General features: G+C 44.2%; 2 protein-coding genes and 1 long non-coding RNA gene across 7 annotated transcripts; all 3 read left to right on the top strand.

Moving 5' to 3' along the window:
• The first annotated feature begins 5,227 nt into the window (after nt 1–5,227).
• LOC127308503 (uncharacterized) lies at nt 5,228–7,374 on the top strand. 2 transcript variants are annotated; one of them, XM_051339332.2, is made up of 2 exons: nt 5,228–6,594; nt 6,814–7,374. In XM_051339332.2, the coding sequence occupies exons 1-2, from the start codon at nt 5,531–5,533 to the stop codon at nt 7,001–7,003; spliced, it is 1,254 nt and encodes a 417-aa protein (XP_051195292.1). In that variant the 5' UTR covers nt 5,228–5,530; the 3' UTR covers nt 7,004–7,374. The 2 variants fall into 2 exon arrangements, with proteins under 2 accessions (XP_051195292.1, XP_051195291.1); XM_051339331.2 differs by having other exon boundaries at nt 5,228–7,374.
• A 7,965-nt stretch (nt 7,375–15,339) lies between these two features.
• Nucleotides 15,340–17,517, top strand: LOC127308501 (protein FAR1-RELATED SEQUENCE 11-like). 2 transcript variants are annotated; one of them, XM_071821506.1, is made up of 3 exons: nt 15,340–16,118; nt 16,242–16,523; nt 16,632–17,517. In XM_071821506.1, the coding sequence occupies exons 1-3, from the start codon at nt 15,951–15,953 to the stop codon at nt 16,788–16,790; spliced, it is 609 nt and encodes a 202-aa protein (XP_071677607.1). In that variant the 5' UTR covers nt 15,340–15,950; the 3' UTR covers nt 16,791–17,517. The 2 variants fall into 2 exon arrangements, with proteins under 2 accessions (XP_071677607.1, XP_071677608.1); XM_071821507.1 differs by having other exon boundaries at nt 15,343–16,118; nt 16,649–17,517.
• An 858-nt stretch (nt 17,518–18,375) lies between these two features.
• Nucleotides 18,376–26,779, top strand: LOC127308502 (uncharacterized). 3 transcript variants are annotated; one of them, XR_007856612.2, is made up of 5 exons: nt 18,441–18,753; nt 18,863–18,931; nt 26,268–26,348; nt 26,419–26,528; nt 26,679–26,779. It is a non-coding gene; the product is annotated as an uncharacterized lncRNA (long non-coding RNA). The 3 variants fall into 3 exon arrangements; XR_007856611.2 differs by having other exon boundaries at nt 18,446–18,753; nt 26,419–26,779; XR_007856610.1 differs by lacking the exons at nt 26,268–26,348; nt 26,419–26,528; nt 26,679–26,779 and having other exon boundaries at nt 18,376–18,753; nt 18,863–19,049.
• The last annotated feature ends 45,310 nt before the right edge of the window (nt 26,780–72,089 follow it).

The raw sequence follows: 72,089 nt of genomic DNA on the forward strand, positions 1-72,089 counted from the left end.
GCAGTTTCCAGTGAAACCTTGTAGTTTCCCACCACAGTTAAAGGTCCACGAGGTGCCGGCATCTTCATCTTGAGATAGGCCGTATGAGTTGAGGCCATGAAAGCTGCTAATGCCGGTCTCCCCAGAAGTGTGTGGTAAGGACTATCCAGGTCCACTACCTCGAATTCAATGTTTTCAACCCGGCAATTGTCACGCCCTCCAAACGATACGTCCACCCGCACTTTTCCCATTGGCATGCAGGACAAGCATGGAAAGATTCCGTGGAATGTTGTGCGAGTTGGCTGTAGCATGTTTTCTATTATGCCTAGCGTATGCATGGTGTGTCGGTACATGATATTTATGCTGCTTCCATTGTGTATCAACACTTTGCTGAACTTAACTCGAGTCGTTGGCCCATGCATGATTGGGTCTACCACAAGAGCATAACCACCCGGATTCGGCATGATCTTGGGGTGATCCTTGAACGACCAGGTAATTTCCTCATCTGACCACAGCATGTATTTTGGTACTGCCGGCATCACAACGTTCACTTCCATGGAACGGCGACGCAGGCTTTGCCTGTCGGTTGGCTCAGTGATAAACACAACACAGCACATGTCCGGATCCTGGTAAACGTTCCGGCCTAAAGGTGCCGGTGGAGGTAGTTGGCCATTGCCTTCTCCCACCTGATGAACCTGCTGCTGCCGGTTCGGCTGAGGCTGTACCGGTAGAGCGTTTGCTCCGGTAAGCGGTGGCGGTGGTGGTAACGGGTGCTGATGTAATATGTCATGCGAGGGTGGCAGCATTGTGGAACATCCTTGTGCTTGCGCATCTTTTGCAGCACCTCTCAGCATCAAGTGCTTGATCCAAGAACAATCTTTTGTCAAATGGTTTGCCGGCCTCGTCGGATTCGGAGTATGAAACCGACATGGTTGCTCCATTGTTGCTTCCATGGTGTATCTTATATGTTCTTGCCAATCTTTTTCTCTCCCCACTTCTTCTTTTCAACCCATTGCTTTTTAGGACCCGCCCACGGCTGCGATCCAGTTTTTTGTCTTTGGCTTCCGCTGGGGCCGGAATTATCCTGCACCGCAGCTACTTGTTGTGGACCATACCTTCGATCCGGAAAGTCTTCTCTTCTCTTGTTGTGCCGGTTGTCCCGGTATTGATCTTGGCGCGGTTGACTCGTTTGCGCCGGATCAGCTTGCACTGCCGGTTGCATTGGGTCTCCCAATGCGTAGCTATCTGCCACACGTATCATTTCCGCCAGGGTTACCGGCATGTTCCGCTGCAGCTTTTGCCACAACGGCGAACCTCTGCGGCACCCGTTGCAAAACCAAGCAATGGCTTGCGCCTCTATCACCCCCTCGCAGGAGTTTCTTGTGGAGTTCCACCGGGTCAGATAATCCTGGTATGTTTCATTTGGGCGCTGCATGCACAAGGCGAGCTGCTGCGGCCTGTTGGGCCTCCGGTATGTGCTGCTGAAGTTACTCACAAATGCTTCCTCAAAGTCCAACCAGCCATTTCTGCTTCCTGCCGGCAGGTTATTCAGCCAGATTCGTGCCGGTCCTACCAGGAAAGATGGTACAATTCTCACGGCCCAACGCCGGTTTCCTGGTATAACATCACCGGCGAGAGGCGCTGGCGCACAGGGACGGTGCCGAAGTAGATGCGGTGGCTGCCGAACTCGATGATGCGGCCGTTCTTGGGGAAGACGCCATCGTTAGCGAAGCAGCCCACGTTGTCGTTGATGAAGTCCATGGAGTAGATGCGCTGCACGAGCGCAGACACCGTCCGCTCGCCGGTGACGTCAAGGAGACCCGCCCGAATGTGAACTCCAGCAAGCGCCGCTTCCTGCCCCACGGTGGGCGCCAACTGTCATCGTGGTGAACAAACATATGCCATAGGATGGCTTAAGTTGGGGCCGAATGGGCGCTAGAGGATTCGGGGGAGGGTTTTTGATTAGATTGGATGAACCTTCGGATGCTTTCCTCAAGAACTTAGCCAAAGCCAGAGGTAGAAGAAGAAAGACATAAGGAAGAACTCTGCTCTAGATCTCTCTCTTCATTGATCTTAACAGATTACAGGTTTGTGCATACAAGGTTCGTACCTGCGTACATACGTGTCCGCGTTGGGGTGTGCCCCCTCTCCTTATATAGGGGAGAGGGTGGCTTACAGGGGAAGTAACCCTAGGAAACCCTAATGGCATTGTTGAACAGACAAACTACTTTATAAAGCTACTTTAATCATAGATGATGCCTGTATCTTCTTTAATCAGGGAGGCTGACGTCCTCCGGATGCTTTCAGCGTCACCCTCTTCTTTATCGTCACGGCTTCGTTTAAAGCTACTTTGCTTAGCTCATCTTTATCCTCTAGCCCTCGAGAGAATCTTTGACCAGTCCTGCCGACGTGCTACAGTACACATCTTACCGGTAGCCCGGTGTCTTCTTAGCTTATTCCGGTACACCCCTCTTGGGGATACCGGTATAGATTTACTTAGCCAAATGTTTAACTTTGCACTCCGGAATGAATATTAAATCGGTATTTTGATGGCTCAAACCATCCGGTTTGGCATGCCTTTGGCATACCGGGGGTCATCCCCCCAACACCCAGCTCAGTAAAGTTTAAATCCTAAATTTGACATGTTGTTGACTTTGTTAATTTTAAGATCAGTCGGATTAATTTTTTGGACGCACTCCCTCGAAGATGCTCGTAGGGGTAGGGTGTATGTGTGCGTTTACGGGATAAGTCTACATATATATGTCAGTATGTGTAAGCGTCTAGTATTTCACAAAAAGAAAAAACAGCCCCAAACCTTTTATAATTTGAAAGAAAAAAATTGAGAGCATCTCCAGCCGCTTCCCCCAAAGCGTCCCCCAAAGCAATTTGGGGCGCGCCGGACCAAAAATCCGTTCCAGCCGCGTCCCCCAAAGCCCATTTTTGTCCGGCGTGGTCCGATACGGTGTCCGGCGCCCCGAGCCCGTCCCTGTCCCACAGGGGAAGCTCCGGGCACGCCGGACACAACGAAAAGCGAGGTGAACCGACGCGGGCCTGACGCATCAGCTACTCAGGGAAAATTCGTCTCCCACTCCCGCCAAATCCCGCCCTCCCGCCAAATCGCGCTTATCCCGCCGCGCATTTCTGGCCTCCCAACACATATCCCGCCGCCGATTCATTTCTCATATCCCGCCGCCGCTACCCTCTCCCCATGGCGCCGCCGACAGCCCCAAGAAGATGGCCAAGAAAGCGGCCAAGAAGCCGCCGGGCAATGGGACGAAAGGGGCGAAAGCGCCGTTCGCGAAGCCGCGGAAGGCGCCGGCTCCGAAGAAGAAGCCGGAAGGATGGACCGACGATCAATGGCAGCAAGATTGTCTGCGCCGGAAGCTATCGATGGCGGAGCGGAAAGGACGGAGGGCGGCGGAGCAGGAGAAGAAGGCTCTGGCGGCGCGCCAGCACCAGCACATAATGGCCGGGTGTATCGCCGCCGCCAACGCGAGCCCATGGAGTACGTCGGTGCCGACGTACGTTCCGGGAGGGATCTCTCTGTCGTCATCCGCCTTCTACAACGACGGCCCCTCCGCCACTCCCGGGTGCGTGACACCTAATTTGTCGCCCCACTACCAGGATGCACTGCCGCATGGCGGCTTCAACCCCAACAACCTCTACTCCCTGGCGTACGAGCAGCGCGAGCCAGGACCCGGTCCGGACGGCGAGCCTTTCACTGGCCGCAGGGGTCCGCTCGAATTCGAGGGCGCCGGTGCTGAGGAGGAGGAGGACGGGGTTAAGGAGGAGGACGACGAGGAAGAGGAGGGGGTGGAGGACGACGACGAGGACGAAGAGGGCGGCGAGAAAGAGGATGAAGAGGGTGCCGGTGACGATGATCTCGTGGAGGTAGACACGGACGGCGTGAGGAAGAAGAAGAAGGCGTCGGGCACACGAGGCCCCAAGTGGACGGTTTTGGAGGATCTTTGTCTGTGCGAGTCGTGGGCGCAGGTGAGCCATGACTCCATCATCGGCGCCAACCAAAAGTACGAGAAGTATTGGGCGAGGATCAAGGACGAGTTCGATGAGCGCAAGCTCATCAACAGCGACTACAACAAAGTGACAATGAAGAGGAGCCAAAAGGCAATGTCGACGCGATGGGCCATCATCCAGGCGTCGGTGAACTCCTTCCATGGGTACCATCACGACTTAGAGACCAGAGGCGACGGCGGCGCCGACGTTGCCCAACTGGTACAACTCTTTCTTCCATAATCTGTAGCGCCTACATTGTGTTCGATGAAATGAATCTGCTTCCTTTGGTTAGTTTGATAGGACCATGGATATGTACCGGAAGAACTCGGAAGGTCACAGGTCGTTCGTGCTCATGCATTGCTATAGCAAGCTCAAATTGAACGAGAAATGGCGGTTGACGCGCTTGTCGTTGTCCAAGGGGAAGGACGCCATTGATCTGAACAAGCCGCTGGTAACGTCGGCAGGGCGTCCTACTGGCAACAATGCTGCCAAGGCCGCCTTGGCCATTGCTGCGTCGTCTGAGAAGACGTAGGCGTCGATCACGAAATGCCTCGCCGACGTCTCCTCGACCTTTCTCTCCCGCGACAAGAAGACCGACCAAAGGTGGGCCGAGCTGCTCGATCAAGAGGCAAGAGGAGAAGTTGGAGCTCAAGAAACGCAGGGACGACATGTCCTTGCTGAGAACGTCGACAGAGGGAATGTCTCCCCGGACGCGAGCGGCGCACAACTTCTTCAAAGGCCAGATCCTCGACGACATCGAAGCCAAAATGGCGGCGGCCGACGCCGGCCAGCGACGCGGGCGGCGCTAGCAATGGTAGCTGGCAAAACAAGAAGAAGAGCCGGCTGACGCGTCTTCTACTGCTACACATGCGTCGACCTCTGCGTCGGCGACGGAGCAGATGGAGCATGCACAGCAACGGGCAGATCACGACGAGGTCATCATGATCGACGGGCTTGCGTCGACTCAGGATACGTCGCCGTCGACCAACTCCTTCTTGTAATTAGCATGCACCACCGGTCTGTAATATGATCGCGCGCCCAGTACTTTGATCGCGACGATTCGGCGGGAACGATCTCTTTTGAATGCAACTTTTTGAATTTCTGATTGGGTGAGGCATTTGGGGGACGCGGCTGGAAAGCAACGTCCACCAAACACGGCACGAACAAAACACGTCCACAAACGCTAGATCCGGAGCGGTTTGAGGGAGTCTTCGTGGATGTGGCTGGAGATGCTCTGAAGTGTGCCGTCCTGGAGTTTCGACCCTGAGAATAGGTACTGCGGCCAACTGCCACTCTGCCAGCTCCAAGCGCTCGTTCGCCCCATCTCCGTTTCGATCCTAAATTCCCCGATCCCACATCCGTTCGCCGTCCTCCCGCTCCGGCGCGCACCCTCCTTCACCGCCGCGCCGCTGTAGGAAGGCAGGGCCCTCTGCCCGTCTCACCTTCGTCCGTCGTCCGGGGGCTCCCGCCGGTGGTTGGGCGGGCAGCGCCCACATTTACCGGTGCAGGAAGGTGGGAGTCATCCTAGGCGGCGGCAATGTCGCGCCTCAGGCTGCGCTCTTTCTCCACCTCCGCCTCCTCACGTGCCAACGAGCTGCTGAGCCTACTCCACCATCATCTGGGCTCTGGGACGCTTTGGCCGGACCTCGCGCACCAACTGTTCGACGAATTGCTGTGCCAGCCTGTGTCGGTATCAGAGCGCGCAATCAACGGCTTATTTGCCGCCCTAGCGCGAGCGCCGCCCTCTATGGCGTGCCCTGATGCCCCTGGCCTCGCCATTGCTCTCTTCAGTCGCATGGCCCGAACACGCCGCTGCGGGATGACGATATCCACCAATCACACCTACAGCATACTGATTGACTGCTGCTGCCGGGCACATCGCCCGGACCTGGGCCCCGCCTTCTTTGGCTGCCTCCTCAAGACAGGCATCACGGCAGATGTCATCACCTTCGGCAACCTATTCAAGTGTCTCTGTGACATGAAGCAGACGGACGAAGCTCTGGACGTGCTGCTCCACAAGGTGCCTGACGACCTGCCTGACGTCAAGGCCTACTCGATAATTCTCAAGAGCTTCTGCAACAACGGGAGGAGCCAGTGTGCCCTTGAGCTGCTCCGGATGATGGACAAAAAAGGAGCTAACCACTCTCCCAACGTGGTTTCATACAACACCATAATCGATGGCTTCTTTAAGGAGGGTGAAGTAAACAAAGCATGTGACCTATTTCATGAAATCATACAGCAAGGACTTAAGCCTACTGTGGTGACGTATAGCTCCTATATCGATGCACTCTGCAAAGCAAGAGCAATGGACAAGGCAGAGGTGATCCTTCGACAAATGGTTATTAATGGTGTTCAGCCAGATACTGTGACATATAGTAGCCTGATCCGTGGATATTCCACTTCAGGCCAGTTGAAAGAGGTCGTTAGGTTGTTGAAACTAATGACTAGTCAAGGTGTTCTACCGGACGTTGTTATCTGCAATGATCTCATGGCCCACCTTTGCCAGCATGGAAGAGTCAAAGAAGCTGCAGAAATTTTCCATTCCATGGCTTTGAAGGGCCGAAAGCGTAATGTCTTCTCATACGCTATTATGCTCCATGGGTACGCTACACAAGGATTCCTTGTTGATATGATTGATCTCTGTGAGCTGATGGTAGGAGATGGAGTTGTACCCAATGTCCATGTTTACCATATTCTAATTGATGCATTTGCTAAGCGCGGAAGGATGGATGTGGCTATGCTTTTCTTTCAAGACATGTTGATGCATGGAGTGAAACCTGATGAAGTCATATATTTAACTGTCATAGCTGCGTTTTGCAGAATGGGCAGGATGGATGATGCTACGGACAAATTCAATGAGATGATTGATATGGGAGTACCACATGACACCACTGTTTACACGTGCATGATTGAGGGTTATCTTAAGCATGGTGATCCCATGAAAGCCAAGGAATTGATTGCCGAAATGAAGAACAAGAATATTCGTCATAGGTCGCAGAAGGGTAGCTGAAGAACGCAAAACACAGCTATGACAGTTAAATATGTGCTGGTGAGAGGCATGGTCATAATATATTTACTTTTACTACAATGATCGACAGATATTGCTTAGTCACCGAGATGGAGAAAGAATCAAAGCACTTGAAGCTGTGGTATTGCAACAATTGTTAATGGCTGTTGTAAAAATGGAAGGATCGATGATGGATTGATTCTCCTTGGAGAAATGTTAGGCAAGGGAGTCAAACTTACAGCTTATGTATCTTGCATCATACTGGACTTATTACAGTTCCCAGATGGTGAATTTGTCGCTGCATTATCTGAATTATTGTTCCTGCAAAATGCTTACACTGTTTTATGTGATATTATAACCGGCACATTGACTCATGGATAAAGTTCTCTGATAATTAAGAAGCTAAATGATAATTTGAATTGGTGCTTTAGTTCAGTCTTAGCTAATGGTTGCCTGTTGGCAACAAAGTACACTGAGTAACTGTGAATTATTCTGAACTGCCGTCCGACTAGATAGCTGATGCATAGAACTGAAATACAATATTTGGTATGGGCATTTCAACCAATTTTCTTTCAGATTTACATTTTTCCGAAAAGGGGAAGCCCATACAGCCTTTTCAGATTTACAGTAGCTTGAAAAAATGTATAGCTAATGTTCTCCTTTGTGGAGATGATCCTAATTGAGTTTGTTTTGTTGCCATAAGGACTCCTGAATGTTGCCTATTCGATGGATGCTCTCTATAATACATCACAGGTTTGTAAATATATATCACTAATGGACAACTCTTGTTTTTGGTACTGTTTGTTCCCTTGCTATAAATGCTTGAAGTTTTTATTCTAATTCTCACTGTTAGACACCAAAATACCTGTTTGCTATCATATTGCCATAAATAGAGAAAATCTGATGCGTGAAAACAATGTTAACTCCCCCTTGAGCAATCACATTTTGACCTTGGTTCAGGTTATCTTTAGCATTTGTATGAGTTCTGAACATTATAATACATGTGATTGATGCAGAGTTGTTGAACAATAGAAACTAAACTACTAAACTTCACCTGCTTGTAACCCAAACTAGCAGATTGTTAGCTAAAAGCACTGCAAAATAAAATAAAGTGCAACTCTGGAGGGAATGCACCATATCATTATCAATTTCAGTTAACCATTGATTTTCCATGTAATTCAAGTACTCACTTTATAACTGGCACAGAGAATGTGTCAGAGAACGCAAGTTGAAGACCACTTACGATGTGCATCTAGGAATGCCAACAGAATGAGAAATCATTATTTGTCTGCAAACCTCACCATTTCAGTTGCATGTATAATGGCAGACCATCACCTGGATAATACTTCCAAAGTCTGGGTGAAGCTACCAAATGTAAATCATTAATCGGCGATGCTCAGCTCATAGATAATCACTAAAGCAGCTCTCCAAAACACAACATTGCAATCAGAGGTTCAGACCTAGTATTCTTATATCATTCGTATGAAAAAGTTATAATTGTTGAATCTGGAGTGTACTAAATCAGTTAAGGAAAAAGGCATTTCTTGAGACTGAAACCACTTTTTCTTCAAGTGCTTACAGTTCGAACATCTCTGCTCCAGGAAGTTTATGGTTGTATGCTTGCTGTGTCTCCTTGGAACATTCTGAAGTTTTCCGTACCAGTTTCAGTCACTGTTATATCTGCCTGCCTTTTTCTTTTTTTCCGGGGCTCATTTGTGTACAGTTTGATGTTCAGGAATAGTTCTTCCTATCTTGATTTTCCAACTGATTCGTGTACCCACCTTATGCCACTTTTACAGAAGTAAACAGAGAAGGTGCCCTGACTATGAGTGCTAAGAAGAGAGGTTAACTTGATAGGTGGTGGAAAGGTAATGCACCGACCACTGTGACAAGCCAACAAGAGTCTAGTCCTCTGAAAATGACAGAATGACGTGAAACGTTTACATTCTATAGGGATGATAAAATCCCTCAGATGACTTATTTCTCAAGTACCACAGACCAATCTATGAAAGTGAGCAAGCAAGCAATCAGAACAAGGCGTCTAGGTGTGCATCTCACTTACATTTCACACCATGGCACGACAATGTAAAACACCGCAGTGTACTACCGTTGCAAGCTGACCGTATCATCATAAATTAGATATGCATTCAGAGTTACGATATATTAGACCTGAAGTTAACAAAAGTACTGTTCCTAAAAGTAAGTCAGATATGCATTCAGAGTTTAGATATATTAGACCTGAAGTTAAAGAGCTGAAATGGATGCACATGAATAATCTACCGAACTTGTTTAAATGTGCAGAAAATGATTTCTCTTCTCGGCCTACATATACTACTCTAGTTACTTCCATTTGCACCCGAGCAGATCATATATGCATCGGCCACAGTCCACATATAGTAATACCACCGCACTCGTGCATACTATATACATGCATTTCTCTTGTTTAGCGGCGGGGACTTTCCTTTCATGTATATATTCTCAAGACCCAAGTAAACACACGAGATTAGGATAGTAGCAACCGAGACAGCCGATGTGTCGAGCTCAAGCACATACGGTGCGTAGGAATAGGAGCCATCAGAGCATCTCCAGCCGCGTCCTTCAAAGCGTCCCCCAAAGGGATTTGGGGCGCGCTGGACAAAAAATGCGTTCCAGCCGCGTCCCCCAAAGCCCATTTTTGTCCGGCGCGCCCCGATACGGTGTCCGGCGCCCCGAGCCCGTCCCCGTCCCACAGGGGACGCTCCGGGCACGCCGGACACAACGAAAAGCGAGTCGAACCGACGCGGGCCCGACGCGTCAGCGGCTCGGAAGGCTAAAACCCCGTCGCATACCTTTGGTCAAGCGACGTTAATGGCGTCTCTGTTTTCCCAGGCGACGCAGGGACGCGTCTCGTCGTGCAAGGCCGCGTGGCCGTCCGCGCCGGCGTTATTGCGTGCAACCACCCGCTACCGCCGTTGTTTTAAGACGCCATGCAGTTCTCACCGCTCACAAACCTTCTCGTCGCCGCCGCCTCCCCCTCCTAGATCTTCTCCTCGCCGCTCCAAAAATGTCGAGCTCGTCCTCCCGCAAGATCGCTGCGGCGAACGTCTTCGGCCGCGGCAGCCTCACCGTGCAGGAGGCGTGGGCGTTGTACCACGCCCGGTATCCAGTCCCGCCGGACATGCGGCTGCCAAGCAGCGGCGGCTGGAAGATGGCCGTGAACGGCATTGGCGTCCCGCCGCCGCCGAAGCCGGGCACGGAGCAATGGAGGGACGCCATCAAGGCCCGGCGGGCTCAACTCACCGCCGAGGAGCGGTTGGATCCGACATGGGCGGCCAAGGACAACGACGCCTGGTGGACGACGTACTTCAAGTCGAAGTACGACATCGAGATGTACAGCACCGACGGGCTCGTCGGCGGCCCCAACTGCTAGAACAAGGACGGCCGCGCCCTGTTCTGGGGCGTTCCGGGGTGCACCCTCGAGAACGTCATCAGCGGCATCCGCAACGGCGCTCCAATGTTGGAGATGTCGTCGTCACCACCGCCGTCTCCTCAATGGCAGCCGAGGAGGACGACGTACTCGTCCTCCTCGCACTCTTCTTCCTCAGGACCGGCGCGATCGACGCCGTCCTCGTCGTACCGGTCGGCGCCCTACACCGTCCCCAAACGGGAGGTGAAGGAGGAGCCGGCGACGCCCGTCAACACGAGGCGTGGCGGCAGCGGCAGCCGGCGTCAGCAAGTGAGGCGCGGCGGCGCCCTCCTCATCCCGAAGCCGGAGGTGAAGGAGGAGCCGGAGGAAACGTCGCAGGCGGCGCTGCTGGCGGAGTACGAGCGGCAACAGCGGCTCATCGCCAGCAGCGACGATCCCGAGGACTGCCCAGGGCTGCGGGCGGCGTTCTTGGCATCCATGAACGACAAGGACGCCTGGAGGGCGACCTCGACGCGGCGATCGCCATGTCCATCCGCGACTCCTGCAAGCCGCTGGTGGACCTCACCGACGACTGCGAGGCAGGACCAAGCGGCTTGGTGAAGGACGAGCCCGTCGACGAGCGCGTCAAGCAGGAGGTCGTCACTGACGACATGTACAACTTCCACCAGTACTACGACGCCTCCGGCCGCCGCAAGTACTTCTAGATTAGGTTTAGTTTAAATTTAGTCAAATTTCATTCGAATCTATGTAAGTGGACGAAATGCTTTCCGATACTTTCTTGAAGGAATAGCATCTGAGTACAACTTAATCGAATCTCGTTAAGTCTAAAATTTCCGAAATTTTGTTTGGGGGACGCGACTGGGGAGCGACGTCCCCCAAACGCGGCACGAACGAAACACGTCCCCAAACGCTCAATCCGGCGCGGTTTGGGGGACGGTTTGGGGGGCGCGACTGGAGATGCTCTTGGGATAAAATAAGCTTACTCTTTGCGTGTCTGATGTGAATCCGTCAAGACTGCCCGAAATACACTGTTATTTTGGTCCTCCTGAACTGTGTGATTTTTTTTTTTGAACAGGGGAGACCTCGAAGGGCCTAGAGCTTCATTGCAGTCAAAGCGGTGGCAGTACAAATTACAGAAAGGGTCAAAGGAAAACTAGAAATTACAAACCGACCCTCACAATTTGCACAAAGGACCCTGTGAACAAAACAGGAAAAGCAATCCGGTCCAGCTCCATCTCCACTGCTGCAGAGCTCGCCGTGGTCAACCTGCATGCCGCCGGGGACGAGACCACTTGGGGCATGAAGGTGGGAGCTAACCACGACAAAGCTAGATAACCTCCGCCGGAGGTTGATTGAGTCCTGGAGGTGACGACCGTGCGCCGTCGCTTGAGGCTGGAGGGGCCGCCCTTCGGCCAGGATGAACGGCGACAGAGGCGCCGTATGAAACCTCCAGAAGAAGACCTGGAAGTGACGGCCGAGAGCCATCACTTGAGGTTGGAGGAGCCGCCCTTCGGCCATGTAGAACGGCAACAGTGGCGCCGTAGAGAACCTCCGGTGAGAAGCATCGCCGCTCCCCTGATGCAGATCCAGTGGCCAACCGACCAAGAGCTGCGCCCCCTCCCCAATCACGCCACCATGACAGATCAGAGGGAGAAGCTTGCAGTTCCGGCCTTGACCACCGGATCCCGCCGAATCAGCCTTATTTATGGAGATCTCCTCTCCCTTCCACCTCCTCAACACCGGCTCCGACCACCGGAGCACCTTGAAGCAGGGGAAGAAGAAGGTGCGGCTCCAGATCTAACTGAGAAGATCCGTCGCCTCCCTCCCGGCATATACGCCAAGCGCCATAAAGGACCAAGACCTAGACCTACCACTACAGCTATGTACTCTGGCGCCTGCTCCTTCCCTACTCCGGCCGGCTATTCCGGCGGAGAGGACATCGGAGCGGCCCGGCGGTGGAGAAAAGCCTCTCAGCTACTGTAGCAGGGCGAGAGAGAGGAGGAGGGGGATGAGCCGGCCGAACTGTGTGATTTGGAACCAAGTTTAATACTCAAGGGTGATGGAGCACTCTAAGTAGCTGACCAAGGAGATAGACTGGCCTGCCTCCAAGGTGCGTCGGCAGCAGCCGACCCAAATGACGTGCAGATCTTTCATCGGGCGCATCGTCTTCAAGATCCTGCCGTCCCACAGCTTCATGATCACGATAGTGCGGTCCTCTCTTCCGTATTGGCTGTGTCGCACACCAGGAACCATCGGCTCCTCCCAGTAAAAGGGATTGTTAGCCAAAATAGAAATGACAAGTGTATTTACATCTGGTCCGGGTGATATTGCTGGATGAGGCAACCAAAGGCAACGTATTATCCGAGTATGCTCAGTTCATGGATAACCCTGTCAAATGTATTCATCAGTCACTAAATCAGCTCTTCAAAACACAATGTGGCCAATAGAACCTACTTGCCAAATGTATGTTCTGTTAATAAGTGGATAAAGCAAAAGATCCCTCTTCAGGCTGAACCCACTTCTTTTTCATGTGCTTATTATTTGAAGTTGTTAATGGAGGGTGCTGGTCAGGGTACACCCTCAATGCATTCTGGAAATATCATTCCACCATTATATGTGCCTGACAATCGACATCTTCTTTGTGGAGCTCATTTGGCAACAAGTTCATGTCCAATTTTAGTGTTTTAAATCTTGATTTTCATCTGATTCGTAGTTTCGTACCCACTATATGCTATTTTTACAGAAGTTCAGAGAACAAACAGTTCCTCTTGACCAAATTTGAAATCCATGATATGATGAGGAAATAATCAGCACAACAGAATCGAGTTACAACATTATCACAGGGCAAGCACCCAAGGCTAGCTGTGCGTCGCAGTTAAATTTATGTGGAAGTCAGCATTGAGTAGTATACACTGAAGTACAAGTAAAATAGAGATCATGAGTTATGATTGGATTGAAAGAAAAAAAAGCAAGATTATGTGTTCACACATGTGATTATTAGACAAGACGTTAAGTGGTGAAATTGATGGAAAATTAATACTCCACCAACCTTCTTCCATTGTGTAGAACTTCATTTCCCTTCTCCTCCTATATATAGTCAGTGACATCTTCACAGGAGCGGATCTTATATACATCGATCACACTCTGCATACTACCACACTCCTATATTCACACTTCACGCTTTCCTTTCACAGTCTCTTCGTTCTTAATAACACTTCTATATAGTGTTTGTATGTCCGAAATTTCTAACTGCACCTAAACACGTGAGATCGATGATGATATAGAATTTAAAGCCGAAACGATATGCGTCAGCTCAAACACGTGTCATGTGTAGGAATAGAAGCCATCAGGAGAGAAGCAACCCGTTGGATGATGCGAATCCGTCAAGAATGTCGGCATTACCCCGTTGTTTTGGCCGTCCTCAACACCGCCGTTTGGAAGCAATGCCTATTTTCGAGCTCGCTTGAAGAGACCGATCTGTATAAAAAGTATTGTGAATAGCTTGCCTCGGAGTTGGAGGTGCATCGCCCACATCTAAAACAAAACAAGTGCAAACAATTCAAGATCTACCACTCCACCCGGCCTGTGGCACGAGGATCGAATTCAACCGTCTAGGCTTGGTTTGGTTGTCAGGGTAGAAAAAACCAGGCAACCATATCTTTTTTTGAAAATAAGGCAACCATATCCCCACGGGGGATTTTAGGGTGCATATCCGGGACCCCCTCCTCCACCAGGGAGATCCGTCCATTTCCGGGCCCGTTCAGTTTGGACAAGATTAAGATGGGTTGGGAGGTATTAACCGGTAATTGAACGTGATTCCCTGCCATTCCATGTCAAAACCCCCGGGGCAGGGTGTAACCTAACGAAGCCGAGAGCGGACGAATAGCGCCCGGGCTTGGGTGGTCCGGATATCTGCAGACTTAGTGTGTGGCGATGCGGCTATGGAGCAGCATTAAATGATGCAATGCCAGAACAGGAATTGAAAGAAATACGCCGTATGATACGTGAACGGTGGCGCTGGCGCAGGAACAGGGGCCGACGATATTAATGGGGGCAGTTGGGCCGACGATAGTACATGATGTCCGGGCGGCGGTGAAACATGTTCCGCCGGCCGGCGCCGATGCCCGCCACCTTCTTCGGAGATCTGGAGCCGAGGATCCCCCCCCCCCCCCACCCCCCACCCCCCACACGGTCAGACCACATCCGCCTTGGGGCCTTTTGCAAGCCCTGCTGGCGCAAGTCAGGAGCGGCAGAGATGAAGTGGAAGCAGTCGTTGGCTGTTCTTGACTGCCCGAGGAGGATCATAAAATATTCCCCGAGGAGGTGGCGCCGGCGGCGGCCGCTGGCGAGAGTACCAGTACTGGATCGGGCAATTCGGTGGTGGGGCTCAACTGCACGGCGGGCGCTGGCGAGGAATTGCAGACGGAGGTATCCATGGCCGATGCCGGCAATGTGGGCGAGCGCGCCGTCGTCTCGGGATGGAAGAGGGGGTACTGGGCCGTCTCCCGTTTTCCTTTTTGCGATTACGCACGCCTGTGTGTCACGCTGGCATAGTTTGTTTTTGTTGTTTGATTGGATGATCCGTGTTACTTTACTCGCTCGCGCGCCTAAGTATGCCTTTTGCTTAGTCGGGCAGGTGCTAGTTGAAAACTGAGGGGAAAAATGTCTCGCGACCGCGGCCGTGCCCAGGTAGGTGCCCTGCCGCCGCCGCGCTGATCTGCCTTCTCCGGCCTCCTCCACCCTTGCTGAGGCCAGATCCGGGATCCCCTACACGCCCTCTCTCTCTCCCACCTTCCAGTCCAGCCTCGGAAGCCTGCGTCGGAGGCTGCCGAGCTCCATCTCCCCGGCAATCTTCCCTGCAACCTTCGGCGACTCCGCGTCCCGTCGCGGGCCGCTGCCGCTCCGCCTCGACCGGCACCACCGACAGGGAGAAAAATTTGCGCTCGGTAATTCTCTTAGCAGGGGGGCTCTTTTTCTTGTAATGGTCACTGTTGCCCATCCAGGTGGTGTATGAAAACAAAGCTACGGTTATGATGCGACCAACCAGATTCTAAATTCTGGTTATGAAATTAGATCTACTTTTTGGTTATAAAATTAGATCTACTTTTTGGTTATGGTTGATAGCATTTCACGAATTTGTAGAATAGTTAGTCAACTTCCAGCCGAAATGGTGATAGTATGCATCCATCTCTTTACTTGGCACCTTTCAAATTAAGTTGAATAAAAGCGTGGTTTGGCGCGAACCTTGTGTAGATCTAGTGCAACAAAAAAGTTCACCTACATGGAGTTTTCAGTTTGTTAGCTGCAGGAATGACTCTGATTGTTTGCTCTTCAAAGTTGACACACGGATATGTAGGATTCTATTGCATATTAGCCTTCATCTGTAGCAGCATTTGATCAACAGAAACTGTTTCGCTGGTTGTTACAAGCCTTGAAAATGCAGTATACTTGTAACAAAAGCGTTCAGTAATTTTTCAGCAAATTTGGATACTGTACAGACTTTAATCATGCAGCGAGTAACCTTATTACATACAGAAACGCTCTATGGCAAACATGATGATGACTAGCACTCAGAGAAGCGAAAGTGCGAATCACATGCTCAGGACATATATGCCTCCTGGATCGGCAATGTACGTGTTTGTTAAACAATTTAACAAATTGTTGTATGATAGGGACGTAGAAGAGAGCTTCCAGGAGAAGAGGACACGCCTGGTAAAGCCCCGAAAACAATGAGAATAATCGTGACTGTGGTTTTGCATGTTTTGTAATGCTTGCCATGTGTCCCCTCCTCTTTTTTGGACTGACCTGGTTTTTTTCCATTACTGTACCCCGCAGGGTGGGGTGGTTTGCAAGGTTGGTGAGCCTATGGAGAATCATGCCGCAAAGATCTACATGCGAACAATGTTCGAGAAGTTCCAGGATAGTATGTACAAGATTGGTTCTTACTACGCCGACAAGGTGGTGCCAGGGGAGATGTATGTTACAACACATTTTGATTGCGAGAGCCGAGAGAAGTGGTGCAAGGTGCAGTACAAGGTTTCGGGTAGCGGTGGCTATTACACATGCGAATGCGGCATGTATGAGCACATGGGCATGCTCTGCTGCCATGTCCTTAAGGTACAAAATGGAAGTGTTTTTTTTCCATTTAATTGTTCTACTTTTTGGCGCGGCTGGCACGATCTGGAAACTTTGGTGGTAATGGCATACCTTTTTGCCCTGGTGCAGGTTCTGGTCCACCTCAGGTTCAAATTGACGGTGGACGCGCGCGACGTGTTGCCCATGCACCTGGTGCACTACCAGAAAGATCAGGGCCTGATGACATCCTTCAGTTTCCGGCATTCCCAGCTATACCTCAATTGCATGGAAGTGGGATGTAAATGTTGATGCATACACCACAACAATGGAGTCCATAAAGGTTATGGTGCCAAAGCTCAAGAAGGTAGGTGTCGAAGGGGATGGTTTAGGTCTCGAGGCGAGGCTCAACGTGAAGAAAGCTCGGGTAGATGGTGCGGCTGCACAAATGGTCGTGCAGTACCTCCACTGGGACAATGGGGTCTCTGATGCAATCAGTCTGGATGCAACCCTGCTCGCTCCATCGAAGAACAGAAGTGGTGGAAGGCCAACAAATAGCCATGACAAGCCGCCGTATGAGACTACGTCGAAGCGTACTAGATTCTACACGATATGCAGGTTCCCCGGACACAAGAGCACAACATGCCCAGACTGTCCTCCGGGGGTGGCGAAGCCTCGGAAAGAAGCAAAATGCTCGAATTGTGGTCTGCCAGGGCACAGTAACAGTAAGACAAGCTGTGTCAACAAAAATACAGCGGTTTAGCTTGTTCGTGCATTTGCAGGGATGTGCCGTAGATTGCTGTGAGGAAATTTTGGTTCCGCAATCTGCTGATAGCAGAATGAGAGATTGGAAATGTATTATCTTTTATTTATTGGACAAGGACATGTGTGCGGGCTCGCTGTGGATCGTGCCTGTGCGATGTTTGTTCTTTCCTGCAATTCTATTTTTTAGCATGATTTGTTTTTGCCATCCCCTCCCCTTCCATTGCTGTGTGTCTGGAGTTCAAAGCTTAATGGACTGTGTACTCCGTCTTCCGTATGCATTCGTTCCAATTCCAGGCTCATGATCTGATCAATTGTTCTTTCTTTGTAATATGGTGGCGAGAAGCCTGCGCCTGCTGGGGGAAGCGCCATGGGAGCTCGAGCAACCAGATCGGGCCATTGTTTTGTTGTGGATCTGGATGGGGGGTTGAGCTGCTCGGTGTGGCCCTGGATCTGGGTAATATAGCCAAGCGGATGCGGTGGAACATGATGGTCTGCTGGCTGCTGCCTACCGCGTCGAACTATTCTCTTCTTGGTTCGCACCAGAGCGTTGCTTACGTTGGAGGTAGTTGGCCGTCCGCGCCGGGCGTATTCCGTGCCTGAATTACTCCATCTGATACAGCCCCTATTATGACGTCAGTTAAAGATGCCAACGGTCTGATGTAGTGTGGATATCCGGATCACTCCAGCTCGGGCGTACTAGTGAGTTTTCGAACGAAGCCTTCCTATGTTTGTTTGGCACTAGGGGAGGAAACACTAGTGATACGGAAAGAACGTGAGAATTTGGAAGAAACACCTTTGCAAGAATTTTTGTGTGGTAAGATAACAACAACCATTTCAATTAATATTTACTGTATCATTGTTGCAAAAGTTCTAAATTATAGAATTGCACCATTTGACTTGATCAACTTCAAATTTAGCTAGCAGAAATACAAACACCACCAACTGCACTCGCCCAACACCTCGATAGCTTCTCCTCGCCGGCAACCAGGGGAGAAGGCAGACCACCTCCAAGCTCCTTCTTGCCGACATGTCGCCGCCCGCTTTGTTCCTGTTCGCCGAGAGCCTTCGTCGGCCGCCGTGCTTCTGCTCGCCGAGCAGGTCGCCAACCGTTGTGCTCCTACTTGCCCCCGGTTGAAGCCAAGGTCTCTTCCATTTTTGACAGTAGGCGTGAATGGCAAGTCTTCTTTACTCAGAGATCTACGTGGAGCTCTGGTCTGGCCAGCCATCATCGCGCTGACGTGGCCGTCTCCCATTGGCTACCTGCCCGTAACGCGGCCTCTGATTGGCCGGAACGACTCACGCCACCGCCCGATCCCGCCTCATCTCAGCCGTTCCGCATCGCGCCCCCTCTTATACCCTTGTCTTCCTCTCCTCTTCCCCCAGCCCCGATCGCTTGTGGAAACTTCCGGTTCGGAAGATCGAGCAGAGAAGGACGATGGGAGGGCGCGCGCTCCCGCTGCTGCTGCTGGTGATCTCGGCGCTCTTCGCCCAGATCCGCGCGTCCGACCCGGTAATTCATCTCTCATGCCTCCTCCTGCTACTTTCGCTCATTTTCTGGGTGAGATTTCTGAGCCGGTAATCCAACTGATTCGTGTACCCACCTTATGCCACTTTTACAGAAGTAAACAGAGAAGGTGCCCTGACTATGAGTGCTAAGAAGAGAGGTTAACTTGATAGGTGGTGGAAAGGTAATGCACCGACCACCGTGACAAGTCAACAAGAGTCTAGTCCTCTAAAAATGACAGAATGATGTGAACCGTTTACATTCTACCTACCTTTCGTATCTGAAAAATGGGCTTTGGGAGATGCGGCTGAAACGCATTTTTTGTCCGGCGCGCCCCAAATCCCTTTGGGGGACGTTTTGGAGGACTCGGCTGGAGATGCTCTGATGGCTCCTATTCCTAGGCACCGTATGTGTTTGAGCTCGACACATCGGCTGTCTCGGTTGCTACTATCCTAATCTCGTGTGTTTACTTGGGTCTTGAGAATATACTAGGAAGAGTGCCCGTGCGTTGCTACGGAAGCAAACATCGAACAGACTTAGACATACATATTATCCGCTAGAATCATGAAACCAAACAGAAAATTCTGAATATATGACAGTAGCGCATAGAGCATGGAACTCAGAGCACATGTGCCAATTCAAATAGCAATCTAAATGTGCTATGATACATTTAGAAGCTACAAATATTCAACATATTTAGTCCTTAATTAAGCTATACTACCACCTAACTTTCGTATATGTAATTTCTAATCACAGAAATATTACGTTGCTACGGTTTTATATGTCTCTAAACAATTATCAATATATAAAAATTTAGAAATTCATCTAAAAGAAACTATAGGAAACATATTACAGTATCTTGTGAAGTTGTATGCTACACCTAAAGGTGCAACTGAACATGTTTGTAAAATGCCTCTACTTATATACATACTTTGCTTCAAAACGAATAATGTCTATCTATACCATAGTATATAAAATCAAAACCATTAGGCGAGATGTATTATAGATCTGAACCTGTTTTTCTCCCACGATTCTAGGCTGCGATTTGTGTATTATTTTTCTTAGTGGGGGCTGCATACATCTTCAGATTTCATGCTGTTCCCATGGTTCAGAGTTGCAACGTAACAAAATTTCCCAATCGTATAATCCCCTGCTCTGTTTCTTCTTGTCTAGCCAAAGTCAGTCATGCCTACGCTAGACATTTTGTCACCACGTTGCTGCCCCTTTCCTGCAGGGCTACCGCCAGCAGCGCTGCTTGCCGCTGCACCTGGCCCCTCTCCACCGCGCTGTAGCGCGCTACTGCTCTCCTAGGCTCCATCATAGGGCTCCTCGCTATTCCGCCCCACAATCTCACAACCACCTCCTCCCTGACCCCTCCCCGGATGACAGCGGCAACCTAGGCGCAGGGAGGAGGTGCGTTGGGTGACTTCTAGGAAAGCTGGTTGCCGCGGCGTCTACCTGGGTGGCGGCGTCCACAGATATGCAGACCTGGGCGACGACTTGTAAGACCTTAGCCCTTGGGAACCCCAGTTGCTGCTCCTTGCATATTGGTTTTCGGGTCCAAGATAGAGTGGATCGATACTGCGCAACTCCGCCTTCACGCCCGCCTTCCCTCGGCATCCCACGCTCCTGCTTCGTTGCAGCAACCGCCTCAATCCTGGTTTACCGCGGGTCGATTCCTTGAATCATGATCACGTCGGCTACCAGGTATGCCTCCATGAACATCCTCTAGGAAGCCTCATGAAAGTCAATCGTTGTCTCGATCGAATCCTCGAGCCTCACAAAAGTAATACTCTCGATCGGGTCCTCGACATATATCAAAGCAAAGGTCGATCGACTCGCTGGCGAAGAGGTGCTGATCATCTTGGTCGGGCTACTCAACCGATCAGGTTGTATTGAGGAGGAAACGCTGGGATGGCTGACCACAACACGCCGTATTTACGTTATGTGGTCTGTCCAGGCTTGTGGTTCTGCGTTCTGCACAAGCTTCTGGTTCTTGATGACGGCGTCAGGGCGTGGCGTGCCGGCCTTGCCGGAGAGCACGCGGCGAACCAGGTCATCATTGTAGGCCCTCTGGTGCCGGCCCTCCTTGCATGGCGCTGCGATTTTCTCCTTCCGATTGACCACGATCAGGCGAGTGAATCGGTTGCAGTGACCGATCTATGTAAGGAATCGTTGTTCTTGGATAGCATGGCTCCGTAATACTCTTCGATCGGTGGTCTGGCCATGATGGCCTCGTTTGGCCTCCTTGCATGGCGCTGCGATTTTCTCCTTCCGATTGACCACGATCAGGTGAGTGAATCGGTTGCAGCGACCGATCTATGTAAGGAATCGTTGTTCTTGGATAGCATGGCTCCGTAATACTCTTCGATCGGTGGTCTGGCCATGATGGCCTCGTTTATGAAGGTGATCCACTCTGCCTTGGGCGAGACCGGGGCCAGAGGTGCATGCCGTGCTGGAGGCTGGCCGCCTGGCCTGCCGCTCGACCTCCCCCTTGTAGAGCTGCCGCAGCGCGGATAGGCGGCCGGAAGGCGGCGTAGCTGTAGAAACGGATCGAGGCGAGCTTGAAGGTGCCCCTGCAGCGGTTTAGACGTCGATCTTACGTATTGGTCGATCTCGTCTACTCGCCGCTGATCCGGAACGGGTGGAGCACATGTATATATTGGAAGCATGATGCGTTAGCTGTGCTAATTTTGTACGGTTTGGACTCTGCTCGGAATACGGAACGAAGCCGTGCGATGCTTCCAATCACGATAGGGTAAAAACACAGCCCGACATACGAACGAAGAGCAATGTACGAAACGTTTTGACGGACGACAGAAACCGCGGACCAAACCACAGAAACGTTAGCCCCTTTATTATTATTAGGTATAGACTAGTAAATTTGCCCGTGCGTTGCAACGGGTTGACTTTATTTTTCAGGGCGCTCTGGTTGGAGTTCCCGCATATGACAATCAATCTCAAAATCTATCACCCCTCTTGACCGTAGTTTCAGTTAACCCTCTCTCCATCAAGTAAAATATATTTACTTGGAGAGCTCCGTAAAAAATGTGTCGCTTTAGTTTGCATCGACATTTTGATGAGCTCTCTAAATCTCATCCTACGTATTTCACAGGTTTATATTTTATTATATTGTTGCTAATACAAAATTGATATCTATATCTATATCTATACCTAATCTATACCTAATAATAAAGGAAGAAGCGTTTCCGTGGTTTGGTCCGTCATATTACATGTTTCTGTCGTCCGTCTTTCGTCGCTTTTCGTCCGTCGTCCTGGTCGTGCACGTTTTGTTCGACAACTTATGCATACGGGATAGAAATAGAACAGGACACCGTGCCCCTCACGTAGTCACCCTCCCGTATGTGCGGCGTGCCGAACCCAATCTCCTCCCCCGCCCCACAAGCCACCCCTCTACTTATAAACCCGTGCATCTGGCCCCGTTCTGTGACTACGGCTGACAGAGGCGAAGTCGACGAGACCAAGTCGTGGGCGAGAACAATGCTCCGATGGCGAGGGCTTTGAGACAGTCTCGTGGATCATCGAGCACATGATCGAGGTTGATTGTATCAGCGTCCCACTCCGGCACTATCCAATATCAAATCACGTATCCTCGACAACTACATGGTCATTGAATCACCCGAGAAACCAGCTCCGCCGACGCCACCAAGTCCGACGAGCAGGACCGTCAAGAGCTTCGTAGCTTCATCAAAGTGGCCAAAGATCCATGGTGGTATACGATGGAGGTTTTTCATGGCCGCCGGTGGCGGGTGGCCACACTCTACGGGGCGATCATATCTGCTAGCGAGGGCGGACAAAATATGCTTGCAAAGAGAGCGGCGGAAAAAACAGGGCCGACGTACAGGACGGTGGTCGTCCGCGGCAGGCACTAGCTAGCTCGACATTCCGTGCAGAAGCTCGGCGATGGTAACACCGTCAGATCGTGCAACTTCGAAGATAGCGGTTTCACCTGGTGTATTGACTGCCGCTTCGACACGAACCCAACGATTTCACGAGGCTTAACCTGATCTCAATATCATTAGAGGCTTAGAGCCTTGCTCTTGCGTCGTGCCCAATACAACCTGGTGGCGGCCGTGGGTTGTGAGCAGGATGGCAGCGAAGCTGATCACCGAGGGCCGAGCAGCCTCTCGTGGGGTACAGATCAAGCGGGCTGAACTCAGCTATTCCGAGGGAAGCGGTTTCAGGCTTACAGCGATGAACATATTCAGGAAAACGGCCCACTCGAGGAATTTGAGATTTGGACAGGGGATGTTCATGTGGAGAGTGGATTTTGGAATTCAGTATTGAGGTTTTGAAAATACACCGATCGACGAGGGGATGTGCATTGCTAGCTCTAACTCGAAGAACAAGATGGGTGGGTCTGAGGAGGTTCATACTTGCTACTACTGGTTATGCGCCACCTCTGGAGACTGCCCGTTCGATTCCTCTGCTGATATATCTTTGTGAGTTATGCTGGGTTTGGTTCCAGTAACCAGCTCGGATGTGCATGGCACTGAACATACATGACTGAATTCCTAGAATTGGAATTATAGTGTCTGGTTTACACAGCGCTTTGGGCTAAGTTTTGTCCCCATGGTATTGTCCGATTATGCATTAGCATGCCTGCTTGTAAATTTTGTTCGGACCATGCTCTGTTCCACAATGATTAATTGCTAATCGTATATGCTGGCCATATACCTTGCTATGATGGCAACAGGAAGCGTCAGTGAAGAGACGAGGCTGCTCGGAGATTGATGGCCTTTTTTTTAATTATTTTTTTACATTTGTTGGTGGATGAAATCTGAAGATGAGTTCTTGTAGATAGCTCGTTGTGTGTGCTGGCAAGAAAGAGCAACCCATGTGTTTCTGTTTTTTTAGAGAGCTCTGGATCAGATTGTTCATCCTCTTATGAGAGTGTCAGTTCAGATCTATAGATTTTTTGGGGAAAGTTTTGTTCATGGTCAATTTTTTTGGTGATTTATGTGTTGTTACTGGGAAATTGATGAAAACAGTTTTTTAATAGTACGCTCCTCTACTTGGTTGCCACCCTCTCCACTTCTCTTTTATCGGAAGATGAACTCCTATTCCAATTTATGCATGTATGAAGGGAGTGATGCTATTTGTTGAGGCGGCCATAATTTTTGCAGCAATTGTGTCACCGCAAAGGACGTTTCTTTCTGTCAAGAAAACTGATTTCTAGCGGTGGAATTTTTCATTAACTAAAAAATATATTTTTCCTCTCAAGCATTTTCAAATAGAAAACTATTTCAAATAAATAGAAATGCCACAAAATTAGATTTATTTTTAAAAAACACCAAATGGAGTGGAGGAGATACATGAAAGGCGGCACCGTGCATAATCCAGTAGTGAAACCCTAAGAAGTGGGAAGCGGGTCTGGTAGTAATGCATTGGGAGGAACACAGTCAAGAGGTTAGATAATGGTAGGTGGGGTTTGAGCCTGGTGAGTCCACAAGTTTTTTTCTAGAGGTTGCGGGTTCATTTAACAACATTGTCGTCGGATAGGTTGTTTCAAATGTCGATTCCATCAACTACTGAATTTACTTATGCACGCAATATAGCTTTCATCTCATTGCTTTCTTTCCCGGTGCAACGCACGGGCAAATTTCCTAGTAATATAATAAAGGAGCTAAGGTTTCTGCCAAAAAGTTTCGTCAACGTTTTTTTTAGACCGTTTTGCCCTCCCACCAAATCGCATAATACATCACATGCCACAGGCCACGTACCGGTTAACCCGTGAGAAAAAAGAAAACAAAGAGTCCCTCCCGTCGGTCTCCATCTCCAATCGCCTCCTCCATCAAAATCCCCTGCGCCGCCGCACCTACTGGTCGGCCTCTCGCCGGCCCTCGCCGGACCTCACCGTGTCGCCTTCATATACCGCCTGTGGAGGTGCTCCCGATTCCCATCTTGCATCTGCTGCTCCCCGCGCTGCACCTGGTGGAGGAGTTGAATGGAGGGAGAGGGGATGCAGATGGGATGTCCGCCGAGGAGAGGAAGAGGTTGGTCGCTAGGGAGAGCGTGGGTGCGGTAGCTGGCGAGCACGGCCTTGATGCTGCTGCTTTGGGAGAGAGACGATGGGCGAGAGGAGAGGGATGGGAGGAGGCCGACGAGGAGAGAGGAAGAACCAGTAGAATCGGAGCTCCAAGCTGGCCGCATCACGGTGGGACGCATCACGGTGGGACGGGCGTGCAGGTCATTTGGTTCTGCCATGGTGAAGGCTATGGAGCATCTTGATGGGAAAGACAGATAATTTTTCGCTCTGAATTTTGGGCTGCAGCTGCGTTGCTGCTATATTTCATACTGCGGATGTGCGGTCTGCCGAAATCGTTGACTGCTGCCTTGGTGAGATATGGTTAGAGAAACTGACAGACAACAAGATTGTTACTGTTAACGTGTCGTCTCTCTGAAATCCTCTGAAACAAGCCCCTGTCTTTCAGTTCTTTGCCCTTGTGGACATGTAGTAGTAATAATTGTTTGGTAGTTGCATACAATATACTCGGTGTCAGCACTCGGAGTTTATATCACACTTGTGGAACTGTGGATTGATTAAAGGACGGGAAAAGCAGTAGCCGCAGTCGAGGCGCACTGGTCATTGGCAGTACGCCATCCTCTAGGATCATACCGTCGGCCACGGCGACACGCGGTACCAAAGGTGATCACCTGCCAACAGACGGTTATCGCTGAACATGGGATCTGTTTCGGTGCGAGAAAACGGAAAGACGGCTTGTTTGCCACCGATGATGTCCACTGAAAAGTTAATGTATCAGATATAGTTGGTTCGCATTTTGTTGGATCCCTTGTGTTGAGTAAGCAAAAGATGTTATTCAAGGACTATACATAAGACATGTCAATCAAGAAATCCATGCCATTTGAATCATGAATGTACAAATTTAATAAACATATGCGAAGAATAAAAACTTGTTCATTTGGCTTATATAATTGAACCGTAGCAACGCACGGGTTTTGTTCTAGTAACACAAATATCCACACAAGGAATAATAATAATAATAATAATAATAATAATAATAATAATAATAATAATAATATGTGACAAATAAATTATAGAAATGAAATCAATAATAATTAAAATATGTTTTGATATGTACTACTATCAGTTTCAATAATACTTTTATTATCTTTTTTACATAGAATAATGGGAGTGATGTTTTAGCAAATGGGAGCGTATGCTCCATTTATTTTAAAATAAATGTTAGACACGTTTTGAAATGTCAAAAAATTTGAAACAAAAATTTCGCATGTAAATCTTCATGTGCTACACGCTCACAAAGTCGTTTCGCGAAAATTCGACTTGCCGTGTGGCATGAGTAAAAACGACAAAATTGGGGACTGAAACAAAGGCTTATCACAAGATAAATTTTCTCTTTTTCCCATAGACAACAAATATTTTTTCGTGACACTTGACGAACACATATATATTATGGAGATGTGCATGTAAAAAAATTCAAATTATTTTAATAGTTCAAAATATGTTTTTATGGTAGAGGAATCATACGCATCCGGGAGCAGAATCGAGTTTCTGAGAATAATATAGATCCAATCCCCTAAGAAGCATAAATCTAAAGGTCAATTAATAATTACATCCTTATGTATTGTAAGCACATAGGATTAGTTTATAAGTACGAATCGTTTCAGGTATATGGCAGCCTTGCGATATGAAGGTGCAGATCGTCATCCAGCTGGTGGTACAGCTTTCATCTGAACATAAGCATCAGTCATCGCCATTGCACCCTCCACCGTGGCCGGTAGGTCTACCGTGCAATTTTCGATTGAAATTGGAGGTTCCATATCAGGATAAACATCTTCCTTTTGTCCCCATTTCCTTCAATTTCATTCATTCCTCACCAAATCCTTATGCTTGTTGTGCAATCTTTCCAATCAACACATTTTGATAGCTGCAATGTACGGCTCTTCATATAGCCGAATATTTTCCGGTAACTCTTTAACTTGTCAACTGGGCCAGGTGCTCAAATTTAGTTTTTTTCTTGGCAAAATATATGATGCAGTGTCTCACGTGAATAGCTGACATTGTCATTCAGATATCTGAACATTGATGGGGTGTGATTTCAATAGGGCTTTGCCTGAACAGCCATCGAGGCGAACTGCGCATCCGTGTGAGCTTTGGCTGTGTGAGAGACCACACACCAAGAGTGAGCTGCGGGGACGTGTTCGCGTGGATGGCTCATGGCTGAGTAGGCGGCCGCCGCTGCCGTGGGTTGTGGCCCAGGCCACCGCGCCCTGCACCTAACCAGAGGACCTTCGCACCAACGGGTTGCGCTAGGTAGCCGGACAGGTCAGGGCAGCGACGAATTTCACGAAGTAGCGGGACGAGTCAGGATAGCGACGAATTTCACGAAGTAGCCGGAGGTCGCGGGTGCGTCGCCAGCAGCGAGCACGGGGAATGCGTCGGCGGCGGGAGGACCTGTCGCAGGTGAGGCCATGCGAGTTTCGAGTGATGTCGGGCGGGCGAAGCAGGGGTGCAGGCGTGTGCGCCCCTTCCTTCTCCTCCACATCGACCGACCGAAGCTCCCGCCTGCCACCCGCACGGTACCAGGAAGCCGTCCGTGAGCCCGCTGCCAGCGCTACTCCAAATAGCGCCGCCGGACGCTCGTGGACCTCGTGGTGCAGCGAAAAAAACAAGAAGTTGGTGGCGGCCAAATTGGGAGCTGCCGGAGATAAGAAGCTCGGCCGTGATATGGCCTAGATCTCGGACGCAGAGGGATCGGCGTCGGATGGTTTGGTTCCCCCCGCTGGGGTAGGGAGGCGGCGCTAGTCGCCGGAGCAGCCAGATGGGGAAAAAGCAGATCTTGTTCGGGCAAAGGAGGACGGTTCGTAGTGGTGCCGAACCGAAGACGACAGACGAACCGTTTTGTTTTCACTTACACATGTGATTATTAGACAAGACGTTAAGTGGTGAAATTGATGGAAAATTAATAATCCACCAACCTTCTTCCACTGTGTAGAACTTCGCATTTCCCTTCTCCTCCTCATATGTATAGTCAGTGACATTTTCACAGGAGCGGATCTTATATATATCGATCACACTCCTACATCCACACTTCACACTTCCCTTTCGTAGTCTTTCGTTCTTAATAACACTTGTATATATGTTTTTCGAGTGGAGGGAGCATATGCACCCAAGAGCCGAATTGAATTTCCGTTGTATATAGTGTTTGTATGTCCAAAATTTCAAATCCCATCTATAAACACATAAGATCGATGATGATAGAATTTAAAACCGAAACGATCGATCGATGTGTTAGGATCAAACAAGTACCATGTGTAGGAATAGAAGCCATCGGGAGAGAAGCAACCTAGTGTCAGTCTGCACGATGTGAATCCGTCAAGAATGTCGGCATTACCTCGTTGTTTTGGCCGTCCTCAACACCGTTTGGAACCAGTGCCTATTTTCGAGCTTGCTCGAACAGAGCGATCGGTAGAAAATTGAGATTGGCTTGCCTAGCAGTCTGAGTTTCAGTGCCAACATCTAGAACAAAACAAGTCTAAAGCCGCACTGTGAGATGAGTGTGGCACTACATTTGAGATGATGAGCATAGTTTGAGAGTGCCAACAATTAATGGCCGCCGGTCCTACTGCATGATGAAATTTTCTTCACTCTCAAGCTTAAACGTGCCACTGTCATTTGTTCGTCTTCTCACTTATTTGTTGTCTATACGAGGGGTATTTCAAATACCAAACACTTTCTGAGAAAATATCATTCCAAACAGGTTCTTGAAGAATTTTACATGCTTTGTGAACATCTTTTTTTTACCGAACTAAGTGCCCATATACAGATGTTCAGACACCCCAAAGATATTTTACAATTACAGTTCTTTATCCTTATTACCAAACATACCTAAGGTGAGTGCCTCCTCCTATTCTAATTTGTATAATCATTATGGTTAGTTGTTATTTTTCTATCGTCAACTCAATCTTGCAGAAATGGGAGATTTGAAAGGAAGGAAGCTTGGGGAGTTTGCAACTTCTTGTGTCAATTATCTCAGCTATCATTGCGTCACAGCCACTCGATGAGATGCCCCGTGCCACCCTACTGTTTCCACACAAAAATAGTGATATTGTCCATGGGGAGGCACACCATGGTTGAAAGCCGATAAAGCTAGGTTATTCTGCCTAAACAAGTTTTGGTTGGAGCCGAAGCTTAACTCGCCAAAAGTAAAGCCGTCACAACTCACAACCCGTGCAAAGAAGAAAGGCAATCCCCGCGACATGAACGAAAATGGCGGTCATCAAGCCACTCGATGAAACGAAGGGCATCACCCCGTTAGCTCTCACTCTTTTTTGTTCTTGTTTTCCTTTCTATCCGTTTTCCCTTGAGTTGGTTTTCACCTACGAGACTAATGAAACAGTTACGTTGGCGTCCATAGGAAGCCTACTGATATTCATGTGTACATAAACACTCACACTCTATTCACACAATTATAGAGGAAATTCTGAAAACCAATGTTGGCCGTCAATGTCTTGGAGAAAGGGAGCTTGTGAAAGACATTTGAAGAAAACCATGTTTCCTTAAACTTTTTCAACATTCATTTGTTTGATCCCGACAAATACACGAAAAGTGACCAAGGAACATTCTGCTATATGACCAAGGAATTTGTCGAAGTCTGGATTCACCGCGAGACCACCATTTTTTTGTTGACAAACATAAGCATCACATAGAGCAAATACCGTGTTAATGCCAAAACACAAACACAACACTTTATAAGTTTTAAACACATTCAAATGTCACAAGTTCAAAACAAATTTAAATGTTCACAAGTTAACATCACATTCAAATGCTCATATGTGCTAATGTTAGATATGATAGAAATTATAAAGAAGCCCAAAACACAAAATACTCGGATGACCGATGACAAAAGTTGAAATGTCCAAATACACTCACAAAGAGACTCTACGAGATAAAAAGATGGATTATTAAATCATATGACCATACCTTCAGAAGTTAGATGTGCTAATTATCCCCAAGCCTATGAGGTAAATGCTTCGTTCTTTTCTTCATGACTTATGTTAAAATGCCTCCTCCAACTACTTATGAACTTATGAAAAGTGCAACTTAATTAAAAATGAGAAATTCATGGTCTTATATTGAGTAGAAAATTAAAAATAAGCTAAAATTGCGGAAATGCACTTTTAATCTCATGTGCATGTGCTTCCTTTATCTAAAATCAAATTTCAAAATGTTAAAAAATTTAGGAAACAAATTTGCATGTATATATCCAAATTCTATGTGCGAACGCAATGTGCCACTGAAAACCGACGATTTTTTGTGCCTTGTGTAAAAAGAAAAAAATGCTCGAAGTGTCTTATTTCAGCATCGAATTTACACAGGCTTTTTGCTCTGGGGCTCGTAGCGGCAGGTGGTCTTGAAGCAGTGGATCGCTGTATCGGTTCTAATACTGGAGACTTCCATCCACAGATCTTGCCACATCCATACCCATCGATGGGTCGACTCGCGGGGGCCCTGGACACGGTGCTCGAGGTCCTCGATGGTGGTACTCTTGATAATCTTCTCCATCCATGTGGACCACGTGAGCTTTCTACCATAAAGCCTTGTCGTGATATACACCCTATCCAGCATATCCCGATAATGTGTGTTACATGCTCCCCCACTGTAGTCTATTTATAGGTATTGTAAGAATAGAAATCACCCTCTTAGTGTGTCCTAACTCCTACTAAGCTCCTACATGGATAAAATTCAAGCAAAGTCAACCCAGGACTGGTCAACAAGGATCCCTGGTCATGGCATAGTCAACAAGTAGCTCCAAGTCATGCTCAACAAGTTAATGATGAAGACCCAAGAGCAATAAACCCATTAATGTGAGGTGTTAGGGAAGCTAGTCTACCATGGACTATGCAACACACTCCCTCCCTAGTCCACTCTGGACTAGTGGACCAATTTTTATTGTGGTACCCCTCCTACATACCACCATGAAGGGCATCCTAGATCATTTGGAAGAGATGGCCCCAACTAGCTTTCCACTTGGTAAGTGGGAGGGTATCCTTATTTATCTGGCAAGAAATGATCCCAACTACCCTCACACATGATAGGTGGGAGGGCATCCTTGGTCTTTCAACAAGCCCCTAGCCTATAAATAGACTTTCATGGGGGAGCATGTAACACACATTCTCATTCACTCTCACTTGAATAAACTCAAGGGGAGAGGGCAAGAGCTCCAAGTTCACGATGAGGATCTTTAGTGTTGGACCCGTGGAGTTCATGAAAAATCAGGCCAACATCAACGAGATGAGCACCTACAAAGGCATTCTCTTACCACACTCTCCCAACATAGGACTAAGTTGCGCTCGATCTGTCGATGAAACTGAACCTATTCAAAAAAACATCGCTATGTGAATCATTGTTAGTGTACAACAATCTTCACTCATAAGGCCAGCGTACACACTCCCTCTCTATCTACTAACCTCTCATTTACTATGCTACTCGAGGCGCCCCTCATCATGTGTTGTTCGATTTGAACAACAATAGGCTAGGGGGATTGCCAAAAGACAAAGGATGCCCTCTCACCTACCATGTGGGAGGGTACTTGGGGCCATTTCTTGCCAAATGAACAATGATGCCCTCCCACGTACCAAGCGGGAAGGTAGTTAGCGGTCATTTCTTCCAAAATACCAAGGACGCCTTTTATGGTGGTGGGTAGGAGGGTACCATGCTAAAGCTTGGTCCATTAGTCCAACTAGGACTAGGGTGCATAGTTCATATTAGATTAGCTTCCCTAACACCTGCCATTAATGGGTTTATTTCTCTTGGGTCTACATCATTGACTTGTTGACATGGCATGGAGCTTTCACCTTATTGACTATGCCATGAATAGTGTCATTGTTGATTAGTATTGGTTTGACTTTTCTTGACTTTCTCCATGTAGGCGCTTAGTAGGATTAGGGCCCCACTAGGGGAGGGTGATACCCTTTATTACAACATCAATTATTTGAGAGAAATATATTTAAATTCATGAACTTGCAATGCAATAGTAATCAAATTGACAAGAAAGTAGCTCACATGAGTGAAGCTCAATACTTACAATCATCAATTAATCATCATAATACGTCATCAGAGAAATAGAGGCAATGGACACATGGATCAAGGAAGGTCAAAAACAAAATATGTTAAATGATTGAAAGTGTAAATTCAAGAATGCATCAAGGAAAAGCAGAACTCTGAACCATCATGCTATAATAAAAAGTCTTAACATTTATCCTTTTAATAAAACCTTTGGATAAAAGAAAAGAAGCAGCCAAAGATCATACTAAAATATTATCCAAGATCTAAGTAGACTTAAATACCTCTGAACATACACTTGACCATATGGATCATCATCGATATAACCTGAAGTACTTTCAAGTTGTCTCTCTGATTGTTCTCCTAGAAGGGATGACGAAAACAAGAAATCATTTGATCTAAAAATAAATTTTGAACAATTCTAAAATGAGTAACCATGTAAGCATAAAGAAAAATAATGATGACTAAATACAAAACAATTACAAATTGTAGGTCCCAATAAACTCAAACATCGAACACTAAATCCATCTTTTTCATTTTAATTTTTCAAACCCAAAGAGACAAAAAATATGCGGCAATACATGCAAGTATAAGAAATAATTATCTAAAGAGAACTAAAATACACGCCTCACCTTTCTCCTTGAAAACCGATCACGCATGAATTTCCACCTCTTCATCAAAAATAAAATACATAAGCTTGAAACAATGAAGAAAATATGTTCAAATATAATTAAAATTCATGAGCCTAAAATGCATGAATATTTGCATGGCATATGTGGAAGTTGCAACTTAATTATTAATGTTGCAAGATCATGAATAACTAAGGAATGAAGGGATTATTGAATGAATCTTAAGGAACTTAGTGACACTTTTTTCTTGGAAACTTAAATATGAAATTGTGAGGAAAATCACTTGTAGGTTCAGAACACATGATAAGCCAATAACGTAATATAAAGTAAACATAAATAGAAAACAAACGGCAATGGAAAATTGACCATAGTGCACCTTGTTAAAAATTAATATTTGGCAAATAATGTTTTAAAGTATTGCAAATTGGTAAAACCTATTAAAGGACCATTTTAGAATTGAGCGGATCAGGTAGTCCACATATGCAAACCCAGAGTTATTAATTGTTCATAACTAGTCAAATCATATAAATAAAGATTATAAAAAAAAATCTTGCTTACCTAGTGCTAATCGACCAACCAATAATCACCTAGAATTGTACCACATGTAGGACATATTGATAACCATATTATTTACATAACTGGAAAATGAAACTATTCTGAATCTGATTTCATATGACAAACAACCAACTATGGTAACAAGAAAAAAAAACAATCCTAGTGAAATAACAACAAGGAAATGAATGTTGTAATAATAAGGAACATATACCTTTTTATTTTTTCTCGGTGTCTCTTCCTACTCGAATAGAGCTTCCAAAATCTGCTACACCCTGATGATTGAAGTTTTACTAGTATAACATGTAAATTAGTAGGAGCCAAGATTCCATAAGTCCATGTAAAAACACACCAAGCAGCATAAGACAAATGAATAAAAGAGAACCACATAACTTGCAGATCCAAGATGAGTTGTAGGCATTCATGCTCGGCAATAGGCAAGCAACCACAATATTTTTGTATTGCAAATGATGATTGCAAAAACCCAGGGAAGAACCACTCTGATCTGGTATAGCTCCCTTGTCATGCAACTTCTTGTGTCTAGTTCTATTTTAGCACATTCGTTGATGGTATAAATTTTATATATGATTGCAAGTAATTTTTCTAATTTCTATAATAGAAGAAATCATTTCAATTGATATTTACAATAGCTTGATTGATTTTATATTTCTTGACATCATGGAAAAATCCTAGTGAGATATACCATCCATTCATTATATATCCCAGGCATCAACATAAAACCGATTTATGTCAGTTACTTACAAGAACAATAATCTGTGAGTTGGATAATGAGTCCAACATGGAAGATTGATGTAGCTACAAATGGCCACCAGCTCTGCAAGAGATGAAAAGAGAACACATTATATAGTTTAGAACACATGATAAGACAAAATATATATGGAAAGTAGACATAAATGGCAACAAATAGATCAACCTGCAAGTTGCTCGCCCGACTCGTTGATTTGGATCTTGAACTAGGATGGCAGCCTGCCAAGTTCAGATCAACGGTTGCCTACGCGTCGACCTCGTCCTGAAATTAGAGAAAATCGAAATTAGAGAAAATCAAAGGCACAATATAGGTCCGTAGAAGATCGTTAATCAGTACTTAATTAAGTTGGTCGACCAAAAAACTCAGTTTTAATTCATTTGAATATGAAATAAAATTGGAGACATCCTACTGGAATTTGTTTGGAATTTCGTCAAACACCTTTTATCCATAATATCTAGAATCTGCGCAAACTTATAATCTTTGAGGGGATTAAATAGAGAGATATAGGAGGAAGAGAAGGACAAGGAGGAAAGTCGTGAGGAAGAAAATATCCTGGGCACCTGAGGCTGGACGTGGCAGTCTCCTACCGCAGCAGGCCTCCATGGGGGCCTAATGGGAGAGCTTGGATGTGACAATTTCTGTTTTTCCTCCTTATCGCCATCCATCCGGTGGTGTCACATGGAACCCTAGCGCCTTGCGAAGAAGGCTAGGTGGCTGATGAGCTAGATGGTTGGGCGGCATGCGAGGGGATCGGTGGCATAGGAGTGGGCTCACGTGGCAGTGGTTGGCTAGGTAGAGAAGACGCAATAGCCGTCATATCTCGTGAAGGCATCCCAATGAGACGGGGGAGGACGACATGGTGGAGAAGGAGGGGACTAGGGGAGGAGGGAACACAAGGGATTGGGAGAGGAGAGAATTGTGGCGGCTAGGGTTTTCACTACTTTGTTGCCTTTTATACACACGGTGTAAAAATTGAATGGCCAAGATGACTTTAAAGGAGAGATCCGACGACCACAAATCCAAACATTTTTGGTGGCTTCGTGAACACATGTGTTGTACTTTTAGATTGTTGCCAAATTTATCTATTTAGTTTTTGAATTATGTTTTATGCTTGGACTTAGATTTGAATGCCATTCATTTCTTCTCTTTGAGATTGGCATTCATGTTCTTTATGTGTGCAACATCACTTATTTTCTGTAACTGATGAAAGAGTGAAAGTTTAAACCAGCCTCGGTGCACCGTCTACTCCCCCTGTTGAAGGGAAGCTCTCTTTCATTTTTGGGGTAGTGTTGTGCGTCTGACGAGGTATCAACTCGTTAATGCCTACATATTATAGAGTTAGGGTTTCGTGGAAATAGAGGGCAAGTAGAACTCGAAGGTGGTCAGACGAACAAAGGAGCCTAACTAGAAAGAAATGGTGATTTAGGGTTTAACAATGATCGATCCTTTTCTTCAGCTTCGCCCTTATATAGGAGGCGAAGCTGAGGTTTTTCGTGATGTAAAAGTATACAAACATCGGGCCACATTGGGCCTTTCCATATATTGCTACAAGTTTCCCTATATTGACTCTACTTCCTCAAACCACATATCTTCGGCTTAATGGGCCTCCAAACCTTAAGATTCGTAGGCCTTCAACTCCCGAGGCACCTGAAAACATAGACCAGGGGTATACACGTGACATGCCTATTAGGCATACCCATGTTAGTAGCCCCCAGGATTTTATTCGAGTCGTAGAATGGGGTAAAATCTCCATCCTTCATCCTTCGTCCCTTTTGGCAAATGCTTGGAGTCCATGAAGATGCTATTTTTATTCGACATCTATATTGTACAGAGATATTGGTAAATGAGGCTGGTTCATCTGACGGATCAGGTACCAATTAATTCCTCTTGTGGCAAATCCGCATAAACCTACTTCAAGTTCGAGTCCCCAGACTCGAACCTGGGATACTGGCGTAATTCGGGACGTGCCGCTTTAGGACTTATCTAAATCTGAATTTCAGTTAAGATATCGGGTACCCAACGCGTCCGCTGGGATTTTTTTTACATCTGTTGATGTGGATAAAGTGGGAGAGCGCATACGGGTGCGATGCCACGCCAAACATGAAGGATCCTGGGGTCTTACCTTCATGACCCTTTTACAAGTCATGACATTCAGAGTTTTTACCGCGGCGGACACGCTATGAGAATATATTGTCGAGTGCATTGTTCAGCTGATGGAATAGTCCATTTTTCCGGGTTGCACCATATCTTTAGGTTAATATATTTTATTGAGTAAAATCTTAATGCTCCCGATGGAAGTACATGATGAGTTTATAAAACTCAAAGTTGTCTACCCACTGTCGAGATTCTTCAAGTTCATCTATGTTGACTTGCTGTAGTGCTCTTTCTATATTGATAAATTTCTTCGGGTGCGCGACCAACACTCCCGATGGGAGTAGCCCCCGAGGCTACATCCGAGTGTTTGCACTTGGGTGTAGGGCCAATTTGCTTTTTAATCGACTCCATATTTTTGCACTATCTTGCGTCTTATTGGGAGTAAGAACAGTACTCCCGATAGGAGTAGCCCCCGATCCTGTGATAAGGTGTTTGTAGCTGGACATGGGCTCCAAAATTCATGCCGTGCATCCTATATTGCCTCGTCAACTCAAAGATTTTCTTGTCCTTGATAGAAATGCAGACGAAAATGATGTGCTATCAACTTGTGTAACCGCCAGTGGACCACTGTTTGTAGGCCTAATACATCTGCCCTTCTCCCACGTTGCACTTAGTGGGGTTCTCACGTCTTCCGAAGCGCCCAACACGCGCGTAGTAACTATGTTACTTTCATGTGAAACTTAAAAAATATTTTTACCTCTCTGTCACGTGTAAGGTTAGGATTATCTCTTTTGCGTTAGACGGTCGATCTGCTTCGCCTTCCAGGTTAAAAGGTGAACCATGTGTCTCACTTTTTCCCCTTCTCACTCCGCCGCATAGAGCCACCACTACACCATTGCCAACGCACTCTTCTCCTTGCTTCTACTTCGTGCCCTAGCCATTCATCTGCCACCATGGTTAGGACAAAGCGCATCAAGAGCAGCACCACCGGTGCTAAGCCGATGGAAAAGAAGAAAGTGTCTAGGTGGGAGAGATCTATGTTCAATCCAATAGAGCATCGGAAGCTGAAGAAGCTAGGGATGCTCTCACTGATGAGGGAAAGATGAAGATTCCCGTAGACGAAGTAACTCCCAATCCACCCGAGGGATATCGGGTAATTTTCGTTGATTTCCTCCTTCGCGGCCTCTCCATGCATGTTCATGAGTTTCTCCGGGGACTCCTTTTTGTTTACGGGATTTAGCTGTACCAGCTGACTCCCAATTCCATCATCCATATCTCCATTTTCATCACTCTATGCGAATGCTTCCTTGGCATCCACCCCCATTGGGGCTTGTGGAAATGCATCTTCTATCTCTAGCGCAACAACTCGAGGGATGCCATCTAGGATGTAGGTGGTGTCTGCATCTGCGTGCACCCTAAAACCGATTATTTCGATCTGAAGTTTGCCGACTCGATCCAGGGAGGCGCAAGAAGTGGCTCTATGTGATGGATGAAATAACTGACAACCAGCAATACAGCCTTGCTCCTTTTGACATGTCGCAGGAAATCCTGAGGCGCCATTCTTGGGATGCTGAAGCAACTTCGGAAGAAATTTCAGCCACAGAACATCTGATGGAGCAGATTAAGAAGTTGCAGAATACCCGAGGAAAAGAGTTGTCGGGTGTGCATATAATAGCACATTTCTTGCGGATTCACGTACAGCCTCTCCATGCTCGGTCGAGTCCTCTGAAGCTTTACTCTGGCACTGGTGACGCTGCAAGGATATCTGAAGATCTCCCTATCAAGGAGTTAGAGAAGTTGGTCCGCCGATTTACTTCTCTTAGCAAGAAAGTTGAAGTACCCGCATCTTGCCGCGTGAAACCATTTAGCGGTGCGCACGCCCTTCCAGCTGTATGTTCTTGATGTCTACGAACTCTTCTATTCTTGTAGATAGTGTTGGGCCTCCAAGTGCAGAGGTTTGTAGGACAATAGCAAGTTTCCCTTAAGTGGATCTCCCAAGGTTTATCGAACTCAGGGAGGTAGAGGTCAAAGATATCCCTCTCAAGCAACCCTGCAATTACGATACAAGAAGTATCTTGTGTCCCCAACACACCCAATACACTTGTCAGGTGTATAGGTGCACTAGTTTGGCGAAGAGATAGTGAAATACAAGTAATATGGATGATTATGAGTGGTAATTGCAATCTGAAATAAAAATGGCAGCAAGCAAACATGTAGCAGAACTGGTTGTAAACGGTGTTTCAATGTTTAGAAACAAGGCCTAAGGATCATACTTTCACTAGTGGACACTCTCAACAATGATATCATAATTGAATATATAAATATTATCTCTTAACTATGTCACTCTGAACCACTCTCTGGTTGGATAACGAACTCAAATTCACCACGTAGGGCTGCATATAAGCACTCTTTAAAGTTCGTGTTCCCAATCTATGGACGCCCCACGTTATCACTTTGAGCATACAAAGATAGTACTAACAAGACACCACATTTGATAAGTATTTATGTAAATTAAGCTTAAGAGACACACACGGTATGCACACTGTCACCTTCGCACCGTGGGACAAGGTGTCACCGGCGATCACATAATAAAACCACTTGAGTAGCATAATAGTTGAAGAATAACATCTACTTATTCAACTAGATTACAAAGCTCATGATCACATAAAGATCATACCATGGAAGAGAGATATAGACCACATAGCTACCGGTAAAGCCCCTCACCCTCGGGGGAGAACTACTCCCTCCTCATCATGGGAGTCAGCAACAACGATGAAGATGGCGGTGGAGTCGATGGAGATGGCTCCGGGGGCAATTCCCCGTCCCGGCAGGGTGCCGAAACAGAGACTTCTGTCCCCCGAAACTTGTCTTCGATGGCGGCGGAGCTACGGAAATTTTCATGGACGGAGGCTGATTAATTTAGGATTTTTGCGTCGGGGGGCACTTTATAGGCGAAAGGGCGATGTCGGTGGGCGCCCGAGGGGCCTACACCACACTGATACGTCTCCGACGTATCGATAATTTCTTATGTTCCATGCCACATTATTGATGTTATCTACATGTTTTATGCACACTTTATGTCATATTCGTGCATTTTCTGGAACTAACCTATTAACAAGATGCCGAAGTGCCGATTCTTTGTTTTCTGCTGTTTTTGGTTTCAGAAATCCTAGTAAGGAAATATTCTCGGAATTGGACGAAATCAAAGCCCAGGGGCCTATTTTCTCACGAAGCTTCCAGAAGTCCGAAGGAGAGACGAAGAGGGGCCACGGAGGGGCCACACCATAGGGCGGCGCGGCCCCCCCCCTTGGCCGCGCCGGCCTGTAGTGTGGGGCCCCCGTGCCGCCTCTTGACCTGCCCTTCCGCCTATAAAAAGTCTCCGTGACGAAACCCCCAGTAGCGAGAGCCACGATACGGAAAACCTTCCAGAGACGCCGCCAACGCCGACCCCATCTCGGGGGATCCAGGAGATCACCTCCGGCACCCTGCCGGAGAGGGGAATCATCTCCCGGAGGACTCTACGCCGCCATGGTCGCCTCCGGTGTGATGTGTGAGTAGTCTACCCCTGGACTATGGGTCCATAGCAGTAGCTAGATGGTTGTCTTCTCCCCATTGTGCTATCATTGTCGGATCTTGTGAGCTGCCTAACATGATCAAGATCATCTATCTGTAATTCTATATGTTGCGTTTGTTGGGATCCGATGAATAGAGAATACTTGTTATGTTGATTATCAAAGTTATATCTATGTGTTGTTTATGATCTTGCATGCTCTCCGTTATTAGTAGATGCTCTGGCCAAGTTGATGCTAGTAACTCCAAGAGGGAGTATTTATGCTCGATAGTGGGTTCATGTCTCCGTGAATCTGGAGGGGTGACAAGAACCTCTAAGGTTATGGATGTGCTGTTGCCACTAGGGATAAAACATTAGTGCTATGTTCAAGGATGTAGTCACTAGTTACATTACGCGCAATACTTAATGCAATTGTCTGTTGTTAGCAACTTAATACTGGAGGGGGTTCGGATGATAACCTGAAGGTGGACTTTTTAGGCATAGATGCAGTTGGATGACGATCTATGTACTTTGTCGTAATGCCCAATTAAATCTCACTATACTCATCATGATATGTATGTGCATGGTCATGCTCTCTTTATTTTTCAATTGCCCAACTGTAATTTGTTCACCCAACATGCTGTTCGTCTTATGGGAGAGATACCTCTAGTGAACTGTGGACCCCGGTCCAATTCTCTTTACTGAAATACAATCTACTGCAATACTTGTTCTACTGTTTTCTGCAAACAATCATCTTCCACACAATACGGTTAACTCTTTGTTACAGCAAGCCGGTGAGATTGACAACCTCACTGTTTCGTTGGGGCAAAGTACTTGGGTTGTGTTGTGCAGGTTCCACGTTGGCGCCGGAATCACTGGTGTTGCGCCGCACTACATCTCGCCGCCATCAACCTTCAACGTGCTTCTTGGCTCCTCCTGGTTCGATAAACCTTGGTTTCTTTCTGAGGGAAAACTTGCTGCTGTGCGCATCATACCTTCCTCTTGGGGTTGCCCAACGAACGTGTGAAATACACGCCATCAAGCTCTTTTTCTGGCGCCGTTGCCGGGGACGTGAAGGAAAATTACACCACAGAGATTTCTAACTCCCACGTCAACTGCACGCCAACAACTCTTTTTCTGGCGCCGTTGCCGGGGAGATCAAGACACGCTGCAAGGGAAGTCTCCACTTCTCAATCTCTTTACTTTGTTTTTGTCTTGCTTAGTTTTATTTACTACTTTGTTTGCTGCACTAAATCAAAATACAAAAAAATTAGTTGCTAGTTTTACTTTACTTGTTATCTTGTTCACTATATCAAAAACACAAAAAAATTAGTTTACTTGCATTTACTTTATCTAGTTTGTTTTATTTACTGTTGCTAAAATGGCCAACGCTGAAAACACTAAGTTGTGTGACTTCACAACCACAAATAATAATGATTTCTTATGCACACCTATTGCTCCACCTGCTACTACAGCAGAATTCTTTGAAATTAAACCTGCTTTACTGAATCTTGTTATGCGAGAGCAATTTTCTGGTGTTAGTTCTGATGATGCTGCTGCCCATCTTAATAATTTTGTTGAATTATGTGAAATGCAAAAATATAAAGATGTAGATGGTGATATTATTAAACTAAAATTGTTCCCTTTCTCATTAAGAGGAAGAGCTAAAGATTGGTTGCTATCTCTGCCTAAGAATAGTATTGATTCATGGACTAAATGCAAGGATGCTTTTATTGGTAGATATTATCCCCCTGCTAAAATTATATCTTTGAGGAGTAGCATAATGAATTTTAAACAATTAGATACTGAACATGTTGCTCAAGCTTGGGAAAGAATGAAATCTTTGGTTAAAAATTGCCCAACCCATGGACTGACTACTTGGATGATCATCCAAACCTTCTATGCAGGACTAAATTTTTCTTCGCGGAATTTATTGGATTCAGCTGCTGGAGGTACCTTTATGTCCATCACTCTTGGTGAAGCAACAAAGCTTCTTGATAATATGATGATCAACTACTCTGAATGGCACACGGAAAGAGCTCCACAAGGTAAGAAGGTAAATTCTGTCGAAGAAACCTCTTCCTTGAGTGATAAGATTGATGCTATTATGTCTATGCTTGTGAATGATAGGACTAATATTGATCCTAATAATGTTCCATTAGCTTCATTGGTTGCACAAGAAGAACATGTTGATGTAAACTTCATTAAAAATAATAATTTCAACAACAATGCTTACCGGAACAATTCTAGTGACAACTATAGACCATATCCTTATAATAATGGCAACGGCTATGGTAATTCTTATGGGAATTCTTACAACAATAATAGGAGTTCACCCCCTGGACTTGAAGCCATGCTTAAAGAATTTATTAGTACACAAACTGCTTTTAACAAATCTGTTGAAGAAAAGCTTGGGAAAATTGATATACTTGCTTCTAAAGTCGATAGTCTTGCTACTGATGTTGATCTTTTAAAATCAAAAGTTTTGCCTAATGAGAATCATCATAATAAAATTACTAATACAGCAAATGCCATTCAAGTTAGAATTAATGAGAATATAAGATTAATGGCTGAACTGCGTGCTAGGTGGGATAGAGAAGAAAATGAAAAACTAGCTAAAGAAAAGAATATAGCTAAAGTTTGGACTATTACCACCACTAGTAATGCTAATGCTACACATGTTGCTGCACCTCCTACTCATACTAATAAAAGAATTGGTGTTAGCAATGTTTCCACTTCTAATGCAAAGCGCGAAAAACTGCCTGAAACTGCTAAAACTGCTGAAACTGCCTGTGATAAAGCTGCTGAAATTTTTTCCAACATTGGGGATGATGATCCCATTGCTTTAGATTATAATGATTTGAATTTTGATGATTGCCGCATCTCTGAAGTTATAAAGTTCTTGCAAAAACTTGCTAAAAGTCCTAATGCTAGTGCTATAAATTTGGCTTTTACACATCATATTACAAATGCTCTTATAAAAGCTAGAGAAGAGAAACTAGAGCGCGAAGCCTCTATTCCTAAAAAGCTAGAGGATGGTTGGGAGCCCATCATTAAGATGAAGGTTAAAGATTTTGATTTTAATGCTTTATGTGATCTTGGTGCAGGTATTTCTGTTATGCCTAAGAAAATTTATAATATGCTTGACTTGCCACCGCTGAAAAATTGTTATTTGGATGCTAATCTTGCTGATCATTCTACAAAGAAACCTTTGGGTAAAGTTGATAATGTTCGCATTACCGTTAACAATAACCTTGTTCCCGTTGATTTTGTTGTCTTGGATATTGAATGCAATGCATCTTGTCCCATTATATTGGGAAGACCTTTTCTTCGAACTGTTGGTGCTGTTATTGATATGAAGGAAGGTAATATAAAATATCAATTTCCTCTCAAGAAAGGTATGGAACACTTCCCTAGAAAGAGAATGAAGGTACCTTTTGATTCCATTATGAGAACAAATTATGATGTTGACACTTCGTCTCTTGATAATACTTGATACACACTTTCTGCGCCTAGCTGAAAGGCGTTAAAGAAAAGCGCTTATGGGAGACAACCCATGTTTTTACCTACAGTACTTTGTTTTTATTTTGTGTCTTGGAAGTTGTTTACTACTGTAGCAACCTCTCCTTATCTTAGTTTTGTGTTTTGTTGTGCCAAGTTAAGCCGTTGATAGAAAAGTAAGTACTAGATTTGGATTACTGCACAGTTCCAGATTTCTTTGCTGTCACGAATCTGAGTCCACCTCCCTGTAGGTAGCTCAGAAAATTAAGCCAATTTACATGCATGATCCTCAGATATGTATGCAACTTTCATTAAATTTGAGAATTTTCATTTGAGCAAGTCTGGTGCCATTTTAAAATTCGTCAATACGAACTGTTCTGTTTTGACAGATTCTGCCTTTTATTTCGCATTGCCTCTTTCGCTATGTTGGATGAATTTCTTTGATCCATTAATGTCCAGTAGCATTATGCAATGTCCAGAAGTGTTAAGAATGATTGTGTCACCTCTGAATATGTCAATTTATATTGTGCACTAACCCTCTAATGAGTTGTTTCGAGTTTGGTGTGGAGGAAGTTTTCAAGGATCAAGAGAGGAGTATGATGCAACATGATCAAGGAGAGTGAAAGCTCTAAGCTTGGGGATGCACCCGGTGGTTCACCCCTGCATATTCTAAGAAGACTCAAGCGTCTAAGCTTGGGGATGCCCAAGGCATCCCCTTCTTCATCGACAACATTATCAGGTTCCTCCCCTGAAACTATATTTTTATTCCATCACATCTTATGTGCTTTTTCTTGGAGCGTCGGTTTGTTTTTGTTTTTTTGTTTTGTTTGAATAAAATGGATCCTAGCATTCACTTTATGGGAGAGAGACACGCTCCGCTGTAGCATATGGACAAGTATGTCCTTGGTTTCTACTCATAGTATTCATGGCGAAGTTTCTCCTTCGTTAAATTGTTATATGGTTGGAATTGGAAAATGATACATGTAGTAATTGCTATTAATGTCTTGGGTAATGTGATACTTGGCAATTGTTGTGCTCATGATTAAGCTCTTGCATCATATGCTTTGCACCCATTAATGAAGAAATACATAGAGCATGCTAAAATTTGGTTTGCATATTTGGTTTCTCTAAGGTCTAGATAATTTCTAGTTTTGAGTTTGAACAACAAGGAAGACGGTGTAGAGTCTTATAATGTTTTCAATATGTCTATTATGTGAGTTTTGCTGCACCGGTTCATCCTTGTGTTTGTTTCAAATAAGCCTTGCTAGCCTAAACCTTGTATCGAGAGGGAATACTTCTCATGCATCCAAAATACTTGAGCCAACCACTATGCCATTTGTGTCCACCATACCTACCTATACTACATGGTATTTTTCCGCCATTCCAAAGTAAATTGCTTGAGTGCTACCTTTAAAATTCCATCATTCACCTTTGCAATATATAGCTCATGGGACAAATAGCTTAAAAACTATTGTGGTATTGAATATGTAATTATGCACTTTATCTCTTATTAAGTTGCTTGTTGTGCGATAACCATGTTCACTGGGGATGCCATCAACTATTCATTGTTGAATTTCATGTGAGTTGCTATGCATGTCCGTCTTGTCTGAAGTAAGAGAGATCTACCACCATATGGTTAAGCATGCATATGTTAGAGAAGAACATCGGGCCGCTTAACTAAAGCCATGCTCCATGGTGGAAGTTTCAGTTTTGGACAACAATCCTCAAATCTCAAATGAGAAAATTATTAATTGTTGGTATATGCTTATGCATAAAAGAGGAGTCCATTATCTGTTGTCTATGTTGTCCCGGTATGGATGTCTAAGTTGAAGAATAATCAATAGCGAGAAATCCAATGCGAGCTTTCTCCTTAGACCTTTGTACAGGCGGCATAGAGGTACCCCTTTGTGACACTTGGTAAAAACAATGCATTGTGATGATCCGGTAGTCCAAGCTAATTAGGACAAGGTGCGGGCACTATTAGTACACTATGCATGAGGCTTGCAACTTATAAGATATAATTTACATGATGCATATGCTTTATTACTACCGTTGACAAAATTGTTTCATGTTTTCAAAATCAAAGCTCTAGCACAAATATAGCAATCGATGCTTTTCCTCTATGGAGGACTATTCTTTTACTTTCAATGTTGAGTCAGTTCACCTATCTCTCTCCACCTCAAGAAGCAAACACTTGTGTGAACTATGCATTGATTCCTACATATTTGCTTATTGCACTTATTATATTACTCTATGTTGACAATATCCATGAGATATACATGTTACAAGTTGAAAGCAACCGCTGAAACTTAATCTTCTTTTGTGTTGCTTCAATGCCTTTACTTTGAATTATTGCTTTATGAGTTAACTCTTATGCAAGACTTATTGATGCTTGTCTTGAAGTGCTATTCATGAAAAGTCTTTGCTATATGATTCACTTGTTTACTCATGTCATATACATTGTTTCGATCGCTGCATTCACTACATATGCTTTACAAATAGTATGATCAAGATTATGATGGCATGTCACTCCAGAAATTATCTGTGTTATCGTTTTACCTGCTCGGGACGAGCAGAACTAAGCTTGGGGATGCTGATACGTCTCCGACGTATCGATAATTTCTTATGTTCCATGCCACATTATTGATGTTATCTACATGTTTTATGCACACTTTATGTCATATTCGTGCATTTTCTGGAACTAACCTATTAACAAGATGCCGAAGTGCCGATTCTTTGTCTGCTGTTTTGGTTTCAGAAATCCTAGTAAGGAAATATTCTCGGAATTGGACGAAATCAAAGCCCAGGGGCCTATTTTCTCACGAAGCTTCCAGAAGTCCGAAGGAGAGACGAAGAGGGGCCACGGAGGGGCCACACCATAGGGCGGCGCGGCCCCCCCCTTGGCCGCGCCGGCCTGTAGTGTGGGGCCCCCGTGCCGCCTCTTGACCTGCCCTTCCGCCTATAAAAAGTCTCCGTGACGAAACCCCCAGTACCGAGAGCCACGATACGGAAAACCTTCCTGAGACGCCGCCAACGCCGATCCCATCTCGGGGATCCAGAGATCGCCTCCGGCACCCTGCCGGAGAGGGGAATCATCTCCGGAGGACTCTACGCCGCCATGGTCGCCTCCGGTGTGATGTGTGAGTAGTCTACCCCTGGACTATGGGTCCATAGCAGTAGCTAGATGGTTGTCTTCTCCCCATTGTGCTATCATTGTCGGATCTTGTGAGCTGCCTAACATGATCAAGATCATCTATCTGTAATTCTATATGTTGCGTTTGTTGGGATCCGATGAATAGAGAATACTTGTTATGTTGATTATCAAAGTTATATCTATGTGTTGTTTATGATCTTGCATGCTCTCTGTTATTAGTAGATGCTCTGGCCAAGTTGATGCTAGTAACTCCAAGAGGGAGTATTTATGCTCGATAGTGGGTTCATGTCTCCGTGAATCTGGAGGGGTGACAAGAACCTCTAAGGTTATGGATGTGCTGTTGCCACTAGGGATAAAACATTAGTACTATGTTCAAGGATGTAGTCACTAGTTACATTACGCGCAATACTTAATGCAATTGTCTGTTGTTAGCAACTTAATACTGGAGGGGGTTCGGATGATAACCTGAAGGTGGACTTTTTAGGCATAGATGCAGTTGGATGACGGTCTATGTACTTTGTCGTAATGCCCAATTAAATCTCACTATACTCATCATGATATGTATGTGCATGGTCATGCTCTCTTTATTTGTCAATTGCCCAACTGTAATTTGTTCACCCAACATGCTGTTCGTCTTATGGGAGAGACACCTCTAGTGAACTGTGGACCCCGGTCCAATTCTCTTTACTGAAATACAATCTACTGCAATACTTGTTCTACTGTTTTCTGCAAACAATCATCTTCCACACAATACGGTTAACTCTTTGTTACAGCAAGCCGGTGAGATTGACAACCTCACTGTTTCGTTGGGGCAAAGTACTTGGGTTGTGTTGTGCAGGTTCCACGTTGGCGCCGGAATCACTGGTGTTGCGCCGCACTACATCTCGCCGCCATCAACCTTCAACGTGCTTCTTGGCTCCTCCTGGTTCGATAAACCTTGGTTTCTTTCTGAGGGAAAACTTGCTGCTGTGCGCATCATGCCTTCCTCTTGGGGTTGCCCAACGAACGTGTGAAATACACGCCATCACACACCTAGGCGTGGCCAAGGGTGGGTCGCGCCTAGGCCAGGTGTGGCCACCTCGTGGCGCTTCTTCGTCTGCCCTATGGACTCCGTCTTTGTTACAGTAAAATAGGAACTTCGGCTTTCGTTTTGTCCAATTCCGAGAATATTTCCTGTACAACTTTTCTGAAATACAAAACAGCAGAAAATAGGGAAGTAGCACTGTTGCATCTTGTCAATAGGTTAGTTCCGGTAAATGTATAAAAGTGCAAAGAAGTTTAAACAAAACATATAGAAATCGGTGTAAAACAAGCATGGAGCATCAATAATTATAGATACGTTTGAGACGTATAAAGCATCCCCAAGCTTAACTCCTTATCTTCCTCGAGTAGGTAATTAAGTGATAGCAAAAATAATTTTTGAGGTGATATGTGATACGTCTCCAACGTATCTATAATTTCTTATGTTCCATGCTAGTTTTATGACAATACCTACATGTTTTATTCATACTTTATATCGTTTTGATGCATTTTCCGGAACTAACCTATTAACAAGATGCCGAAGTGCCAGTTCCTGTTTTCTGCTGTTTTTGGTTTCAGAAATCCTACAAAGGAAATATTCTCGGAATTGGACGAAATCAACGCCCACGATCTTATATTTCACGGAAGCTTCCAGAGAGCCAGAGAGGGACCAGAGGGGAGCCCTGTGGGCCCCACCCCACATGGCGGCGCGGCCAAGAGGGGGGGGCAGCCTATGGGGGGGCCACCCCCTGGCTCCTCCGAGGCTGCCCTTCCGCCTATATATTCTCTCCGCCTCGAAAACCCTAAGAGGATAAGCCACGGGACGAGAAAAGTTACGCAGCCGCCGCCATCGTGAAGCCAAGTTCGGGGGACAGAAGTCTCTGTTCCGGCACGCCGCCGGGATGGGGAATTGCCCCCGGAAGGCATCTCCATCGACATCACCGCCATCTTCATCGCCATTGCTGTCTCCTATGATGAGGAGGGAGTAGTTCTCCCTCGAGGCTAAGGGCTGTACCGGTAGCTGTGTGGTTCATCTCTCTCTCCCATGTGATCTTTATGTGATCATGAGCTTTGTGATCTAGTTGAATATCATCTATGTGCTACTCTAGTGATGTTATTAAAGTAGTCTATTCCTCCTTCATGATGTAAAGTGGACAGTGTGTGCATCATGTAGTACTTGGCGTAGGTTATGATTGTGATCTCTTGTAGATTGTGAAGCTAACTATCACTATGATAAATATATTATCTTGGATTTATGATTTGACGTGGATATCCCTATGAGTGGTGTTTGTCAAGTACTTGATGAACTCTGAGCGGAGCTTTTGTAGCCACTACTCGATTAGTGATTCCATTAGGAGAGTTATCCAGAGTAGCACTATTATACACTCTAGAGGTTACTTTAATATGAACTCCGGATTCACTCTCCACGGTGTGACGGTGACGGTGTGCGCATCGTGTGTGTTTCCTTTATGAAGTTGTGGAGCTTGTTAACTCCGGCTTGAGGTGTGCTTTTGTAGCCCTACACAATGAATGGTGTTTGTTATCCAACAAGAGAGTGTAGTATTTATTTATTCAGTTATGTGATCAATGTTGAGAGTGTCCACTAGTGAAAGTATGATCCCTAGGCCTTGTTTCCGAATATCGAAACTCCATTTATTTACTGTTCTACTGCATGTTTACTTGCTGCCATATTTACTTCAGATTGCTATTACCACTCATATTCATCCATATCACTTGCATTTCACTATCTCTTCACCGAACTAGTGCACCTATACATCTGACAAGTGTATTAGGTGTGTTGGGGACACAAGAGACTTCTTGTATCTTAATTGCATGGTTGCTTGAGAGGGATATCTCTGAACTCTACCTCCCTGAGTTCGATAAACCTTGGGTGATTCACTTAAGGGAAACTTGCTGTTGTTCTACAAACCTCTGCTCTTGGAGGCCCAACACTATCTACAGGAATAGAAGCATGCGTAGACATCAATATGCAGCCAACACAATCTTGATCAAATTATTTTTAAAGCATTGTAAGCTGGGATCAAAGTACTCTAAACATAGGCATGATAGATACAGTTCTAACAATAAAACTTAGCAACTATGTTACAACATGAAAAGTAACTCAAACAAAAGATCTTGAATAATTATTCACTGAAAGAACCTATTTTTTAGCATAAAGAAAACATAGCTAAGTGGTATTCAGCTTGTCCTTCATGGAATAGCAAAACATAAATGTCAGGACACCTTTAAAGTTCAAAGGGTGACTAGATACAAATGACTTGAGAACAAGCAATAACATAATTATGAATCAATCAATAAGTCCTGGGACTATGCACATTATACTCAGAATGACAACTATGCTCTCTTAATTGATGCATAAAGTTAGAAGATGAAGACTCAACATAAAAGTAAAAGAAAGGCCCTTAACAAAGGGGAGTAAGGATTAACAAGATTTATAAAGCTTCCAAAAAGTATGGTACTCATTAGCTTTGAGCTCTCATTGCCCCTATCATAAGCATCTTGAATGGTTAAAGTTAATGTGAGGGAAAATATGAGTTATATGCTTGATAAATAACAAGTTGAAAATCTCATGCCCCTTGAATACGAGTACCTACACCTCATGCTACTCAACTTAGGTCCCAAATAAGTTTTTGTCATTGTAAGCATACATGTATCATTGAGAACGCCAACGGGGTACCTCCTGCCCCATGATATAGGAGTTTTATTTATGGTGGAAATTTACAGCATACGATAGTTGATGCGTGCAATTAACACACGTCCGTTGGGAACCCCAAGAGGAAGGTGTGATGCAGACAGTAGCAAGTTTTCCCTCAGAAAGAAACCAAGGTTTATCGAACGAGGAGGAGCCAAGAAGCACGTTGAAGGTTGATGGCGGCGAAGTGTAGTGCGGCGCAACACCAGGGATTCCGGCGCCAACGTGGAACCTGCACAACACAACCAAAGTACTTTGCCCCAACGTAACAGTGAGGTTGTCAATCTCATCGGCTTGCTGTGAACAAAGGATTAACCGTATTGTGTGGAAGATGATTGTTTGCGAAGAACAGTAAAGAACAAGTATTGCAGTAGATTGTATTTCAGATGTAAAGAATAGGACCAGGGTCCACAGTTCACTAGCGGTGTCTCTCCCATAAGATAAATAGCATGTTGGGTGAACAAATTACAGTTGGGCAATTGACAAATAAAGAAGGCATAACAATGCACATACATATATCATGATGAGTACTATGAGATTTAATCAGGGCATTACGACAAAGTACATAGACCGCCATCCAGCATGCATCTATGCCTAAAAAGTCCACTTTCAGGTTATCATCCGAACCCCTTCCGGTATTAAGTTGCAAGCAACAGACAATTGCATTAAGTATGGTGCGTAATGTAATCAACACAAATATCCTTAGACAAAGCATCGATGTTTTATCCCTAGTAGCAACAGCACATCCACAACCTTAGAACTTTCTGTCACTGTCCCAGATTCAATGGAGGCATGAACCCACTATCGAGCATAAATACTCCCTCTTGGAATTACAAGTATCAACTTGGCCAGAGCCTCTACTAGCAACGGAGAGCATGCAAGAACATAAACAACTCATATATGATAGATTGATAATCAACTTGACATAGTATTCAATATTCATCGGATCCCAACAAACACAACATGTAGCATTACAAATAGACGATCTTGATCATGATAGGCAGCTCACAAGATCGAACATGATAGCACAATTAGGAGAAGACGACCATCTAGCTACTGCTATGGGCCCATAGTCCAAGGGTGAACTACTCACACATCGATCCGGAGGCGATCATGGCGATGAAGAGACCTCCGGGAGATGATTCCCCTCTCCGGCAGGGTGCCGGAGGCGATCTCCTGAATCCCCCGAGATGGGATTGGTGGCGGCTGCGTCTCTGGAAGGTTTTCTGTATCGTGGCTCTCGGTACTGGGGGTTTCGCGACGAAGACTTTAAGTAGGCGGAAGGGCAGGTGAGGGGGCCACACGAGGGCCACACACAACAGGGCCACGCGACCAGGGTCTGGGCCGCGCCGCCCTAGTGTGGCGTCGCCTCGTGGCCCCACTTCGTTTCTTCTTCGGACTTCTGGAAGCTTCGTGGAAAAATAGGCCCCTGGGCGATGATTTCGTCCAATTCCGAGAATATTTCCTTACTAGGATTTCTGAAACCAAAAACAGCAGAAAACAAAGAATCGGCTCTTCGGCATCTCGTCAATAGGTTAGTGCCGGAAAATGCATAATAATGACATATAATGTGTATAAAACATGTGAGTATCATCATAAAAGTAGCATGGAACATAAGAAATTATAGATACGTTTGGGACGTATCAAGCATCCCCAAGCTTAGTTCCTACTCGCCCTCGAGTAGGTAAACGATAACAAAGATAATTTCTGAAGTGACATGCTATCATAATCTTGATCAATACTATTGTAAAGCATATGAGATGAATGCAGCGATTCGAAGCAATAATGAAGATAATGAGTAAACAACTGAATCATATAGCAAAGACTTTTCATGAATAGTACTTTCAAGACAAGCATCAATAAGTCTTGCATAACAGTTAACTCATAAGCAATAAATTCAAAGTAAAGGCATTGAAGCAACGCAAAGGATGATATAAGTTTCAGCGGTTGCTTTCAACTTCAACATGTATATCTCATGGATAAATGTCAACACAAAGTAATATAACAAGTGCAATAGGTAAACATGTAAGAATCAATGCACGCAGTTTACACAAGTGTTTGCTTCTAGGATAGAAAGAATAGGTAAACTGACTCAACAATAAAGTAGAAGATAGGCCCTTCGCGGAGGGAAGCATGGATTACTATATTTGTGCTAGAGCTTTTCATTTTGAAAACATAGAAACAATTTTGTCAACGGTAGTAATAAATCATATGAGTTATGTATAAGATATCTTATAAGTTGCAAGCCTCATGCATAGTATACTAATAGTGCTCGCACCTTGTCCTAATTAGCTCGGATTAACACGGATTATCATTGCATGGCATATGTTTCAACCAAGTGTCACAAAGGGGTACCTCTATGCCGCATGTACAAGGGTCTAAGGAGAAGGTTCGCATTGGATTTCTCGCTTTTGATCATTCTCAACTTAGACACCCATACCGGGACAACATAGACAACAGATAATGGACTCCTCTTTAATGCATAAGCATTCAACAACAGTTAATTTTCTCATAAGAGATTGAGGATTTGTGTCCAAACTGAAACTTCCACCATGATTCATGGCTTTAGTTAGCGGCTCAATGTTCTTCTCTAACAATATGCATACTCAAACCATTTGATCATGAAAATCGCCCTTACTTCAGACAAGACAAACATGCATAGTAACTCACATGATATTCAACAAAGGTAAAAGTTGATGGCGTCCCCAGAAACATGGTTACCGCTCAACAAGCAACTTATTAAGAAATAAGACACATAAGTACATATTCTTCACCACAATAGTTTTTAAGGCTATTTGTCCCATGAGCTATATATTGTAAAGGCAAAGAATGGAAGTTTAAAGGTAGCACTCAAGTAATGTACTTTGGAATGGCGGAGAAATACCATGTGGTAGGTAGGTATGGTGGACACAAATGGCATGGATTTGGCTCAAGGATTTGGATGCACGAGAAGAATCCCTCTCAATACAAGGCTATGCTAGCAAGGTCGTTTGAAGCAAACTCAAGTATGAAATGGTGCAGCAAGACTCACATATAAACATATTGTAACTTTTATAAGACTTTACATTGTCTCCTTGTTGTTCAAACACCTTAACCAGAAAATATCTAGACTTAGAGAGACCAATCATGCAAACCAAATTTTAACAAGCTCTATGTAGTTATTCATTAATGAGTACAAGGTACATGATGCAAGAGCTTAAACATGATCTATATGAGCACAACAATTGCCAAGTATCACATTATTCAAGACATTATACCATTTACCACATGCGGCATTTTCCGTTTCCAACCATATAGCAATGAATGAAATAGTCCAACCTTCGCAATGAACATTAAGAATAAAGCTAAGAACACATGTGTTCATATGAAACAGCGGAGCGTGTCTCTCTCCCAAACAAAGAATGCTAGGATCCGATCTTATTCAAACAAAACAAAAATAAAAAAAATAGACGCTCCAAGCAAAGCACATAAGATGTGACGGAAAAAAAAATAGTTTCACTAGAGGAACCTGATAATGTGTCGATGAAGAAGGGGATGCCTTGGGCATCCCCAAGCTTAGACGCTTGAGTCTTCTTGAAATATGCAGGGATGAACCACGGGGGCATCCCCAAGCTTAGACTTTTCACTCTTCTTGATCATATTGTATCATCCTCCTCTCTTGACCCTTGAAAACTTCCTCCACACCAAACTCGAAACAAACTCATTAGAGGGTTAGTGCATAATTGAAAATTCATATATTCAGAGGTGACATAATCATTCTTAACACTTCTGGACATTGCACAAAGCTACTGAAAGTTAATGGAACAAAGAAATCCATCAAACATAGCAAAACAGGCAATGCGAAATAAAAGACAGAATCTATCAAAATAGAACAGTCCGTAAAGACGAATTTTCCAGGGGCACTAGACTTGCTCAGATGAAAATGCTCAACTTGAATGAAAGTTGAGTACATATCTGAGGATAACGCACGTAAATTTGCAGATTTTTCTGAGTTACCTACAGAGAACTCTGCCCAGATTCGTGACAGCAAGAAATCTGTTTCTGCGCAGTAATCCAAATCTAGTATTGACTTTACTATCAAAGACTTTACTTGGCACAACAATGCAATAAAATAAAGATAAGGAGAGGTTTCTATAGTAGTAACAACTTCCAAGACTCAAATATAAAACAAAAGTACTGTAGTAAAATCATGGGTTGTCTCCCATAAGCGCTTTTCTTTAACGCCTTTCAGCTAGGCGCAGAAAGTGTGAATCAAGTGTTATCAAGAGATGAAGCATCGACAGAGGAGTTTGGAGTTTTCTCAACTATACATGTTATCTTATCTATGTAAGTTTCAGAGGCTCCTTTTTTATTATTCTTAGGCTTGCTATTCTCATCAAACAAATTTTCAGGAACAAGCCAACCATAGTTATTTTCTAGAGCCTCGAACATTCCTACGAGCTTGCAAGGTATTGATGTCTTAATATCCCCTCCATCATTAACATTATTAGTGTACTTTATTTTATCATTGTCCATCTTTTTAAGGGTACTAGCAAAGTTGGTGTAAGAACCAAGCATCTTATATTTAATAAAGACTTTTCTAGCCTCTCTTGCTACACCACCAAATTCTTTAAGAAGGGTTTCTAAAACAAAATCTTTCTTTTCTCCTTCTTCCATATCACCGAGTGTAAGAAACATATGTTGAATTATAGGATTGAGATTAACAAACTTAGTTTCCAACATGTGTACTAAAGAAGCAACAGCAATTTCATAAGTAGGAGCAAGTTCTACCAAGTGTCTATCTTCAAAATCTTCAGCCATACTAACATGGGTGAAGAATTCTTCTATATTATCTCTTCCAATTATAGACCCTCGGCCTACCGGTATGTCTTTTAAAGTGTACTTAGGAGGAAACATGATGAAATAAACAAAAGGTAAATAAAGTAAATGCAAGTAACTAATTTTTTTGTGTTTTTGATATAGAGAACAAGACAGTAAATAAAGTAAAACTAGCAACTAATTTTTTTGTGTTTTTGTTTTAGTGCAACAAACAAAGTAGTAAATAAAATAAAGTAAAGCAAGACAAAAACAAAGTAAAGAGATTGGAAGTGGAGACTCCCCTTGCAGCGTGTCTTGATCTCCCCGGCAACGGTGCCAGAAAAAGAGCTTGATGCGTGCAATTAACACACGTCCGTTGGGAACCCCAAGAGGAAGGTGTGATGCAGACAGTAGCAAGTTTTCCCTCAGAAAGAAACCAAGGTTTATCGAACCAGGAGGAGCCAAGAAGCACGTTGAAGGTTGATGGCGGCGAAGTGTAGTGCGGCGCAACACCAGGGATTCCGGCGCCAACGTGGAACCTGCACAACACAACCAAAGTACTTTGCCCCAACGTAACAGTGAGGTTGTCAATCTCACCGGCTTGCTCTGAACAAAGGATTAACCGTATTGTGTGGAAGATGATTGTTTGCAAAGAACAGTAAAGAACAAGTATTGCAGTAGATTGTATTTCAGATGTAAAGAATAGGACCGGGGTCCACAGTTCACTAGCGGTGTCTCTCCCATAAGATAAGTAGCATGTTGGGTGAACAAATTACAGTTGGGCAATTGACAAATAAAGAAGGCATAACAATGCACATACATATATCATGATGAGTACTATGAGATTTAATCAGGGCATTACGACAAAGTACATAGACCGCCATCCAGCATGCATCTATGCCTAAAAAGTCCACTTTCAGGTTATCATCCGAACCCCTTCCGGTATTAAGTTGCAAGCAACAGACAATTGCATTAAGTATGGTGCGTAATGTAATCAACACAAATATCCTTAGACAAAGCATCGATGTTTTATCCCTAGTAGCAACAGCACATCCACAACCTTGGAACTTTCACATCGTCCTGCATTCAATGGAGGCATGAACCCACTATCGAGCATAAATACTCCCTCTTGGAGTTACAAGTATCAACTTGGCCAGAGCCTCTACTAGCAACGGAGAGCATGCAAGAACATAAACAACTCATATATGATAGATTGATAATCAACTTGACATAGTATTCAGTATTCATCGGATCCCAACAAACACAACATGTAGCATTACAAATAGACGATCTTGATCATGATAGGCAGCTCACAAGATCGAACATGATAGCACAATTAGGAGAAGACGACCATCTAGCTACTGCTATGGACCCATAGTCCAAGGGTGAACTACTCACACATCGATCCGGAGGCGATCATGGCGATGAAGAGACCTCCGGGAGATGATTCCCCTCTCCGGCAGGGTGCCGGAGGCGATCTCCTGAATCCCCCGAGATGGGATTGGCGGCGGCTGCGTCTCTGGAAGGTTTTCCGTATCGTGGCTCTCGGTACTGGGGGTTTCGCGACGAAGACTTTAAGTAGGCGGAAGGGCAGGTCAGGGGGCCACACGAGGGCCCCACACAACAGGGCCTGATACGTCTCAAACGTATCTATAATTTCTTATGTTCCATGCTACTTTATTGACAATACTTACATGTTTTGTTCATACTTTATGATGTTTTGATGCGTTTTCCGGAACTAACCTATTAACGAGATGCCGAAGTGCCAGTTCCTGTTTTCTGCTGTTTTTGGTTTCAGAAATCCTAGTAAGGAAATATTCTCGGAATCGGATGAAATCAATGCCCAGCATCCTATTTTTCCACGAAGCTTCCAGAACACCCGAGAGCCAGCAGAGGAGGGCCACAGGGCCACCAGATGATAGGGCAGCGCGGCCAGGGCCAGGGCCGCACCCCCCTATTGTGTCACCGCCTCGTCAGCCTTCCGACTCCGCCTCTTCGCCTATATAAAGGTCCCTGACCTAAATCTTCGATACGGAAAAAGCCACGGTACGAGAAACCTTCCAGAGCCGCCGCCATCGCGAAGCCAAGATCTGGGGGACAGGAGTCTCTGTTCCGGCACGCCGCCGGGACGGGGAAGTGCCCCCGTAAGGCTTCTCCATCGACACCACCGCCATCTTCATCAACGCTGCTGTCTCCCATGAGGAGGGAGTAGTTCTCCCTCGAGGCTAAGGGCTGTACCGGTAGTTATGTGGTTAATCTCTCTCCTATGTACTTCAATACAATGATCTCATGAACTGCCTTACATGATTGAGATTCATATGAGTTTTGTATCACTAGTCATCTATGTGCTACTCTTGTGATGTTATTAAAGTAGTCTATTCCTCCTTCACGGTGTAATGGTGACAGTGTGTGCATCGTGTAGTACTTGGCGTAGGTTATGATCATAATCTCTTGTAGGTTATGGAGTTAATTATTACTATGATAGTATTGATGTGATTTATTCCCCCTTCATAGTGTAAAGGTGACAGTGTGTATGCTATGTTAGTACTCGGTTTAAATTTCAAAGATCTATTATGCTCTAAAGGTTACTTAAATATGAATGCCGAATGTTGTGGCGCTTGTTAACTCCGGCTTGAGGGAGCTCTTGTAGCCCTACACAACGAATGGTGTTCATTATCAAACAAGAGTATATGTAGCACAAAGGAAGAGAACTTATTTATTTATTTATGTGATCAATGTTGAGAGTGTCCACTAGTGAAAGTATGATCCCTAGGCCTTGTTTCCAAATACTGCAATCATCGCTTGTTTACTGTTTTACTGCATCTTTACTTCCTGCAATATTACTACCATCAACTGCACGCTAGCAAGCACTTTTCTGGCGCCGTTACTACTGCTCATATTCATTCATACCACTTGTATTTCACTATCTCTTCGCCGAACTAGTGCACCTATACATCTGACAAGTGTATTAGGTGTGTTGGGGACACAAGAGACTTCTTGTATCGTGATTGCAGGGTTGCTTGAGAGGGATATCTTTGACCTCTTCCTCCCTGAGTTCGATAAACCTTGGGTGATCCACTTAAGGGAAACTTGCTGCTGTTCTACAAACCTCTGCTCTTGGAGGCCCAACACTGTCTACAAGAATAGAAGCACCCGTAGACATCAAGCACTTTTTCGCGCTCGTTCTTGCAGGGAGGAAAGCTAAAAGGCACTCATACTCCGGTCCCAGGTAACTAAGTACTTTTCTGTTGTCGTTGTGTGTGTGCTCGAAGCTATTTCCTTTAGATCCTGCAATTGCATCTTTTTGTTTCTTGTTTTACACTAGTTAGGCTTAATGGAAAACAACAACACAATGAGAGATCTTTATGAACTTTATCTTGAATTAGGACATGATGTGTTTGAAGAGAGAATTAAAAAACCCATGGAACTTTATATGTATGCTAATGGGAATGTTATTAGTATGAATGCTTTGAACGCCATTGTTGCTAATGCTATGGAAAATTCTAAGCTTGGGGAGGTCGGTTTTGATGAAAATGATCCCTTTAGCCCTCCGGGTATTGAGGAGAAAGTTTATGTTGATTATGATATGCCTCCCATATATGATGATTATAATGATAGTGGTCTTTTGGTGCCGCCTACTATGGAGGATAAAGTTTATTATGATGATACTATACCTCCTATATTTGATGATGAGAATAATAATGATAGCTACTTTGTTGAATTTGCTCCCACTACAACTAATAAAATTGATTATGCTTATGTTGGGAGTAGTAATAATTTTATGCATGAGACTCATGATAAGAATGCTTTATGTGATACTTATATTGTTGAGTTTGCTCATGATGCTTGATACGTCTCCGACGTGTCGATAATTTCTTATGTTCCATGCCACATTATTGATGATATCTACATGTTTTATGCATACTTTATGTCATATTTATGCATTTTCCGGCACTAACCTATTAACGAGATGCCGAAGAGCCAGTTGCTGTTTTCTGCTGTTTTTGGTTTCAGAAATCCTACAAAGGAAATATTCTCGGAATTGGACGAAATCAACGCCTAGGGGCCTATTTTTACACGAAGCTTCCAGAAGACCGGAGGGGAGACAAAGTGGGGCCACGGGGCGCCGCCACACTAGGGCGGCGTGGCCCAGAGGGGGCCCGCGCGACCCTAGCGTGTGGGGCCCCCGTGACTCTTCCGACTCCGCCCTTCCGCCTACTTAAAGCCTCCGTCGCGAAACCCCCAGTACCGAGAGCCACGATACGGAAAACATTACTGAGACGCCGCCGCCGCCAATCCCATCTCGGGGGATTCAGGAGATCGCCTCCGGCACCCTGCCGGAGAGGGGAATCATCCTCCCGGAGGACTCTTCACCGCCATGGTCGCCTCCGGAGTGATGAGTGAGTAGTTCACCCCTGGACTATGGGTCCATAGCAGTAGCTAGATGGTCGTCTTCTCCTTATGTGCTTCATTGTTGGATCTTGTGAGCTGCCTAACATGATCAAGATCATCTATGTGTAATGCTATATGTTGTGTTTGTCGGGATCCGATGGATAGAGAATACTATGTTATGTTGATTATCAATCTATTAGCTATGTGTTGTTTATGATCTTGCATGCTCTCCGTTATTAGTAGAGGCTCTGGCCAAGTTTTTGCTCTTAACTCCAAGAGGGAGTATTTATGCTCGATAGTGGGTTCATGCCTCCATTAAATCTAGGACAAAGGATGAGAAAGTTCTAAGGTTCTGATGTCTTGTTGCCACTAGGGATAAAACATTGATGCTATGTCCGAGGATGTAGTTATTGATTACATTACGCACCATACTTAATGCAATTGTCTGTTGTTTGCAACTTAATACTGGAAGGGGTTCGGATGATAACCTGAAGGTGGACTTTTTAGGCATAGATGCATGCTGGATAGCGGTCTATGTACCTTGTCGTAATGCCCAACTTAAATTTCACTATACTTATCATATCATGTATGTGCATTGTCATGCCCTCTCTATTTGTCAATTGCCCGACTGTAATTTGTTCACCCAACATGCTATTTATCTTATGGGAGAGACACCTCTAGTGAACTGTGGACCCCGGTCCATTCTTTTACATTAAATACAATCTACTGCAATACTTGTTCTACTATTTTCTGCAAACAATCATCATCCACACTATACATCTAATCCTTTGTTACAGCAAGCCAGTGAGATTGACAACCTCACTGTTTCGTTGGGGCAAAGTACTTTGGTTGTGTTGTGCTGGTTCCACGTTGGCGCCGGAATCCCTGGTGTTGCGCCGCACTATACTTCGCCGCCATCAACCTTCAACATGCTTCTTGGCTCCTCCTGGTTCGATAAACCTTGGTTTCTTTCTGAGGGAAAACTTGCTACTGTCTGCATCACACCTTCCTCTTGGGGTTCCCAACGGACGTGTGTTAATTGCACGCATCAAGCACATTTGCTGGCGCTGCTGTCGGGAGATCAAGACACGCTGCAAGGGGAGTCTCCACAATCCAATCTCTTTACTTTGTTTTTGTCTTGCTTTATTTTATTTACTACTTTGTTTGCTGCATTATATCAAAACACAAAAAAATAGTTGCTAGTTTTACTTTATTTACTGTCTTGTTCTCTATATCAAAAACACAAAAAAAAATTAGTTACTTGCATTTACTTTATCTAGTTTGCTTTATTTACTATTGTTAAAATGAATACTCCTGAAAATACTAAGTTGTGTGACTTCACAACCACAAATAATAATGATTTCTTATGCACACCTATTGCTCCACCTGCTACTACAGCAGAATTCTTTGAAATTAAACCTCCTTTACTGAATCTTGTTATGAGAGAGCAATTTTCTGGTGTTAGTTCTGATGATGCTGCTGCCCATCTTAATAATTTTGTTGAATTATGTGAAATGCAAAAGTATAAGGATGTAGATGGTGACATTATAAAATTAAAATTGTTTCCTTTCTCATTAAGAGGAAGAGCTAAAGATTGGTTGCTATCTCTGCCTAGAAATAGTATTGATTCATGGACTAAATGTAAGGATGCTTTTATTGGTAGATATTATCCTCCCGCTAAAATTATATCTTTGAGGAGTAGCATAATGAATTTTAAACAATTAGATAATGAACATGTTGCTCAAGCATGGAAGAGAATGAAATCTTTGGTAAAGAATTGCCCAACCCATGGACTGACTACTTGGATGATCATCCAAACCTTTTATGCAGGACTGAACTTTTCTTCGCGGAACCTATTGGATTCAGCTGCTGGAGGTACCTTTATTTCCATCACTCTTGGTGAAGCAACAAAGCTTCTTGATAATATGATGATTAATTACTCTGAATGGCACACGGAAAGAGCTCCACAAGGTAAGAAGGTAAATTCTGTCGAAGAAACCTCTTCCTTGAGTGATAAGATTGATGCTATTATGTCTATGCTTGTGAATGATAGGACTAATGTTGATACTAATAATGTTCCGTTAGCTTCATTGGTTGCTCAAGAAGAACATGTTGATGTAAACTTCATTAAAAATAATAATTTCAACAACAATGCTTATCGGAACAATTCTAGTAATAACTATAGGCCATATCCTTATAATAATGGTAACGGTTATGGTAATTCTTATGGGAATTCTTACAAAAATAATAGGAACACACCCCCTGGACTTGAAGCTATGCTTAAAGAATTTATTAGTACACAAACTGCTTTTAACAAATCTGTTGAGGAAAAGCTCAATAAAATTGATATTCTTGCTTCTAAGGTTGATAGTCTTGCCTCTGATGTTGATCTTTTTAAATTGAAAGTTATGCCTAATAAGGATATTGAAAATAAAATTGTTACTATAGCAAATGCCATCCAAGTTAGAATTAATGAGAATATGAGATTGATGGCCGAATTGCATGCTAGGTGGGAAAGAGAAGAAAATGAAAAACTTGCTAAAGAGAATAATGTAGCTAAAGTTTGGACTATTACCACCACTAGTAATGTTAATGCTCCACATGTTACTGCACCTCCTACTAATAATGGTGAAAGAATTGGTGTTGGCAATGTTTCTACTTCTAATGCAAAGCCTGCAAAACTGCCGGAAACTGCTAAAACTGCTGAAACTGCTTGTGATAAAACTGCTGAAATTTTTTCCAACATTGGGGATGATGATCCCATTGCTGTAGATCATAATGGTTTAGACTTTGATTATTGCCACATCTCTGAAGTTATAAAGTTCTTACAAAAGCTTGCTAAAAGTCCCAATGCTAGTGCTATAAATTTGGCCTTTACAAAACATATTACAAATGCTCCCATCAAAGCTAGAGAGGAGAAACTAAAACTCGAAACCTCTATTCCTAGAAAGTTAGAAGATGGTTGGGAGCCCATCATTAAGATGAAGGTCAATGACTTTGATTGTAACGCTTTATGTGATCTTGGTGCAAGTACTTCTGTTATGCCTAAGAAAATTTATGATATGCTTGACTTGCCACCATTGAAAAATTGTTATTTGGATGATAATCTCACTGATAATGCTAAAAAGAAACCTTTGGGGAGAGTTGATAATGTTCGCATTACCGTTAACAATAACCTTGTCCCCATTGATTTTGTTGTCTTGGATATTGAATGCAATGCATCTTGTCCCATTATATTGGGAAGACCTTTTCTTCGAACTGTTGGAGCTATCATTTATATGAAGGAAGGTAATATTAAATATAAATTTCCTCTCAAGAAAGGTATGGAACACTTCCCTAGAAAGAGAATGAAGTTACCTTTTGATTCTATTATTAGAACAAATTATGATGTCGATGCTTCATCTCTTGATAACACTTGAATACACTTTCTGCGCCTAGCTGAAAGGCGTTAAAGAAAAGCGCTTATGGGAGACAACCCATGTTTTTACTACAGTACTTTATTTTATATTTGAGTCTTGGAAGTTGTTTACTACTGTAGCAACCTATCCTTATCTTAGTTTTGTGCATTGTTGTGCCAAGTAAAGTCGTTGATAGTAAGGTTCATACTAGATTTGGATTACTGCGCAGAAACAGATTTCTTTGCTGTCACGAATCTGGGCCTAATTCTCTGTAGGTAACTCAGAAAATTATGCCAATTTACGTGAGTGATCCTCAGATATGTACCCAACTTTCATTCAATTTAAGAATTTTCATTTGAGCAAGTATGGTGCCACTTTAAAATTCGTCTTTACGAACTGTTCTGTTTTGACAGATTCTGCCTTTTATTTCGCATTGCCTCTTTTGCTATGTTGGATGAATTTCTTTGATCCATTAATGTCCAGTAGCTTTATGCAATGTCCAGAAGTGTTAAGAATGATTATGTCACCTCTGAACATGTAAATTTTTATTGTGCACTAACCCTCTAATGAGTTGTTCTAAGTTTGGTGTGGAGGAAGTTTTCAAGGATCAAGAGAGGGAAATGATGCAATATGATCAAGGAGAGTGAAAGCTCTAAGCTTGGGGATGCCCCGGTGGTTCACCCCTGCATATTTTAAGAAGACTCAAGCGTCTAATCTTGGGGATGTCCAAGGCATCCCCTTCTTCATCGACAACATTATCAGGTTCCTCCCCTGAAACTATATTTTTATTCCATCACATCTTATGTGCTTTGCTTGGAGCGTCGGTTTGTTTTTATTTTTGTTTTTGTTTTTGTTTGAATAAAATGGATCCTAGCATTCATTGTGTGGGAGAGAGACACGCTCCGCTGTTGCATATGGACAAATTTGTCCTTAGGCTTTACTCATAGTATTCATGGCGAAGGTTGAATCTTCTTCGTTAGATTGTTATATGGTTGGAATCGGGAAATGCTACATGTAGTAATTCTAAAATGTCTTGAATAATTTGATACTTGGCAATTGTTGTGCTCATGTTTAAGCTCTTGCATCATATACTTTGCACCCATTAATGAAGAAATACATAGAGCATGCTAAAATTTGGTTTGCATATTTGGTCTCTCTAAAGTCTAGATAATTTCTAGTATTGAGTTTTGAACAACAAGGAAGACGGTGTAGAGTCTTATAATGTTTACAATATGTCTTTTATGTGAGTTTTGCTGCACCGGTTCATCCTTGTGTTTGTTTCAAATAACCTTGCTAGCCTAAACCTTGTATCGAGAGGGAATACTTCTCATGCATCCAAAATCCTTGAGCCAACCACTATGCCATTTGTGTCCACCATACCTACCTACTACATGCTACTTCTCCGCCATTCCAAAGTAAATTGCTTGAGTGCTACCTTTAAATTTCCATCATTCGCCTTTGCAATATATAGCTCATGGGACAAAATAGCCTTAAAAACTATTGTGGTATTGAATATGTACTTATGCACTTTATCTCTTATTAAGTTGCTTGTTGTGCGATAACCATGTTCCTGGGGACGCCATCAACTTTTTACCTTTGTTGAATATCATGTGAGTTGCTATGCATGTTCGTCTTGTCTGAAGTAAGGGCGGTTTTCACAATCAAATGGTTTGAGTATGCATACTGTTAGAGAAGAACATTGGGCCGCTAACTAAAGCCATGAATCATGGTGGAAGTTTCAGTTTGGACATAAAACCTCAATCTCTTATGAGAATATTATCTGTTGTTGAATGCTTAAGCATTAAAAGAGGAGTCCATTATCTGTTGTCTATGTTGTCCTGGTATGGGTGTCTAAGTTGAAGAATGATCAAAAGCGAGAAATCCAATGCGAACTTTCTCCTTAGACCCTTGTACAGGCGGCATAGAGGTACCCATTTGTGACACTTGGTTGAAACATATGTTATGCATTGATAGTCCGTGTTAATCCGAGCTAATTAGGACAAGGTGCGGGCACTACTAGTAAACTATGCATGAGGCTTGCAACTTGTAAGATATAATTTACATGATACATATGCTTTATTACTACCGTTGACAAAATTGTTCCATATTTTCAAAATAAAAGCTCTAGCACAAATATACCAATCGATGCTTTCCTCTTTGAAGGACCTTTGTTTTACTTTTATGTTGAGTCAGTTCACCTATTTCTCTCCACCACAAGAAGCAAACACTTGTGTGAACTGTGCATTGATTCCTACATACTTGCATATTGCACTTGTTATATTACTTTACATTGACACTATCCATGAGATATACATGTTATAAGTTGAAAGCAACCGCTGAAACTTAATCTTCCTTTGTGTTGCTTCAATACCTTTACTTTGATTTATTGCTTTATGAGTTAACTCTTATGCAAGACTTATTGATGCTTGTCTTGAAGTACTATTCATGAAAAGTCTTTGCTTTATGATTCATTTGTTTACTCATGTCATTACCATTGTTTTGATCGCTGCATTCATTACATATGCTTACAATAGTATGATCAAGGTTATGATGGCATGTCACTCCAGAAATTATCTTTGTTATCGTTTACCTGCTCGGGACGAGCAGGAACTAAGCTTGGGGATGCTGATACGTCTCCGACGTATCGATAATTTCTTATGTTCCATGCCACATTATTGATGATATCTACATGTTTTATGCATACTTTATGTCATATTTATGCATTTTCCGGCACTAACCTATTAACGAGATGCCGAAGAGCCAGTTGTTGTTTTCTGCTGTTTTTGGTTTCAGAAATCCTACAAAGGAAATATTCTCGGAATTGGACGAAATCAACGCCCAGGGGCCTATTTTTACACGAAGCTTCCAGAAGACCGGAGGGGAGACGAAGTTGGGCCACGGGGCGCCGCCACACTAGGGCGGCGCGGCCCAGAGGGGGCCCGCGCGGCCCTAGCGTGTGGGGCCCCCGTGACTCTTCCGACTCCGCCCTTCCGCCTACTTAAAGCCTCCGTCGCGAAACCCCCAGTACCGAGAGCCACGATACGGAAAACCTTACTGTGACGCCGCCGCCAATCCCATCTCGGGGGATTCAGGAGATCGCCTCCGGCACCCTGCCGGAGAGGGGAATCATCTCCCGGAGGACTCTTCACCGCCATGGTCGCCTCCAGAGTGATGAGTGAGTAGTTCACCCCTGGACTATGGGTCCATAGCAGTAGCTAGATGGTCGTCTTCTCCTTATGTGCTTCATTGTTGGATCTTGTGAGCTGCCTAACATGATCAAGATCATCTATCTGTAATGCTATATGTTGTGTTTGTCGGGATCCGATGGATAGAGAATACTATGTTATGTTGATTATCAATCTATTACCTATGTGTTGTTTATGATCTTGCATGCTCTCCGTTATTAGTAGATGCTCTGGCCAAGTTTTTGCTCTTAACTCCAAGAGGGAGTATTTGTGCTCGATAGTGGGTTCATGCCTCCATTAAATGCAGGACAAGTGATGTAAAGTTCTAAGGTTGTGGATGTGTTGTTGCCACTAGGGATAGAACATTGATGCTATGTCCGAGGATGTAGTTATTGATTACATTACGCACCCTACTTAATGCAATTGTCTGTTGTTTGCAACTTAATACTGGAAGGGGTTCGGATGATAACCTGAAGGTGGACTTTTTAGGCATAGATGCATGCTGGATAGCGGTCTATGTACCTTGTCGTAATGCCCAACTTAAATTTCACTATACTTATCATATCATGTATGTGCATTGTCATGCCCTCTCTATTTGTCAATTGCCCGACTGTAATTTGTTCACCCAACATGCTATTTATCTTATGGGAGAGACACCTCTAGTGAACTGTGGACCCCGGTCCATTCTTTTACATTAAATACAATCTACTGCAATACTTGTTCTACTATTTTCTGCAAACAATCATCATCCACACTATACATCTAATCCTTTGTTACAGCAAGCCGGTGAGATTGACAACCTCATTGTTTCGTTGGGGCAAAGTACTTTGGTTGTGTTGTGCAGGTTCCACGTTGGCGCCGGAATCCCTGGTGTTGCGCCGCACTATACTTCGCCGCCATCAACCTTCAACGTGCTTCTTGGCTCCTCCTGGTTCGATAAACCTTGGTTTCTTTCTGAGGGAAAACTTGCTATTGTCTGCATCACACCTTCCTCTTGGGGTTCCCAACGGACGTGTGTTAATTGCACGCATCAATGCTACTGAAAGTTATTATGAGAGAGGAAAATATGGTTGTAGAAATTTTCATGTTACTAAAACACCTCTCTATATGCTGAAATTTTTGAAGTTACACTGGTTTTATCTTCCTATGCTTATTACTTTGCTCTTCATGAACTTGTTTATTTACAAGATTCCTATGCATAGGAAGCATGTTAGACTTAAATGTGTTTTGAATTTGCTTCTTGATGCTCTCTTTTGCTTCAACTCTTATTTCTTGCGCGAGCATCATTAAATTTGCTGAGCCCATCTTAATGGCTATAAAGAAAGAACTTCTTGGGAGATAACCCATGTGTTTATTTTGTTACTGTTTTGTTGTGTCTTGGAAGTTGTTACTAATGTAGCAACCTCTCCTTATCTTATTTTATTGCATTGTTGTGCCAAGTAAAGTCTTTGATAGTAATGTTGATACTAGATTTGGATTACTGCGCAGAAACAGATTTCTGTCTGTCACGAATTTGGGCAGGGTTCTCTGTAGGTAACCCAGAAAAATCTGCCAATTTACGTGCGTGATCCTCAGATATGTACGCAACTTTCATTCAATTTGAGCATTTTCATCTGAGCAAGTCCAGTGCCTTTAAAAATTCGTCTTTACGGACTGTTCTGTTTTGACAGATTCTGCCTTTTATTTCGCATTGCCTCTTTTGCTATGTTGGATGGATTTCTTTATTCCATTAACTTCCCGTAGCTTTGGGCAATGTCCAGAAGTGTTAAGAATGATTGTGTCACCTCTGAACATGTGAATTTTTTTATTATGCACTAACCCTCTAATGAGTTTGTTTCGAGTTTGGTGTGGAGGAAGTTTTCAAGGGTCAAGAGAGGAGGATGATATACTATGATCAAGAAGAGTGAAAAGTCTAAGCTTGGGGATGCCCCCGTGGTTCATCCCTGCATATTTCAAGAAGACCCAAGCGTCTAAGCTTGGGGATGCCCAAGGCATCCCCTTCTTCATCAACAATTTATCAGGTTTCTTCTCTTGAAACTATATTTTTATTCGGTCACATCTTATGTACTTTACTTGGAGCGTCTGTTTGCTTTTATTTTTGTTTATGTTTGAATAAATTCATGCTTGTGTGGGAGAGAGACACGCTCCGCTATTGCATATGAACACATGTGTTCTTAGCTTTATCTTAATGTTCATGACGAAGGTTGAAACTGCTTCGTTCATTGTTATATGGTTGGAAACAGAAAATGCTTCATGTGGTAATTGGTATAATGTCTTGAGTAATTTGATACTTGGCAATTGTTGTGCTCATATAGATTATGCTTAAGCTCTTGCATCATGTACTTTGTACCCATTAATGAAGAACTACATAGAGCTTGTTAGAATTTGGTTTGCATGATTGGTCTCTAGAGTCTAGATATTTTCTGGTTAAGGTGTTTGAACAACAAGGAAGACGATGTAAAGTCTTATAATGCTTACAATATGTTCATATGTGAGTCTTGCTGCACCGTTTTATACTTGAGTTTGCTTCAAACAACCTTGCTAGCCTAGCCTTGTATTGAGAGGAATTCTTCTCGTGCATCCAGATCCTTGAGCCAAAAACTATGCCATCTGTGTCCACCATACCTACCTACCACATGGTATTTCTCTGCCATTCCAAAGTACATTACTTGAGTGCTACCTTTAAAATTCTATTCATTGCCTTTACAATACATAGCTCATGGGAAAATAGCCTTAAAAACTACTGTGGTGAAGAATATGTACTTATGTATCTTATTTCTTAATAAGTTGCTTGTTGAGCGGTAACCATGTTTCTGGGGACGCCATCAACTTTTACCTTTGTTGAATATCATGTGAGTTGCTATGCATGTTCGTCTTGTCTGAAGTAAGGGCGATTTTCATGATCAAATGGTTTGAGTATGCATATTGTTAGAGAAGAACATTGGGCCGCTAACTAAAGCCATGAATCATTGTGGAAGTTTCAGTTTGGACACAAATCCTCAATCTCTTATGAGAATATTATCTGTTGTTGAATGCTTAAGCATTAAAAGAGGAGTCCACTATCTGTTGTCTATGTTGTCCCGGTATGGATGTCTAAGTTGAGAATAATCAAAAGCGAGAAATCCAATGCGAACTTTCTCCTTAGACCTCTGTACAGGCGGCATAGAGGTACCCCTTTGTGACACTTGGTTGAAACATATGTATGCAATGATAATCCATGTTAATCCAAGCTAATTAGGACAAGGTGCGAGCACTATTGGTAATCTATGCATGAGGCTTGCAACTTATAGGATATCTTATACATAACGCATATGCTTTATTACTACCGTTGACAAAATTGCTTCTATGTTTTCAAAATGAAAAGATCTAGCACAAAAATAGTAATCCATGCTTCCCTCTGCGAAGGGCCTTTCTTTTACTTTATGTTGAGTCAGTTTACCCATTTCTTTCTATCTTAGAAGCAAACACTTGTGTAAACTGTGTGCATTGATTCTTACATGTTTACTTATTGCACTTGTTATATTGCTTTATGTTGACAACTATCCATGAGATATACATGTTACAAGTTGAAAGCAATTGCTGAAACTTAATCATCCTTTGTGTTGCTTCAATACCTTCTACTTTGAATCTATTGCTTTATGAGTTAACTCTTATGCAAGACTTATTGATGCTTGTCTTGAAAGTACTATTCATGAAAAGTCTTTGTTATATGGTTAAGTTGTTTAATCATCATCTTTACCATTGCTTTGAATCACTTCATTCATCTCATATGTTTTACAATAGTATGATCAAGATTATGTTGGTAGCATGTCACTTAAGAAATTATCATTGTTATCGTTTACCTACTCGAGGGCGAGTAGGAACTAAGCTTGGGGATGCTTGATACGTCTCAAACGTATCTATAATTTCTTATGTTCCATGCTACTTTATTGACAATACTTACATGTTTTGTTCATACTTTATGATGTTTTGATGCGTTTTCCGGAACTAACCTATTAACGAGATGCCGAAGTGCCAGTTCCTGTTTTCTGCTGTTTTTGGTTTCAGAAATCCTAGTAAGGAAATATTCTCGGAATCGGACGAAATCAATGCCCAGCATCCTATTTTTCCACGAAGCTTCCAGAACACCCGAGAGCCAGCAGAGGAGGGCCACAGGGCCACCAGATGATAGGGCAGCGCGGCCAGGGCCAGGGCCGCGCCCCCCTATTGTGTCACCGCCTCGTCAGCCTTCCGACTCCGCCTCTTCGCCTATATAAAGGTCCCTGACCTAAATCTTCGATACGGAAAAAGCCACGGTACGAGAAACCTTCCAGAGCCGCCGCCATCGCGAAGCCAAGATCTGGGGGACATGAGTCTCTGTTCTGGCACGCCGCCGGGACGGGGAAGTGCCCCCGGAAGGCTTCTCCATCGACACCACCGCCATCTTCATCAACGCTGCTGTCTCCCATGAGGAGGGAGTAGTTCTCCATCGAGGCTAAGAGCTGTACCGGTAGCTATGTGGTTAATCTCTCTCCTATGTACTTCAATACAATGATCTCATCAGCTGCCTTACATGATTGAGATTCATATGAGTTTTGTATCACTAGTCATCTATGTGCTACTCTTGTGATGTTATTAAAGTAGTCTATTCCTCCTTCACGGTGTAATGGTGACAGTGTGTGCATCGTGTAGTACTTGGCGTAGGTTATGATCATAATCTCTTGTAGGTTATGGAGTTAATTATTACTATGATAGTATTGATGTGATTTATTCCCCCTTCATAGTGTAAAGGTGACAGTGTGTATGCTATGTTAGTACTCGGTTTAAATTGCAAAGATCTATTATGCTCTAAAGGTTACTTAAATATGAATGCCGAATGTTGTGGCGCTTGTTAACTCCGGCTTGAGGGAGCTCTTGTAGCCCTACACAACGAATGGTGTTCATTATCAAACAAGAGTATATGTAGCACAAAGGAAGAGAACTTATTTATTTATGTGATCAGTGTTGAGAGTGTCCACTAGTGAAAGTATGATCCCTAGGCCTTGTTTCCAAATACTGCAATCATCGCTTGTTTACTGTTTTACTACATCTTTACTTCCTGCAATATTACTACCATCAATCGCACGCTGACAAGCACTTTTTCAGCGCCGTTACTACTGCTCATATTCATTCATACCACTTGTATTTCACTATCTCTTCGCCGAACTAGTGCACCTATACATCTGACAAGTGTATTAGGTGTGTTGGGGACACAAGAGACTTCTTGTATCGTGATTGCAGGGTTGCTTGAGAGGGATATCTTTGACCTCTTCCTCCCCGAGTTTGATAAACCTTGGGTGATCCACTTAAGGGAAACTTGCTGCTGTTCTACAAACCTCTGCTCTTGGAGGCCCAACACTGTCTACAAGAATAGAAGCACCCGTAGACATCAGGGCCGTGCGGCCAGGGTCTGGGCCGCGCCGCCCTAGTGTGGCGTCGCCTCGTGGCCCCACTTCGTTTCCTCTTCGGACTTCTGGAAGCTTCGTGGAAAAATAGGCCCCTGGGCGTTGATTTCGTCCAATTCCGAGAATATTTCCTTACTAGGATTTCTGAAACCAAAAACAGCAGAAAACAGCAACTGGCTCTTCGGCATCTCGTCAATAGGTTAGTGCCGGAAAATGCATAATAATGACATATAATGTGTATAAAACATGTGAGTATCATCATAAAAGTAGCATGGAGCATAAGAAATTATAGATATGTTTGGGACGTATCAATAGTGAACATTCTGTGAAGCATCTTCAATAAAAAACTATGCCCATAGTAAATAAAATGATTGCTGAGATGCTCATTATTTGTTTGTCTTGTCCTTTTGGTATGGGAAAAACTCCTATATCATGGGGCAGGAGGTACCCCGTTGGCGTTCTCAATGATACAAATGATGCATGGCTTGGGTTGGCGGCCCAAGCGTTTCTCTAGCACATATACAAACTCCATGAACTTACAAGTTTCCATTTTATTTCACACCGCTAGGCATCCATAAACACAAGAACATGATATCAACTAAATAGGTATAAGTGCAATGTTGAAAGCGTGCCCAATGAAAGCATAGTTGTGCTAACTCCCAACTCACAATTTGCAAGCATATAATCTTCATCAGATAGTCACAATGGTTCAAGTTTATTAAGTGCAAGAAAGTAAATGTGCCATCAAATTTGTGAGAGCTTTACTAACTAATTTTCTCATAATTAATTTGAAAGATAGATAAAAACATGATGAATATACTTGGAATAGCAATGATGCTAATAGGAAGATATGGTGGACACTTTTGGCAAACTTTGATTTATGGGAGTTGGATGCACGAGTAGAGCTCATACTCAGTACAGGTGAAGGCTAGAAAAAGACTGAGAGCGACCAACTAAGAGAGCAATAATGGCCATAATCATGCATAGCGACAAAATATTATTAATCAAAGCATAAAGTGATATTAAAAGTCAAAAACTAAATGATCATAGAGGCTTGAGGTGACTAGTTTGTAGTCATAACATGTTGTAAGCATGC

Source organism: Lolium perenne, chromosome 6, assembly GCF_019359855.2.
Source record: "Lolium perenne isolate Kyuss_39 chromosome 6, Kyuss_2.0, whole genome shotgun sequence".
NCBI lineage: Eukaryota > Viridiplantae > Streptophyta > Magnoliopsida > Poales > Poaceae > Lolium > Lolium perenne.

Bases quoted from the DNA above. Each gene is read 5' to 3' on its own strand.
- LOC127308503 (XM_051339331.2), top strand. From the start codon at position 5,531: ATGTCGCGCCTCAGGCTGCGCTCTTTCTCCACCTCCGCCTCCTCACGT.
- LOC127308501 (XM_071821506.1), top strand. From the start codon at position 15,951: ATGGCAAACATGATGATGACTAGCACTCAGAGAAGCGAAAGTGCGAAT. The intron at 16,119-16,241 runs GTAAAGCCCCGA...TGTACCCCGCAG, and splicing joins AGGAGAAGAGGACACGCCTG to GGTGGGGTGGTTTGCAAGGT. The intron at 16,524-16,631 runs GTACAAAATGGA...GCCCTGGTGCAG, and splicing joins TCTGCTGCCATGTCCTTAAG to GTTCTGGTCCACCTCAGGTT.